The sequence below is a fragment of the Ruditapes philippinarum genome, unplaced genomic scaffold, assembly GCF_026571515.1.
Source record: "Ruditapes philippinarum isolate M1 unplaced genomic scaffold, ASM2657151v2 ctg372_1_1_1_1, whole genome shotgun sequence".
NCBI classification, from domain to species: Eukaryota; Metazoa; Mollusca; class Bivalvia; order Venerida; family Veneridae; genus Ruditapes; species Ruditapes philippinarum.
Genome location: NW_026858913.1, coordinates 48550 through 120354, shown reverse-complemented (window position 1 = coordinate 120354; position 71805 = coordinate 48550). Strand labels below are relative to the sequence as shown.

General features: G+C 31.8%; 3 protein-coding genes across 3 annotated transcripts; all 3 read left to right on the top strand.

Moving 5' to 3' along the window:
- The first annotated feature begins 3913 nt into the window (after positions 1-3913).
- LOC132754672 (class E basic helix-loop-helix protein 23-like) lies at positions 3914-5544 on the top strand. The gene has a single exon (XM_060745331.1). The coding sequence runs from the start codon at positions 4263-4265 to the stop codon at positions 5145-5147; it is 885 nt and encodes a 294-aa protein (XP_060601314.1). The 5' UTR covers positions 3914-4262; the 3' UTR covers positions 5148-5544.
- Positions 5545-20884: 15340 nt separating this feature from the next.
- On the top strand, positions 20885-25259 carry LOC132754661 (RNA-binding region-containing protein 3-like). Its single transcript, XM_060745316.1, has 2 exons — positions 20885-21011; positions 23624-25259. Exon 2 carries the CDS (start codon positions 23637-23639, stop codon positions 25080-25082), a length of 1446 nt encoding a protein of 481 aa, XP_060601299.1. The 5' UTR covers positions 20885-21011; positions 23624-23636; the 3' UTR covers positions 25083-25259.
- A 9790-nt stretch (positions 25260-35049) lies between these two features.
- Positions 35050-41663, top strand: LOC132754660 (2',5'-phosphodiesterase 12-like). Its single transcript, XM_060745314.1, has 7 exons — positions 35050-35933; positions 36319-36458; positions 37102-37264; positions 37654-37786; positions 38555-38710; positions 39404-39512; positions 41001-41663. The coding sequence occupies exons 1-7, from the start codon at positions 35140-35142 to the stop codon at positions 41261-41263; spliced, it is 1758 nt and encodes a 585-aa protein (XP_060601297.1). The 5' UTR covers positions 35050-35139; the 3' UTR covers positions 41264-41663.
- Positions 41664-71805: the final 30142 nt, after the last annotated feature.

Sequence of the window (71805 nt, the reverse complement as noted above, 5' to 3'; positions counted from 1 at the left end):
AAATCGGAAGATATGTAGGAAAGGCGCCAAATCAAAAACACTGTACTTTATGCCAATCAGGAGTAACTGAAGAGGAAACTCATTTCTTAAGTGTGTGTCCGGTATATAATGATATAAGATCAAGACATTTAATGACATTATTACAAAGATGTATATAACAACATGACAAATACGGAAAAATTAGTATTTCTTATTAAAAATCAACAGAACAAAATAATAAAATGTCGAGTTCTACCTTAAGGAGAAATTTGCTGTATAATAGGTTATTGAAATTTAACGTGCCAATAGTGAAACATGATGATATATTGACTGTACATTTTCTGAAATGTGGTACTGTAATTTACAGATCGAGCAGCAACTTTGATCTCACTTAAATGTTTCATTTTCAAAGATATGTGTATATTTGTATACATATAATGAGGTGACTTATAGGTCCAATGAGCCGTATGTCTTTGTATGTATTCTTATCATGTATGTGAAATTGATATATGCACAATGTCACTATAATAAACAATTTACTTACATACTTACTTAAAGAAATATTGAATAAGCAAATATTAAATCATTTAATAAGAAAATATTAGAACAATTAATAAGCAAATACCGAAACAATTATTAGTAAACAAATATTATCTAATAAGCAAGTATAATATTAAAATATTTAATCAGCAATATTAAATCATTTAATAAGCAAATATTTGAACATTTAATCAGCAAACATCGTAATATCTAGTAAACAAATAGTATATATTAAGCAAATATAAAATTAAAATATTTAATAAGCAAATATTAAATCATTTAAAAAGCAAATATATGAACATTTTAATAAGCAAACATCGTAACATTTAGTAAACAAATATTATCTAATAAGCAAATATAATATCAAACATATTAAATCATTTGATAAGCAAATATCGAAACATTTTGTGAACAAATATTATCTAAATAAGCAAGTATAATATTAAAATATATAATCAGCAAATATTAAATCATTTAATAAGCAAATATTAAACATTTAAAATAAGCAAACATCGTAATATCTAGTAAACAAATAGTATCTATTAAGCAAATATGATATAAAACATTAAATAAGCAAACATTTAATCATTTAATAAGCTAATATAGAAACATAAAAAATGATAAGCAAATGTTTAAAAAAATTATGAACAAATACTAAATAGTTTAATAAAAAAAATATTAAAAAATTTAATTGGCAAATATTTAATAAGCAAATGTAAAATCATTTAATAACCGATATTAAAATAGTTCATGAGAAAATATTTAAGCTTTTGATTTGCAAATATTAAAACATTTTATATACAAATATCTAAACATTTTATAAACAAATATTAAAACGTTTAATAAACAAATATTGAATAGTTTAATAAGCAAATATCAATAAATAAATAATAAATAAACAGATATTACAACAATCTTATAAACATATAAAAAGACATTTATTAAGCAAATATAAAAAATAATTAATTAGCAAAAAATTCAAATATTAAAACATTTTATCATAATACTCCAAACCACCACCCTTTCGATATAAAACAATAATTTTAACGATGCAGTGCATTCACAATTATCAAAAATGAAAAAAATAGTGTTGCCCATTTTCTAACAACAGCACTTCAGAAAGAAAAAAATCTCTGGCATATTTTACCACGGGCATTGATTCTTCTAGATGACTGCCCGTTAATCATAAATTAATTTCCTATTAGCATTTTAGTCTTGTGCTCGCCATTCAATACTATAATTTATTCTTGTCACAGCCATCTGGCCACACATTTGTCAGCATTTGCCTCCTTTTTGGTTCTTTTGTGGGACTCCATGTGCGTAACAAAACATGATCCAGAGCTTAAACTCTGAACAATCCAATACTGTCACGCTTTATTCATTACAGAAAATATCTCAATTCAAGTTTTTGAACACACTCTGAGTGGTATTAAACGAACCGTATGGCTTTGAAAATATCATAGAGTTCGGATATTTTTTTAAATACCGCAGCGGATTTTTTTAAAAAAGAATTGTGTGTGATATAAAGTGTTGGTACTATCACAGTACTTCTGAGAAAAAAGCGATAAAGTACGGCTTTTACATGTATATATAGTATGAAGAATCCCTCTGAGATTTGGATATCAACTAACGATTTGTTTTGCGAAAATTACGCAAAAACTAGAGAAAAAAATCATCTAAATTTTACACGTAACCCCCACTCCTCCTGTAGAAAACTAGTAAAATGCCATTCCCCCTCTTTGGAATATGTGTCACCCTTTATTAAAACTGTGCAACCCTCTCTGGTTAAATAATTCTGGATCCGCGCCTTAACAACGATCTAACAAAAACTTTTATAATAATAAGAATTGTTTTCCTTATCAATTTATGTTGATAATGATGATGATTGTGATGATGTTGTTGTTGTTGTTGTTATTGATGATGATGATCATTACATTATCAATAATAGAAAAAAACAACAACAATTAAAAATTAATAACAGGTCATTCGATCATCGTTTTTTCCCCCAGAATATTCTTTACTTTAAATAAAAACCAAAAAATTAAAAACATTAAAACACTTTTAACACAAATCAGACTAAGAACCGCACAGAAAAAAAAAACTTAATTTCGACTTTTTACATGGGTGAATGTGAAATACATGTATAAAACTGGTAATTGCAAGTATTTATATTTAATAGATACCCTGAGATATCTTTTTATTTTTAAAAAAAAAGATGATATTGTTTGTGAGCTGTCTTGGTCTTTCTTTACTTTATTTCTTTATAACAAAAATAGTTCATATGCAATTATATCGCATGCAGAATTTTGATTTTTAAGCACCTAAAATTATCCGACATCGAAATTCATAATTATCATAATTAAATATAAACAAATCTGTAAAAAGGATGGTTTTTATTTTCGTCAAATTAAATTATGAAGTTTGGACCCATGCCGCCAAACGAAAAGACGTGCCGCGTTAAAAGTCAATTGGCTTTAAATGAGTATCGACTGCAATACTTTACATTGTCCCAACTAGATTTGAACATACGGCGGTGAATTTTAATAATAGGCTTGTCAAAATTAGCGTGTGCCCCCACATATGGCGATATGCAAATTTCCTTTAAATTTCTTTCTTGTTTTAGATAGGGACAACTTTTATCGAATGGCTTATCAAAATTGTTAATTTTTTTCTTTCTTTAACAAACGATCCTCGTATCTAAAACAATGATACTCTTATTTAAATATCGTTCGTTCGTTCTTTTATTTATTTATTTATTTATTTATTTATTTATTTATTTATTTATTTATTTAATTATTTATTTATTATTCTCTTTGCAAAGCCATGGAATTAAAATTTTGATATAGGCATACAAATTTCATGTTTTAGTAATTAGATCAGTAATGCGAAAGTTTTACCATATTAATCTTAAGTCAACTGAAATTTGAATAAAAAACTACTTTTTTTTCTTCTTTTTTTCTATACCAACTTTGAAAAAAATCGGCTTCAAGCTAGTCCGATGCAAGACGCTTGTGTTATACCAATGATTTCCGGGTTTTAAAAAAATAAAATATTTGATTATCCGGATATTCATGCAAATGATGTCCAATGAAAAGCCTATGTGATTAAAATTATATCTTTTTTTGTTGTTGCCTTTTGAACACGCAGGAACAAAAATCTCTTGTGAAATGATAAAAACACTTTCTTCTCACACATTCTCTGACAAATGATGACTCCTTGCTACAATCAGCAAAAGAGATGATCACTAAATACACATATCCTAGATCCCATTGTTGTTCCGCAAACAATCGATGACAGCCAATCAAAATGCTTCTTTAACTCTGAATTACAAATTGTCCAATTAATTCCCTAATATAATTTGCCGCGGAGCTGTTCCGATAACAATCGCAAAGCGCGTGACGAGATAACGCGAGACTGTAGCTGGATAATATTGATGGAGACGAAAATTGAGAGGCAACTTGTCAAAATATCCCGGGATCGTCATTTAATCAAGTAGGAGTATCAATAGTTACTGGCGGATTGAATTTATTGCGCGTTTGTGCTCATTTGGATAGAAATTCGTATTTGTGAATTAAGTTTATTTGTAAAAGCTGACACTCGGAAATATTTGTTGACTAAAGGGATAGCTAAAAGAAAAATAAAAAATAAAGAACTAAAATTTCTTGAAACAAAACAATTAAAGCTTTTAATCTGCAAATTTATTTATTTAGAAACAGTTCTTTATTCCTTCAAAATTGCACAAAATGGATACATTTCAAGGGTTTTCTCAATTCGACCAACGCGCATTTTCTCACAGCCAAAGACTTATGGAAAGCATGCAAAAGTTTTCGAACGGAAACACTGACATTCAAAATGTAATTCACACTGAGCGACATATAAGTGAAGAAAATAAGAACGGTAATGAAAGAACGGATCACGTATCTCTGACAGACGAACAGAAATACAAAGACAATGTAGATGTTTGCAGCATTGACAAAACCGCCGATGACATGAACGAGAAAAGGGCATTTTCAAACAGGATGGGACAGTTTGATATAAACATGATGGAAATTCTAAGGCACGACAGAAATGCAAGCAGTGGGAGTAGTGATGACGAACCGACGTCACACGGACTTGACGGCATAGACACGTTCGGTCAAGGATACTCGGAAGAGGGCTTGAATGGAAAAATAAAACATTGCAGAAAGGGGAAAGGAGAAAAAGTAGTTCGCTTAAATATTAATGCGAGAGAGCGGCGACGCATGCACGATTTGAATGATGCACTGGATGAACTAAGGTCAGTTATTCCATACGCGCATAGTCCATCAGTTAGAAAATTGTCCAAAATTGCCACACTTCTCCTGGCTAAGAACTATATTTTAATGCAAGCGAACGCTTTGGAAGAAATGAGAAGGGTAGTCGGTTACATGAATGTGTCTCCACCCTCTGCAGCCCCAGGTAGTGGCTGTTTCGAACCTTTCTCTTCGTATGGACGTTTTCCTACCGGTCTACCGCAAGATTTGGAAAAGAATGCTGATCACTTTACGGCAATGATGCAAAAAGTTGATCGTAATGCCAAACATTGTGTCCCTTTTGGCGTTAACGCTAACTCCGATGTATTGCCAAGCTCTGTCACAACGTCAACGTAAGAAACAAAAGCGACAAGAATTTGTGTGTGATGGCGATTATAAAATTTATCAGAGCAATTTTTGAAGAAAAAAAAGTCGTCTTGGAAAGAGGTTCTACAATCACAGAGAGTTTGACATCAGTGCTAAACACTTTTTGTGCTTTTTTGTGAATTACTAATCCAATCTTAACGATAAATATGTTTGTGATGATATATTATAAAACAGAAATATTATGTGTATAGTTTCCTATGTGTCGGTAAGATATTTTCTAACTTCGCTTATCTAATAAAGTTTCTGTTTAAATAATGGTTTTAGAGAATGTTAGATGCTTGTTACCTAAAGAAAGTAACATGGCCTGTTTTGCGCCTTATCGTCAATAATAAAGTATTTTCAGGATTATTTTGTTATATATTTATATTATATATATATATATATATATATATATATATATATATATATATATATATATATATATATATATATATATATATATATATATATATATATATAAATTCAAGGCAAGGTCTGCATGCGCATAGTGTGAGTAATATTCTGAAGGCAAAGAAAATGCACTTGGGGTTCAATATTATTTATTACATAACTTTAAGTAATAAATATTATTTTTAATAAGTCTTTATTTATTTTAGCCTTAGTTAAAAAAATAATTTTATATACACGAGAATGAATGAATTTTGTATAACTTGTTTGAATGAATTCAAATTCTAAAAAAACTGATGCATGGCGACTAATGTAATATTTTATTTGTACTATGTTGAAGTATAAATATATGTAATAAATATTTCGAATTTGAATGCATTATTAAGTTATTTGTTTTTTCTTTTACTTTTATGGTTTGTTCAAACCAAATCTGTGGATGTTTTATTGAAAATAAAAAGTACATATTAGCAGCGTAGGTTTCTTTGGATATATTTGGACAAAAAGAATTTTTTGACCCATAGTAGTGTCATTTTTGAAATTTTAATTAGCAAGAGAATTTAAAGACCATATAATTCAAGTGAAATATTTTGAACATTTAACCTGCTGAATTTGAACTTGCCTTGCTATGAATTTGAAACAGTCTATTTTAGAGTGATATCAATATTAATATGTATCTAACAACATTATAAAGCCAGGCCAGACTACTCTGGCTCTATACTGGTGGCAAAGGCTAAACATTCCAGCGCGGCAAGGGTTTTAAAAGCAAAATATGTGCATTTCCGTCGTATAAATTTTTGCAGTACGCAAAAAAAATCAGATCATTAACATTGTTAATGAAATAATGAAAACTTTAATACATAAGTAAAGTTTCATTAAGGAACGTCTTGTTTCTTTGATTTTGCTATTCGCGTATGAGCCACCTGCTTTATTTTTCTGAATTGATGGAACATCATTATTTCAATTTAGGTACTTTGATGTGATTTTCATAAAAATACAAACAAATGTCCACCAAAAACATTCAGGTTATATAAAGTATCATATTATTTAACACAAAACAGAAATCATTAATTTAATAAAAGAAATGTTTACATGTTGATAATGAACAATAAACATTTTAATTTTTTTCACAATAGTAATTATACATATAGCTAGATAAATAGATATTTTTACACATGTAATTTATATTGTTCAATAAACATTCAATTAACATTATCAATAATTAAGATTTAATGCAATCTTTAATTGCATAAAAGAAAAACACTAGGCACACGTATACATACGATTTCTAAGCATATAACAAAGTGTTTATTGCTAAATGGTAACGATACTTAAATCTACAAAGTTTAAACATAAAAATAACATGCTTATTACTAAATAACAAATCAAAACATAAAGCAAGAAACCGATAATCATTTACTGTAAAATCATAATGAGCAAATATTAGTAATGAGTTTGTCATTTAAAATAGAACTTATATAACATTAGATGTATGTTATCTGACATAAGATTATATAACATATCTATAGTATACAAGCAATGAGAAATATTAAGCAGGAAGTTTGCCTAAAAAGAAATAATTTTTGCGTGATCAAATATTTGCGAATAATTTCAACTCACAAAAAAACGCAAATAATTCCACGTCGCAAAATTAACCATATACAATGTATACAGAAATGAGTTTGTCTTTTAAAGCTTGTAAAGATAGAACTTATAGAACATAAGATGTACATTATATTACATAAGATATTACATAACATATCTATAATACACAAATATAATATAATGCATATAATTAATGTAATGCAATGCACTGCACTACATTACATTTCACTTTTCACATTACCTACACATAACTTGCACATGCAGTTTGTTTTTTCAATTTGACACAAAATTACTAGCTAACGTAACGACGATGGCTTCACTCATGCAGGTGTCCGTTTGTGCCTGAAAGAATTTACTTAGGTCTTTCTCCACCAGTAAGTAATTGACCATATGGCATGTACTGTGTTGGTGCGAGGTTAAACCCAATAATAATAATAATAATAATAATAAAAGCACAAAATTATATCTAGTATATGAGATGGCCAGTGGCAATAATTTCACATGGCTTGAAATATTGAGTCCTGAAGTATATGTAATGTATAGGTATAATATAAAAGAATAAAGTGATACTCACCTTCTACTTACCTAATGATGCATGATTTACATATTTGCTTACCTTGATGGGTATTACCGTGCCGTACCAGTTTCTACAAATAAAGCATTGGATGTCAGTTTTTAAATCTATTTGGTAGTCATAAAAATAGTCTTAATATTGTTGAATGAGTCCATGTTCTATATAATTGTTAATTGATGGTAAATTTGTAAATATGTGTCATTAATTCTTCGCCCTTTTATATTATTTGGTATATCAGTGTCAAAATGATTATCCAAAGTTAACAAGAAACTTGACTTGTCAATTAATCATACGATAGGTGCATTTTGGGCTATTTAACGAAAAGGCTATCTAGAGCCAAACGAAAGAGTTTTTTTTGTTTTGCTTTTATATTTCCCCTGTATGATAATTTTTGTATCATCGACATTTTAGCGTTGTCCTATGAAATTATCACCACTGATAATTTGTATAATTTGAGGTCTTGTATTAATTAATAAGTGTTTCAAAGTTATGCTATTTTTTGTCATAAACATTTCTAAAAAAAGTGAAAAAACACTGCTTTAAATTGAAGTTTTAAAACTGATTTCGTTTTATATAAGCCTAGTTTGAGACGTTAAATGCATTCTATTCAATGCTTATGTTTTTGTTGAATTTTTCATCAACAATTGATTCACTGTACTGTTCTTTTTGTCTTCAACCCAGCTTTATAAGTTGCGGAAGGCTAATTCATTTGAGACACATATGTAATCAAAGACGCGCTTCTATCTTTTTATCGACTATTTGTGTCATTAACATTAAAAACACTGTCTTAAATGAATTGAGTATCCAACTTTTAGTAACAAATTAAATTTGAAGCCTTTCATGAAATAAAATACGAGGTTTTTATACTTTATTCTTGTTTTGTTTGAAGCATTGTCTTAACGTTGTATGCTTCTAGGTGAGCCAAAAAAAAAACATGAAGAAAAAATCAACATGGCTTGAAAAAAGATGCACAAACATTTTAAGAAAAGTAAAAATATTTACAATTCAAGTAATAGGTTATGTTTACATGCAATCAATGACTTATTATACAGTATTTATCACCAAATTTTCTCAGTACTGTGTGACTAATGCAGTAAGGACTTTTTTTACATATATTTTGACATTTATTTGTTTATTAACATGGATTTTGCAACGTGGAAATTACTTTCTTTATTCACTTTGTTTACTTTTTTACACGTTTTCAAAATTGTTCATGAAAATTAGCATGAATTTTGGAGGCATGCTGCTTTAATTTAAAAGAAGGCGCTAATGATAAATGGCTATTTGTATAAATACAGACATTGCAAGAATTTATTTGCTGTAAGTCGCAAAGACACTGAATGTTTATAGGTCATGTGGCGATTTCCAGCTTTACTGGTGGAGAGTATCAAATAAGCGATTTTAGCCAACAAAAAGTTCTGTCATGAACGAAATTAACATACCCTTTTTAATGCTTACTTTGTTTAATAATTTTAAGCATTTAACTGTACAAAACAGGGGTTCTACAAGTTGCGCTTATTGTCATTTGTAGTATGTATTTAATGAAATAAGCGTTAAGTACTGTTCGACGCTTATTTGCATTAATCGAAACGGAGGTATTGTACAAATCCAAATTATTTACGTTCCGGTATGCCTGCTATCTAATTAATTTAGAAAATCACAATGCAAATCAAAAGTAATTTATTCAAGCGGATGAATTTTATCATTTACATTTTCTTTTTTATTTTGATTTGATATGGAGCTAAATGAAAGTGACCGATATTAAAAAGCAATATATACATATACAAATAAAATACAATGTGTTATCCAAATAGTAAAATTTACTAATCGTGCTTCGTTCATCAAATACGCTGTTAAACGTATTTCTTATTATGAACACACAATTATGAAAAAATATCAATAACCTTTTCGAGTGTTATATTTATTAAGTTGTTTTTGCGTACAATAAAATGTACTGCACTTATATATAAAAGGTATGTTCTGCAGAAAATAAAAATAAACAGAATTGTGTTTAACAAATGAATTATTAATATAAAGACAGAAAAAACATGTTCTAGGATAGAATTATAAATGAATCATTCCTTTGGTAGTAAAAATATTTAAAAAATATCCTTTCAACAATCCTGATGGAGGTATAAAGGTCCCTTTGAACTAAGTCTACGATAAAGAAAATGGGTGATTAAACGAATTCTTACACCAAGGTTTGTTTTACAGTTTGAATTAATTAAATGATATTCATCTTCAATATCACGGCATTGGCATATTTGTAATTTGCATACTCTCCTCTGGTAAACTAGGGGAAATTGAAGAATACTCATATAAGCACATACATTGGTTTTGTCCTTCGTGAAAGATTTCGTCAGCAATTCATAATAGCCATGATAAAGTAAACATAAATCAAATTGAATTCCATTGTGTTGAGTCTATATAATATACAACTTTAAAGACAATTCAATTATTTAATGGAAGCTTATGTGTTTTTTTTCCATTTAAGCTCTACTGTAAAACACGTTCTTGTAACGTTGAACCAGTAATCAATCCAGTATCCGTTTTCTGAAACATACCAGGTCCTGTTTTAAAGCTATCCTCAGTTCAAACTCAATTCCCAGGTATTTCATCGGTATAAAACTGGCACAGAATGTATACTCCTGAGCTTTGAGAGAGAATACAATAATAATTTAAATAAACAAGAGTCCTGGTGTCAAAGCTGTCCTGTTAGCTCGATAGGTAGAGCGCTGGACTGTGAATCGGGCGACCCGGAGTTCGCCAGACGGCGCATGTCACTTTTGTTATGAACGATCATGAAATCCTTCCTATTGCACCTTTGCACTGGCATGTACAGAAGTAATCAGTTCCTTACGAAAGTGAAAACAACTAGTACTGGTAAACTGCTTGACAGCCTGCCCAGCAACATTGCGGTGGCTAAACTGTGCTCTGGAAAATTAATTGTGGCTTTCTGCCGTGATCCGGAGTGAAAGCTACAAAACACATCAAATGAGGATATGTGTGTGTCCCTGGTGAGGACCTTTTGGTTACAAGGCATACACCATTATCGCTCCACTAAATGAAATCAATAAAACAAAATAAAACTATCAACTATATGCCCATTGTTATAATAATAATACATGTAATAATAATAATTATTATTATTATTTTAATTATTATTATTATTATCATAATAATAATAATTATTATTATTATATTTATTATTATTATAATTATTATTATTATTACTATTATTATTTTTATAATAATAATATCATTATTATTATAATTATAACTATTATTATTAGTAGTAGTAGTATGATAATTATTATTATTATTATTATTATTATTATTATTATTATTATTATTATGGGCCCATTGTGCAACAGAAGTGCATTAATTTTTATTTCTCTCAAGCTTTTTCTTATTTTTTCGTCATATTTTAGTTTTCAAAACGAGACGTTACCTTAACCATACTTTGCTCCTGTTGCTTTTTGGGAATTAGTACACTTAAAGTGATTTAGTATTTGATAAGGAAGTATAAATGCTAATTTGTTTGCATTTTGCTAATTCATAACAAATAATTTCGCATTCCACGCTACTTTCTTCTGGTGATATGCATCTAACATGATCTAAAACTGTTATTTAATTGTAATTGCTATAAAACCCATGTTTGTCATTTCTAAATAAGTAAAAAAAGTTTTTTCTGAGGCATAATGTTATAATCAACGGTAGAACGAATATTATATATCAAAGACAAATTAGTATATCATAAAAACGTCAAATTTTATGACAGAATGACTTTTGTATACAGTCTCTTAGTCCCCATGGTGACTGGAATATAATTGGAAGAAAATGACATGCAAATTACTTTCACGGCGTTACATGCTCCTGTGAAGTTTAATTAAGTGTCGCTTACGAGTTAGCTTTTTTTGTAGCTTCGCTTTGTTTTATGTTTTATTATTATTTTGTTGTTGTTGTCGTTGCTAAATAAAAACTAAAAACAATTGGAAATGATCGGTTCTTTCCGTAAATCTTTGGATAAAACTCTTGCATCTTACCATGCAGACGCTATAGGCCCATTAAAACCAAAATGCTGTAATTTTTCTTCCTTAATTTTTTTTGGTTTTGGTATTTTGCAACAGTTTTCAAAACAATTACTCATTGGCCATGTAGATGAACTATATTTTGCCACTGTAACTTTTTGGTAATTGGTATAATTATATAGTGATTTAGTATTTTGTACGGAAGTCAAAATACTACATTGTTTACATTTTGCTATCTTTACAACACATTACTGCAGGATATGCACATCATGTTTTAGTTGTTTAAAATCTAACATGCCCTTATCCATCATTTAAACACTATTGAACACATGTTGGATCTTTCTATAGAATTAAAAAAAAATTGATTTCTGAGGCATAATGGGCCTTTAAGGTAGAGAGCGACACGTTGCGAACTTTCGAGTAGCGTCTTGAAAATTGGCATGCAGAAAGGTGATCATATTTCTGATAAGATTCCGTTGATTTTATTCCAATAATTTCAGTCAATTTTTGTACACACGACTTCAAAGTTGACCATCAAAGCCCGTTTTTGAACATGACGTCGTTGCGTATCCTTGGCAACTGTTACGGGTATCACAACGCCATTGGCGGATAAAATATCTTAAATCCTACAGCATTCAACAGAAATTATTTTTTTATTTAAACTGATATAAAATTTATAGTTTTACGCCGAAAAATGTTTGAAAATGGAAAGAAAACCTGTCAATTCTGTGTAAAATTTGGCGTTCAGTTAAGCCGCATTTTTTTCCTTTAGACACATGATAATGATGATGATGATGATGATGATGATGAAATGGATTTTAGATAAAGGGGATATAAGGCAAGACAACCAATCAGATCTCCTCTACGGGAAGAGCCGAAGTTTTAGAAATTGGGACATCTTTCTGTATCTGTATCTTTGCACTATCCTCTAAAAATTTAAAATGACTAAAACTCTTAATTCTGGAGGACTATAGCCCGTATGGGCAACCGGTGGCGATATACACAAAAATAAGCCACTAGGCAAAACCGTCCACCTTCATTGCAGGTTTGTTGCAATGAATGCAAAGTTTCCAATATTTCTCCAAGTTTACTCTGATTTATTATAACAATATTGATTTTCTTTCAAGATACTTTTTTTTACGTTTCAATTCATCAGATCTTAATGATGTCTTTAATCTGTATTACATTTAAGATTATTTCTCTTCCCTTCAATATAATGAATTAAAACCTGGAACAAAATTTAAATAAAAGAAGAAAAAAGAAAGAAAATGGCAAGTCCATAAAAGCTCATCGCTTAAGCGCTTATTTCGTTGTTTTTTTTTCTGAATTTATCCGGGCTCCATTTTCCTTTTTCCTCCAGAAAATCATTTTGACCAAAATTTACTGAGACTTGATCACTGTAGCCTTATTCAATGCAATCAATCACTGGAGCCAGTAGCATCTCAAGGGTGATTGAATCTGTCAAAAGAAGTTCGACAAACATTTATTTCTCCCCAATTTGTTCCAATCAATTTAGTCTCGGCGTAGAAATACAAGACATTCGAGAAAAGGCGTTAGAGCGCCTGCACTTCGTCATTCATATTGATGTTGTAGGTTGATTTACAGTCTACGGATTATCTGTCTTTGCCATAAAATACAGGATATTATATCGTTTACATTATTAAACAATTCAGTTAGGGAAGATATCCGCACACTTTGTAGATCTGTTAAACATAAACAGTAATGTTATTGAGGGAATAGTTAATCCTCGGCCAGCCAAACATTTTGTCGTAACAAAAAACATTGTTCTTGCAGTATCATTTCTTGTGTTTCTTTTATTTCTAGGAAATTATTTTGTTTATACAAAAAATGTGAAATAAAAATGTTATGATAATTTATCGTTAAAAATATTTTCATATTTAAATGCTGGCATTGATCGTAGGGCCAATTTGGTCGCATTTCCCTCATAAGAAAGCATTTATGTTTTCCCATTTTTGTAGAAAATAAAATCTTCTAAAAAAAAAAGAACAAAAAAAAACCAAATAAAAAAACAGAACAACATCTTTTTATCACAACATCGAGACAGGGCAGAAAATAAAAAAATTGTCAAAAAATGACTGTTTTATCACTTTCTAACTTTCCCTATTTTACCCTCATGGACACAATTTCCCCTCTCCCCAGGCCCTGTCAGCATTCCCCTAAAGGTGAGGAAAAAAACAGCAATAAATAAATAAAGAAAGAAAGAAAGAAAGAAAGAAAGAAAGAAAGAAAGAAAGAAAGAAAGAAAGAAAGAAAGAAAGAAAGAAAGAAATATAACAAGCAATTATCATAGTATTGCACGCAATCCATAAGTCCCCTACAGGTTAGAACATTCTAAAGGGCCATTCAATCATGCCATTGAATGAACGAATGGCATGAATGAACTTAATTCTTTTGAGTTCTGGTAATAGGGATACTTTAGAGTGTCCTTCAGCCCGTCTGTATGTCTGTCATAAAAACTGTTTCCTGAGATCACTTTTAAAGATTTTTTCCAACAAATTTACTTTAAATAAAGAAAAATTGAAACATTAGTTATAATTATTCATCCTGAGAAAATTGGACTTTTGATTATCTGTTGTATAGACATAATTAATTTCCTTACTAGGCAGGGAAATTAACAAATTTACGTAAGTATGATCACCGTAGGGAACGTGTTACAGTATCGCGTTTTTCGGTTACAGTATAGAATTTTCAAGATGGAGGATGGAGGTACATAATAGTGGCAAAGTCGGGATAAGGCCGTCGACTTCAAATGAATCATCTTTCCTTTACTGCTGTAGTTGAAATCCAATCATGACTTTGGATTTTTTGTATGTGAGGAATCTATCAAGCTAATTTACAGAAGGTCGGTGGTTCTAGTCAGGTGCCCGTGTCTGAAATGTTTCACAAAGGGTATCTGGGGTCTTTCTGTACACTAAAGCAGGAAAGTTTTCACATGACCTCAGTGTCGTTGAAACTTAAAATCCAAGAAAGCCAAACGTAACAAACCCTTTAAAATGCTAATAAAATACATTATGGTAGATGGAAATTGCAACTTAAAATAAGATTTAAGTAATTAAGTAAAAGAAAGAGCATCGAAACACGAGGCTATCTGATTTATACGAGGGGGCACAGCCCCCGAGAATAAATCAGATTGCCGATTGTTTTAATGTTCTTTCTCTTTTGTATTATAGTCAAACATAAAAACACGTTCCCTGTTGTCACAATATGAAACCCCGGAGAAAAGTAACCAATGAACGAGCATCTAAATATGAAATTTTTGTCGTTTTCCCTTTCTCTGCCGTCACAATAAGTAAACCCCAGCAAAAATGAGCCAATCAATGGGCATGCTCTGGAGTGCGGGTAACTAATACCTGCACTCCAGTTAACGCACAGTGCATGTATACGATTTAACTCGGACACATTTTCAACAGAAAGGTCCCCAAACTATGATACAAGGTTGCAGTATTGCTCACTTAAATACTGTTTAATCATTCTTAGGGTATTGCCTGCTTGTTAATTGTGTCTTTTGACAGCTTATCTATGGTATGCAGGCTTCATAAACTCCGATCCCCTCTCAAAATTTCATTTTATTTAGTTTAACATATTGTATTCTCGTTTAGGGCACATGCAATTTTTAATCTGGGGGTAATATGCCGCTTTTCATAGAATGGCAATAACGTGTCACATTGAAGGTTCCATTATAACCGCCATATGAACATATCCACAGATGTTAAAAAATCTAAAGTGTACCAGTTCATGTTTAATGTGAAATCTGCTGAAGCCGGTGCTAGGAGGCGTGGATGGTAGCTTGCAGTTGCCACTACCGTCCATGAACATGCATGTATAATCAAACTCAGCCTGCAACATTTTCATGCTTTCCGTGTTGGACTTCTATTTAGGATTAATTTTTCTCTATTTTATTACATATAGGCATTATTATAACGTGTAATGAAATCAAGCAATAATCTTTCTTCTCTCAATACAATTCGATAAGTGTTACTGTTGTTGTCGTGAAAACAGTCCTTACTTAGGACATTACTTATTCTGCAAAAAGTCTCAATCTGAAACTTAAAGGATGAAAAATAGCAAAGTATAACTTTTCTGCTGAAGAAAAAAAGTTATACAACCTTTCAAGAATGTATTAAATAGAAAGGTATGAGTTATTTCATAAAAATAATGGATACACCAACTTTGTTTGAAATTTGGCAAGTATCTAAACTGTAACCGAAATCTGGGTATAAACTGTAACAAAATTGGATCAAGGTCGCTAGGTCTATGCTGTAACCCATCAAAATTAACCTCGCTCTATACTGTAACATTGTTTATTTTTTCAAACGCATTTTACCAACAGGAAAATAGGTTCAACTGGTCATTTACTTTTATAAACGTTTCTAAACACAAAGGACTAACGTTTTATAGATTTACTTTATCAAGGCATGCTTAAATAATGTCGGAATGATAGAAAAATGCGTTGGTCTCTTGATTCAAATTTTCAAACCGTCAAATCTGCACATTTATGAGACAATATAAAGATAAATCTGCGGTGCAGGGTCTGAAGAAATATATGACTAGATATCGGATTCTGTTCCTTACAAGCAAAGCATAAAAACATCTTTTAGAAACTAAACTACTTGTAGTATGTACCTGAATAAAAATCGCCTACCTCTCTTTCCATAAATAATCCTCCATCTTGAAAATTCTATACTGTAACCGAAAAACGCGATACTGTAACACGTTCCCTACGGTGATGATACAGACAAAAACTTTTTGCGTTATCGCGGGATCCAGTTTTGTGGACGGACGGACAGACAGACAGACAGATGAACAGACGGAGGGTAAACCTAAAGTCCCCTCCGGTTAAACAGGTAGGGGACTAATAAATCAATAAAATAATCAGGAAGCACAAAGGTTATACTAAGAACATACATGTATCTGTTTTTTGTCAATTCTTATATAATAGGGTCTTTATTTGTAGGTTACGGATATATCATTGTAATACTTTACATATATCACAGCTTTAATTTCTAAAGTCGTGATGTATATGTAGCCTATAAAGGCATTTCAGAAATAGTTTAAAATTTTCTCCTCTGTTTCTTTTTTTCAAATCATTTCATAATAAATATAATCAACTGTAAAAACGCGTACTTATATATCACAGACAAATTACACTATCATAAAAACGTCAGATTTTATGACAGAATGACTTTGCTATACAGTCCCTATGTCCCCATAGAGACCGGAATATAATTGGAAGAAAATGACATGCAAATTACTTCCACGGCGTTACATGCTTCTGTGAAGTTTGATTAAGTGCCGCTTAGCGGTTCCATTTTTGTCGATACGCATACAAAATTCTTCTAACTTATCGTATTTTATTTGTATAATGATAACTCAAGAAGTCGAAAGCAAGATATCAATTTATTTACATTATATGACTTTTACAGTTATCGTGACGACAAACCAACAAAAACAACAAGAACAAAAAAAAACAATAAAAAAAAAACGGCAGACAAAAACCAGCGCTAATAAGACACTATACAATTAAAGCAGCACGCCTCCCGATTTATGTTAATTTTCGTGAAATTATTCAAAATGTATTAAAAAGTAAAATATTGTAAAGTGAACAAAGAAAATAATTTTCACAATGCAAAAAGCACTTAAAACCAATGTAAATTACCAAAAAGAGGTCAAAATAAGTTAAAATAGCCCTAACTATGTTAGTAACGCAGTAGAAATATGATTAAAAATACTGGAAAATCAGTCATAAATTGCACATAACATGGCAATTATTATTTTATCTTGAATCTCTTTACTTTTCTTAAAATGTCAGTACTTTTTTCTCTAGTTTGATTTTCTAGAACTATTTTGGTAAATCTGGAGGCATGCAGCTTTTAAGCACTCTACATACGCACACTGCGTGTTTTTTGTGTGTTTTTTTCTTCTTCGTGTTTAAAAATCGACTAAATATAACAGAATATTTAAAAAAGAGCATTGTGTTTTCGCCACTAGTTCAATAAAACTATCTGAAAGTTCATCAATCTATCACAGTGTTTATTCACTAAGCAGTGACGAGGACGATAATAGAAGCCGACAAGTCGGCCAAAAGCAGCCGGCTCGTCCCCTAAGCCTTTTTTTAACCAAGGTAATGCGTATTCTTTAAGTGGTAAAATCGGCATTTTACTCGCTTGGACAAATGTCAAGTTTATTCTTGATTTTCTGTAAAGGAAGTAAGTTAATTCTCATATTATATTATATGATGTCATAACCAAATTCCAGCGGATTATTATTTACTAAAGTTTTTTCACCGTGTAAGAATTATTGACTTAATTCACTAATTAAGTAGTATTACTCACTGTACACTAGCTAGAATTTGGACTTTAAACACTGAACAATTTTCATTCCGTGAAAGACGTATCCAGCAAGAAATTTTCTCAGCTCAAACTCAAATCTAAGACAGATTCACAGAATGTATACACGGGTCTACCAATAAAAATCCTGAGATTTGAGGCAAAACTCAGGAAAATTGTTTATTACCTCAAAACATGCAGTGAGCAATTCCTAAAGCTAATACTAATAGCAGATGATCTGTAATTTGCCTTCAAAATGATACATCATGAATTCCGTAAATGAATTAATGTTAGAAATAATCATTTTTGAAAAATGTAACAAATTATAGTAGAATAACAAATCTTCAAATATACATGTGTAAAGTAGACGGCTTATCATAAAAGCCTGAGAAAATATTTAAGACCCTCGTAATAACGACGTCTTCATATACTTGCAATAGTTACCTCCCTTTAAAGAAATAACGCCGTTTTATAACTGAAAAAATGCTTTGATTCTTAATTCTTAGCGAGGGTAAACAAACCTAAACACACAAGATTGTTAATTCTGATGTCAGTAGCAGTAAACTAAGTACTTTCTGGTAAATCATTTCTATAGTGTTAAATAACTTTTTTAGTCTATGCAGCTCAATTTGACAATGAAAAATGAGCATAATATCACTTTTAGTTAATTTAACATAGACCAAAGATAAGATAAGTTTTATTTCAAGTCGGCAAGTTTTTCAACAGTACAACATAAGCTCTAGGAGCTTTTATAACCGACTGTATATAACATAAAGTATAAGATCAACAAAGATAAAACAGCTACAATAAAAATTGATAAATAATAATTGATTATGTATACATAAAATCAGGTTAATATACGTACCTGATAAAATAGACCTTTTTAGATATTTTTATAAAAATGAATCAGATGCTAAAAAACTAAAATGATAATTTACCCAATTCAGTCACACTAAAGTCAATTATTCCTTTAATCCCTCTGTGGCAAATTATTATTTCACTGTGGTGAATCATTATGTGGTATTGTGGCGAATCATTGCTAATTTTGTATTAATAAAACACTGGAAAAAAAGACACTGAAAAATAAAATGGATTTCGTAATTGGGCCGAAATATGCATTGTGGCAAACCAGAATCACTCAATAAAGTTAAATATTGTTTGAAGTTATGCTTAAATTAGAATATTTGTAATATATATAACCGGAATATAATTGGAAGAAAATGACATGCAAATTACTTCCACGGCGTTACATGCTTCTGTGAAGTTTGATTAAGTGCCGCTTAGCGGTTCCATTTTTGTCGATACGCATACAAAATTCTTCTAACTTATCGTATTTTATTTGTATAATGATAACTCAAGAAGTCGAAAGCAAGATATCAATTTATTTACATTATATGACTTTTACAGTTATCGTGACGACAAACCAACAAAAACAACAAGAACAAAAAAAAAACAATAAAAAAAAAACGGCAGACAAAAACCAGCGCTAATAAGACACTATACAATTAAAGCAGCACGCCTCCCGATTTATGTTAATTTTCGTGAAATTATTCAAAATGTATTAAAAAGTAAAATATTGTAAAGTGAACAAAGAAAATAATTTTCACAATGCAAAAAGCACTTAAAACCAATGTAAATTACCAAAAAGAGGTCAAAATAAGTTAAAATAGCCCTAACTATGTTAGTAACGCAGTAGAAATATGATTAAAAATACTGGAAAATCAGTCATAAATTGCACATAACATGGCAATTATTATTTTATCTTGAATCTCTTTTAACTTTTCTTAAAATGTCAGTACTTTTTTCTCTAGTTTGATTTTCTAGAACTATTTTGGTAAATCTGGAGGCATGCAGCTTTTAAGCACTCTACATACGCACACTGCGTGTTTTTTGTGTGTTTTTTTCTTCTTCGTGTTTAAAAATCGACTAAATATAACAGAATATTTAAAAAAGAGCATTGTGTTTTCGCCACTAGTTCAATAAAACTATCTGAAAGTTCATCAATCTATCACAGTGTTTATTCACTAAGCAGTGACGAGGACGATAATAGAAGCCGACAAGTCGGCCAAAAGCAGCCGGCTCGTCCCCTAAGCCTTTTTTTAACCAAGGTAATGCGTATTCTTTAAGTGGTAAAATCGGCATTTTACTCGCTTGGACAAATGTCAAGTTTATTCTTGATTTTCTGTAAAGGAAGTAAGTTAATTCTCATATTATATTATATGATGTCATAACCAAATTCCAGCGGATTATTATTTACTAAAGTTTTTTCACCGTGTAAGAATTATTGACTTAATTCACTAATTAAGTAGTATTACTCACTGTACACTAGCTAGAATTTGGACTTTAAACACTGAACAATTTTCATTCCGTGAAAGACGTATCCAGCAAGAAATTTTCTCAGCTCAAACTCAAATCTAAGACAGATTCACAGAATGTATACACGGGTCTCTACCAATAAAAATCCTGAGATTTGAGGCAAAAACTCAGGAAAATTGTTTATTACCTCAAAACATGCAGTGAGCAATTCCTAAAGCTAATACTAATAGCAGAATGATCTGTAATTTGCCTTCAAAATGATACATCATGAATTCCGTAAATGAATTAATGTTAGAAATAATCATTTTTGAAAAATGTAACAAATTATAGTAGAATAACAAATCTTCAAATATACATGTGTAAAGTAGACGGCTTATCATAAAAGCCTGAGAAAATATTTAAGACCCTCGTAATAACGACGTCTTCATATACTTGCAATAGTTACCTCCCTTTAAAGAAATAACGCCGTTTATAACTGAAAAAATGCTTTGATTCTTAATTCTTAGCGAGGGTAAACAAACCTAAACACACAAGATTGTTAATTCTGATGTCAGTAGCAGTAAACTAAGTACTTCTGGTAAATCATTTTCTATAGTGTTAAATAACTTTTTTAGTCTATGCAGCTCAATTTGACAATGAAAAAATGAGCATAATATCACTTTTAGTTAATTTAACATAGACCAAAGATAAGATAAGTTTTATTTCAAGTCGGCAAGTTTTCAACAGTACAACATAAGCTCTAGGAGCTTTTATAACCGACTGTATATAACATAAAGTATAAGATCAACAAAGATAAAACAGCTACAATAAAAATTGATAAATATAATTGATTATGTATACATAAAATCAGGTTAATATACGTACCTGATAAAATAGACCTTTTTAGATATTTTTATAAAAATGAATCAGATGCTAAAAAACTAAAATGATAATTTACCCAATTCAGTCACACTAAAGTCAATTATTCCTTTAATCCCTCTGTGGCAAATTATTATTTCACTGTGGTGAATCATTATGTGGTATTGTGGCGAATCATTGCTAATTTTGTATTAATAAAACACTGGAAAAAAAGACACTGAAAAATAAAATGGATTTCGTAATTGGGCCGAAATATGCATTGTGGCAAACCAGAATCACTCAATAAAGTTAAATATTGTTTGAAGTTATGCTTAAATTAGAATATTTGTAAAAAAACGGTTATAGATATAAAACAATTAAAAACTATTAATATGGTATTTACTAATGGGGATAGGGCATATATCTGTATTCCAAGAATCCGGGTCAGCTCGGCCCTAAAACGTACTCGGCCCGCGAGTCAGCTTGGCCCTATTCCAACTCGGCACGGGTCAACTCGGCCCGCTTTTCAATTACTAATATTTAGGTTTGTGTTATCACTATTTATTGTAATTATTGTAATTATTAAAATAACACACGGATTGACAGTTTCCGAACTAGCAGCAGACTGGCTTTTCTTATCAGTAGAATTGCGAGTAAAGATAACTGATTGAGTATCTTACTATATTTCTGACTTAAAGTGGTAGGTTTAAATACCTTCAGTGTCAAACAATGTGTTGAAATATATACTGAGAGAAAGCTAAGATCACCAGCTTTAATTAATGTCATAAATTTTAAAATCGAACATTACATCGCACTAACGATTTAAACACGGATAAATTTACATTAGGGAAACTAAGGGAAACAACTCTTGTTTGTTTTTTTCTCTCAATTTATCTGGGTTATAAACGTAGTTCATTAATAGACTGTGGAGACAGAGAGAGTTTATAAATATAACAAAGAGCAAACAGTGCTAATATATAGAAGCTTATCATATTAAGTATAGTTTAAGTAAACACGCTTTTGTTTCATATTTTTTTGAATATTACTTTACAAACAAAATGCATCTAAGGAAACACATTTTTATTAGATCTATATTAATTTTAACGAATCTACAAGACAAATAAATAAAAAAATTTGTCTAAATATAGTTATATACTTTATTTCGGCAGAAGTACAATGTATAATTATATAATAATAAGATATTTCTTATTATTCATTTACCTTAACAACATGCAAAGCAAAGTTAATATGTTATATAAATTTTTGTAAAGTGGGCCGAGTTGACCCGTGCCGAGTTGGTATAGAGCCGAGTTGACTCTTTACGGTATTCCAATACCAATAAAGTCACCATGCATTTTTTTTATCTTGAGATATTATGAAATTAGGTGCCACAATACCTATGAAAATGTTTCAGTTTATAAAACAGATCTATCCCTTTTCTGTTTCTAGGTGTTATTCTGTATTTTGTTCAATGTAGTTTTGAAAATAAATCTGTAATAAAACAGGGGTGTGGGTCAGAAGTCTCCCAATAAGCAAATGTGCAAATATTATTTTATCTTCTGAGGTCTGTTAACCTACATGTGTTTCCATATTTTTTGTACCATAAAATGGATATATGAATGAATTTGTGGTGTTGTAATATTCATCGATGTGTTCAGTGTCAGTGTTTTTTTTCACTTTTGGGGAAGGGGGCTGGTGCCCTTTGGAGGGGGAAAATGCAATAGGAGGGGGACTTTTATTTGTATACTTATTTTATATTGTTTTCTTTGCGGTAGAAAAGGGAGCAACTCTTGCAACACAAGTTTAAAATATGTCGCTTTTTCTTAATACATGTATATGGATCTAAAATATGGATGTGTCGCATGTTAAACTTGATGGGACGCCGGGAGTAGTTCCCCTTACCTACCCGAGAACGATTTGTAAACAACCTTGCTTAACAGTAACTCTTACAGGCAAAAATAAAACATTTTTCTGCAGTTGAGTTGCAAAAAAAAAAAAGATATTTATTGCAGGCAAATTCTTGCTGCCATAAAGGGGGAAATTTTGGCTTTGAGGGGGGAAAAACATACTATTTTGAGGGGGGAATGGGGCCAAATTTCGCGAAATATTTTGGTGAAATAAAACACTGAGTGTGATTCCAAATATCTTGTCCACCATTTTTGTTAATCTCTAATCAGAGTTGTTGATTTTACCTTATTTAAACCTGATGATTTATCAAAATAGTTATTTAAAGAGTAACTTTTTATATTTATCATCGTTACTTTAGTTCTTATTAATGTAATTTTCCTAGTTTTAACTACACCAACATGTTATGGGAAGAATATACTGAAATATTCCTTTTCTCCTTTTCAGACTGTTCAGAGCTATGACCAGCATGGAAACTCTTTTAGTCCGTCACTTACCAAATGATCTAAATGATCAAGAAAAGATAGATCTTTTGTGCCACTTTGGAGCCAAAGCTGTCAGACCCATGGGTACTAAAGGTACTATGAAGCATACAGCGTTCGCAAAATTTCAAAACCATGATGCAGCAGAAAAATGCCTACGGAGACTACATCAGTTAGAGATTCTTGGTTGTAAGTTAGTTGTAGAATTTGCTCAGTCTCAGCATGAAAAACACTTCCCCACTCAAAGTTTAGAGACAAAATCAAAAGAAAAGGATGTGCCCATACCTGTAGAAGACACATCACATGTTACTGAGGTTACACCTGATAAGAAAATCGATGATGCATATAAAAAGCATAATATACTTTACCCGAAGAAACCTACGCTGAATTATATGTACCCACCCCCTACTGTATCAACACTCACAAATATTGCCAATGCATTGGCGTCACATCCGAAATTCTACACTCAAGTTTTACATTTAATGAATAAGATGAACCTTCCTTGTCCTTTTGGTCCAGTAACTGCGTCGCCACCTTTGGCACTAGAAAGCGCCAGATATTTGGGACGTGAGAAGAAAAGTGGAAAAGGAGAACAGTATGTTCCAGAGGACATTGAAGAGGTTGAGATGGAATATTCAAGCTCAGAGGAGTCTGAAATAGAATCTGATGCTGATGGTGGCAGTAGAAGAAAAGAAAATACTGATCTTGGTAAGGAGTCAGTTGTGCGTAAGAAATTAAAAAGACCAAGGAAGAGAATGAGACTTATTCAACCAGATATGTCAATGATCATAAAGCCTGTGTCTGTCCAAAAAACAAGTGAAGTCTTTGAAGCAACACATTTGAAAACTTCTCAGATACAGTTTAAAATATCCGAGGCAGATATCAGCAAACAGTTGAATGCAGGAGAGGGAGAAACAGAGAATAAGATAGAAGAACATGCTACTGTAACAGAAGGTGGATTTGGTAAAGTTGAACCGCAGAGCAAACCAAAATTGGAAGTTGAAATGCAGAAAACTGACGTCAATTACAAAATAGATCGAAAACTGTTCTTAAATGTAAAGCAAATAGAAGAAGGGAGGTTAAAAAAGGAGCAAATGAAAGATTTCTCAGTGTTTAAGAAGTATTCCTCTGGAGACCCAACCAGCAGGTTGTATATAAAGAACTTGACCAAACACACAACAGAACAGGACCTGATGAACCTCTTTGGTTCATTTATTGATTGGTCACAAGATTTAGCTTGCGAAGCATTTGATATAAGGTTAATGAAAGAAGGCAGGATGAAAGGTCAGGCTTTCGTAACACTACCGAATGAGAACGAAGCAGTGAATATTGTTAAAGAATGTAATGGTTTTATTCTGAACAATAAGCCAATAGTGATTCAGTTTGCGCGTTCAGCAAAGGCGAAGCAGTTGACAAGCCTTTAGATGACTTCAGATACCGTGTAGTCATGGTAATTTAACAAGTGGCTGTGGAGATCTTAAACTTATATTAAACCAGACTTTAAATTTATGTAACTTGGTCGTATTTCATATTATTCAATCTTGTTTTCTCATAGAACTATGTGAAACAGTTAACATAGAAATAATAAGATCTACCGTACATTTTCCTATTGTTGATTTGTTTTCATGCTTTTGTCTTTTTTGGCATTGATAACATATTGGTTACCCTATTATAATTGCACACCTCAAAATAGACACTTTTTTTTAAAGCAATCAAACTCTAAGGCACATTCTAAGCCTCTAAACTGAAAACATTTTTTATCTTTTTAAAAAGAGCAAACTAGTGTACTAATGTTTTTATAATGCATTATGGGTTGAAGGCATATATTAAGTGTAACTACATGGAGTAAGTAGTACAGTGAAATAATATGCACTATAAGTAGCAACAAAGTGGCATTTACACATTGTTTTGTTTTAATATAGGAATATTGATTTGGAATTTAATATGAGAATTTATACTTGTGAGAAATTCTAAGAATTCTTGTAATTACTTTGTACATCAATGAACTACTAGTATCCCATTTCTGTTTTTATGCACATTTGTGTATTTAACATGCATAATTATGAATGAGACTATTATGTTTGTCAAAATAAAAAACATCAACAAAATTTGATATATTGTCATTTTTAGCTTTGCTGTATGTAGAGTTAACCTTCTAACTCTTGTGATCAAATTTTGATAAAAGTTTTTATGCAACAAGATAATTTTTACTATAATATTTTCCACAATACATAAAAGATTTCCTTCAGATATCAAATTTAGGTGCTTTGCTTTAACCAAGATAGGAGACAAATGTAATTATGACAGTTACTAAGACTCATATATAGTAATTATATTTTGAGATTTGAACTTATATTTACAATTTTACTTAAGTTTATTCCCTAGGTTTGTTTCTATAGAGATCTACTTCAAACCTTACATAGCTGGGTTTATTCTTCTCTTTATATACAATAAAGTATAATGTAACTCTTGGGAATTGTCTCCCCTTTAAACATAAAAAACTTTAGTTAGAGTTTTGCCTGAAAATGTTATTTTCAGCTTCATTATTCGAAAAATTGTGGTTTATTGGAGAAAAGAACTCTTCTAACAAAACTGACCTGATGATTAATTAAATGTGACCTTGACCTTTGAATGACCTTAACTGTCAAGATTATACTTTGCTTAAATTGTCATAACTATTTATTATGATTGACAGATTTCATTCATACTGAGACAACACAACACTTTATATGGCAACACCAACATGTTAAATAATTTAAGTATGATCTTAATTTGTAAATGACTTTGACTGTCAAGGTCAAATATGAAATTGGAATAATTTTGTCAAAGAAAATGATGTTTCCTAGGAATTTTCTTTGCCACAATATTCTTCCTCTGATGTGTTTTACTTAAGAAATACTGAGAAAAATTAAGCATGACCCTGGCTCTTGGTTGTGGCTGTAGTTTTGTATTGTATTTTTAGGGGTAACCAACTAGTACTACTTAGTACATGTACATGAATAGGTGCTGTTATCAGTCTATTAAAGGCATCTGGGTGCCTTATAAAAGCTATACCCAGCATGGCAAATAATTTCCAGTCCTGTGCAATGCCCTCATTTCACTTGTTGTTTATTTGAGAAATCAGATATTGTCCGTATAGTTTAGCTGAACTTTATTTTTACATTACAAGTCATTTTGATACATTTACATGTAGGTGTGTACAAAATATAAGAAAGTCCATTTTAATTTGGTTTTTACAAATTATGAAACATTAGCTCAAAAGCTATTAACTGATAAAAACAAAGACCATACAATACATATGACCTAGCATAATTATAACAAATTTGAAAAGTAAAATACATTAAAAATACTTTTTATGCTAATGTTAACCTTTTACCCCATGTGCTTATTGTGAAAAATGGCCGTTTTCATTGAAAAGCCTCCTGTTACAAGTTCCAACTGCTTTAAAACTATGAAAAATGCTTCAATACTGATGAAACTTGACACATATGTTGACTGAACCATAACCTCTGTAATGACATGCTCAATCATAAATTTCCTGTTACAATGGCAACGGGGGGACGTGACGTCTCTAAATTGCTAAAAAATCACTATTTTGCATTGTTTTTTCCATCAAAACTGATTTCAAAGTGCTGCAACTTCTCAATGCAATGAGATAGAGTAAAAGGCTTATGGACCTGAGGCCATTTTTAGCTCGACTTTTTTTTTTTTTTGAAAAAAAAAGTAGAGGTATTGTTATAGTCAGGTCGGCCTTCCCGTTGCCGTTCGCAAACTTGTACCTGGATCATAACTTTTTTATTTCTTGGTGTATTGTCTTCATACTTGGCCACAACAACCCTTGGGACAAGACCTTTCAGTAGACCACACTAACCTTGACCTTCATCCATAAATGACCTTGACCTTCAAGGTTAAAAGTCCAATTTTTGCTTGTTCATGCTGTTATTGGCTGTAACTGAGTTTTTGACCTTCAAAGTCAAGGTCATTTATAAGTGAAGGTCAAGGTCTGACTGGTTATTTTTAAGGGATATCCTTGAAGATTATTATGTTCAAGTTTGAAGACAATCCATTCAAAAATAACAAAGTTACAGCCAATAACAGCATGAACAAGCAAAAATTGGACTTTTAACCTTGAAGGTCAAGGTCATTTATGGATGAAGGTCAAGGTTAGTGTGGTCTACTGAAAGGTCTTGTCCCAAGGGTTGTTGTGGCCATATATATATATATATATATATATATATAGAAATGAGAGAATATATACACACATACCACCACATCGATATGCCAGTCCAATTACGGCACAGCGCCTAGCAGAACAGTCATGAAAGCATAGCCACTGCTCATCCACCATCACAAAAATGATGGTTTCAGAACAGCTTTATATACAGTCACAAACTGCACTACACATTGAAACAAGCTCAGCATTCACATATATAGAGTTTGTTCTCTGTTAACATATCTCACAAATCAACGATGACATTTTATTGTCTTCTTCACTGATTGGGACCAGAGAACTATATATCTATTTCCGAAAGTCAACTGGATCCCGTAAGATCAAGTAGATCCGTAGGATACAATGAATTTAGACAGATAAAGTATATATAAAGGGAGATAATTAAATTCAATACAGTTATACTTTCCCCTGCGTGGGATCACTTAAGATACAATTGTGCAGATAAATTGATAGAAATGAGAGAATATATACACACATACCACCACATCGATATGCCAGTCCAATTACGGCACAGCGCCTAGCAGAACAGTCATGAAAGCATAGCCACTGCTCATCCACCATCACAAAAATGATGGTTTCAGAACAGCTTTATATACAGTCACAAACTGCACTACACATTGAAACAAGCTCAACATTCACATATATAGAGTTTGTTCTCTGTTAACATATCTCACAAATCAACGATGACATTTATTGTCTTCTTCACTGATTGGGACCAGAGAACTATATATCTATTTCCGAAAGTCAACTGGATCCCGTAAGATCAAGTAGATCCATAGGATACAATGAATTTAGACAGATAAAGTATATATAAAGGGAGATAATTAAATTCAATACAGTTATACTTTCCCCTGCGTGGGATCACTTAAGATACAATATATATATATATATATGCATGTATATATATATATATATATGCATGTATATATATTTATATATATATATATATATATATATATATATATATATATATATATATATAAATATATATATATATAAATTGCGTCATTGTTTCTATTTTTAGAAATTGCGTCATTGTTTTGCTATTTTTAGAAATTGCATCATTGTTTCTATTTTTAGAAATTGCGTCATTGTTTCTACTTTTAGAAATTGCGTCATGTTGCTTTTTTTAGAAATTGCGTAATGTTTCTATTCATATATATATACAAAATATATAAACAAAACTAATGTGACAAGACAGACCAACTAAATTTATAAAAAGGAAACGTTAAGATATGTTCAAACCTTTCTATGTTTGCGTTTAGATAAAGTAAAAAGTCGAGCGTTGCCCCCGCCCGGCGGTGGCTCTTGTTAGCCTGTGACATGTCCAAAATTTTCTTGGCGATGAGGGGGATTACCGCCCACTTCCCCCAAACAGAAGGGGGCACATCCCTCTTCTGGCAACCCCCTGATGTATCCTTTTGATGGGGGGCCGCGCTTTTAACAACATTTCTCAAAGGAAAAACTGTGTTTTGGGCCTAAATAGGACATTTTTTTCACTGTTTGAGGCCTCAAAAAAAGGGGGAGGGACTAAAAGCAGTCAAAACACCTCTACATCTGGGAAAAAGTTAAAGAAAGCAGTAAACTGTAATAATAATAATATGCAATAAGTTGAGCAGTTACATATGTAAAGTACATATTGTATGGAGCTGACAGCTTAAAAGAAATTAAATACTATAGCATAAAGGGAGCTAACAGCTTAATGTAATAAACTAGTATAGCATAAAGGGAGATAACAACTAAAATATAAAAAAAAACTTACTATAGCATAAAGTGAGCTAACACCTAATCAGGCTGATGTATAATATAATAATCTAGCATAAAGGGAGCTAACACCTAATGTATGATTTAATATTCTAGCATAAAGAGAGCTAAAACCTAATGTATTATATACTATTCTAGCTTAAAGAGAGCTAAAACCTAATGTAAAATATCATATTCTAGCATAAAGAGATCAGTAACACCTTAATAAAATATAGTAAAATACTATAGCATAAGGAGAGCTAACACTAATGTAAGATATAATATTCTATCATAAAAGGAGCTAACACCTAAAATATAATAAAATACTATAGAATAAAAAATGGTAACACCTAATGTATAATATAATATTCTAGCATGAAGAGAGCTAACACCTAAAATATAATAATAAAATACTATAGCATAAAGAGAGCTAACACCTTATGTAAAATATAATATTCTAGCATAAAGGGAGCTATAACCTAAAATATAATAAAATACTATAGAATAAAAAGACCTAACACCTTAATATGTTAAATTTAATATTCTAGCATAAAGGGAGCTCACACCTAAAATATAATAAAATACTATAGCATAAAGAGAGCTAACACATAATGTATAATGTAATATTCTAGCAAAACGAGAGTTAACACCTTATGTATAATATAGTATTCTAGCAAAAAGGGAGCTAACACCTTATATATAATATAGTATTCTAGCATAAAGGGAGCTAACACCTAATGTAAAATATTATATTCCAGAATAAAGACAGCTAACACCTGATGTATAATGTTATATTCTAGCATAAAGGGAGCTAACACCTAATGTATAATATAGTATTCTAGCATAAAGGGAGCTAACACCTAATGTAAAATATTATATTCCAGCATAAAGGAAGCTAACAACTTAAATATAACAAAATACTATAGCATGAAGAGAGCTAACATCTTGTGTATAATATAATGTTTTCTATTATAAAGGGAGCTAACACCTAATGTATAATATAATATTCTAGCATAAAGAGAGATAAAACCTATTGTATTATATAATATTCTGTCATAAAGGGAGCTAACAACTTATATATTATAATATTCTAGAATGAAGGGAGCTAACACCTAAAATATAATAAAATACTTAAGCATAAAGAGAGCTAACACCTAATGTATAATATAACATTCTAGCATAAAGCGAGCTAACACCTCATGTATAATGTAATATTCTAGCATAAAGGGAGCTAACACATAGAATATATAATATAATATTCTAGCATAAAGAGAGGTAACATCTTAAATATAATAATAAAATACTATAGCATAAAGAGAGCTAACACCTTATGTAAAATATAATATTCTAGCATAAAGGGAGCTATAACCTAAAATATAATAAAATACTATAGATTAAAAAGAGCTAACACCTTAATATGTTAAATATAATATTCTAGCATAAAGGGAGCTCACACCTAAAATATAATAAAATACTATAGCATAAAGAGAGCTAACACATAATGTATAATGTAATATTCTAGCAAAAGGAGAGTTAACACCTAATGTATAATATGAGCCGCGTCATGACAAAACCAACATAGTGGGTTTGCGACCAGCATGGATCCAGACCAGCCTGCGCATCCGCGCAGTCTGATCAGGATCCATGCTGTTCGTTATCAGTTTCTCTACTTGTTATAGGGTTTGTAAGCGAACAGCATGGATCCTGATCAGACTGCGCGGATGTGCAGGCTGGTCTGGATCCATGCTGGTCGCAAACCCATTATGTTGGTTTTGTCATGACACGGCTCAATTATAGTATTCTAGCAAAAAGGGAGCTAACACCTTATATATAATATAGTATTCTAGCATAAAGGGAGCTAACACCTTATGTAAAATATAATATTCTAGCATAAAGGGAGCTCACACCTAAAATATAATAAAATACTATAGCATAAAGAGAGCTAACACATAATGTATAATGTAATATTCTAGCAAAACGAGAGTTAACACCTAATGTATAATAATTGAGCCGCGTCATGACAAAACCAACATAGTGGGTTTGCGACCAGCATGGATCCAGACCAGCCTGCGCATCCGCGCAGTCTGATCAGGATCCATGCTGTTTGTTATCAGTTTCTCTACTTGTTATAGGGTTTGTAAGCGAACAGCATGGATCCTGATCAGACTGCGCGGATGCGCAGGCTGGCCTGGATCCATGCTGGTCGCAAACCCATTATGTTGGTTTTGTCATGACACGGCTCAATTATAGTAGTCTAGCAAAAAGGGAGCTAACACCTTATATATAATATAGTATTCTAGCATAAAGGGAGCTAACACCTAATGTAAAATATTATATTCCAGAATAAAGAGAGCTAACGCCTGATGTATAATGTTATATTCTAGCATAAAGGGAGCTAACACCTAATGTATAATATAGTATTCTAGCATAAAGGGAGCTAACACCTAATGTAAAATATTATATTCCAGCATAAAGAGAGCTAACACCTAATGTATAATGTAATATTCTAGCATGAAGGGAGCTAACACCTAATGTATAATATATTATTCTAGCAAAAAGGGAGCTAACAACTTAAGTATAACAAAATACTATAGCATAAAGAGAGCTAACATCTTATGTATAATATAATGTTTTCTATTATAAAGGGAGCTAACACCTAATGTATAATATAATATTCTAGCATAAAGAGAGATAAAACCTATTGTATTATATAATATTCTATCATAAAGGGAGCTAACAACTTATGTATATTATTATATTCTAGAATGAATGGAGCTAACACCTAAAATATAATAAAATACTTAAGCATAAGGAGAGCTAACACCTTATGTATAATATAACATTCTAGCATAAAGCGAGCTAACACCTCATGTATAATGTAATATTCTAGCATAAAGGGAGCTAACACCTAATGTATAATATAACATTCTAGCATAAAGAGAGCTAACATCTAAAATATAATTATAGAATACTTAAGCATAAAGAGAGCTAACACCTAATGTATAATGTAATATTTTAGCATAAAGGGATCTAACACCTAATGCATAACATAATATTCTAGCATAAATGGAGCTAACACCTAATGTATAATTTAATATTCTAGCATAAAGGGAGCTAACACCTTATGTATAATATAATATTCTTACATTAAGGGAGCTAACACCTAATGTATAATATAGTATTCTAGCATTAAGGGAGCTAACACCTAATGTATAATATAGTATTCTAGCATAAAGGGAGCTTACACCTAATGTATATAATAATATTCTAGAATAAAGGGAGCTAACACCTAAATTATAATAAAATACTTAAGCATAAAGAGAGCTAACACCTTATGTATAATATAATATTCTAGCATAAAGGGAGCTGAAACCTAAATTGTATAATGTATTATTCTAGCATAAAGGAAGCTAACACCTATAATGTATAACATAATATTCTAGCATAAAGAGAGGTAACATCTTAAATATAATAATAAAATACTATAGCATGAAGAGATCTAACACCTTATGTAAAATATAATATTCTAGCATAAAGGGAGCTTAAATTACACCTAAAATATAATAAAACACTATAGAATAAAAAGAGCTTACAGCTAATGTTTAATATAATATTCTAGCATAAATGGAGCCAACACCTAATGTAAAATATAATATTCTAGCATAAAAGTGCTAACATCTAATATATAATATAATGTTTTAGCATAAAGGGAGCTAACACCTAATATATAATATAATATTCTAGCATAAAGAAAGCTAACACCTAATATATAATATAATATCTAGCAACCTAATATATATAATATAATATTCTAGCATAAAGGGAGCTTTCACCTATAAAGCATAAAGAGAGCTAACACTTTATGTATAATATAATATTTTAGCATAGAGTGAGCTAACACCTAATGTATTATATAATATTCTAGCATAAAAGAAGCCTACACATAATGTGTAATAGTTTAGCATAAAGAGAGCTAACACCCAATGCATAATATAATATTCTAGCATAAAGGGAGCTAACATCTAAAACATAAATAAATACTGCAGCATTTCTGCATTTATTAATGTTATAAATTAATATAGAATAAAGGGAGCTAAGAGTTAAAAATTAATTTGATAAATTACTAACTATAGCATAAAGGGAGCTAACAAATTAACAATAATAAAATACTCTAGCTTAAAGGGAGGTAACAAATATAATAAAATACTTTATCATAAAGGTTAGTTAACATTTAGAGTATATACAAAACAAAATATTGACTAAATGATTGCCCATTATCTAAAGTAAAAATAGAACATAGAAGTAAAAACTGTATTAAATAAATTTTAGATATAAGAACACTTAAAGGATTAAGAAACTAGGCATACAGAAAATATTTCAAACGAAAGAGCATGTAAGCACACAATACACTCATCATACAAAGTTTAAAAAGAAAATGCTGTAGTCAGTACTTATAAAGCAATGCAAGCTAAAAAGAGGGGGTGGGGGAACAACAACAAAGTTTAACAGAAAATTACAAGATTAAACACACATAGCACATTTACAGCTTGGGACACTCCAGGTCCGGATCAATCTCCCAAAACTCTCTGTAGTTTTCAACTTCAACCTTTTGGATGTTATTTAGGAGGCTGTTCAAAATCTGAGCACCCTCAAACCTAGAAGACTTAATTATTACCATATGCTGTTGTTCTGTAACCCATGGTACATATCTGCACCTTTTTATACCTAAAAGATTTATAGAAATTCTTAGATTTAACCGAGGTGATTTTTCTTAAAGGAATTTAAAGTCTGCTTTGGCTATAGTTTTGATTTCAGATAAAGGTTTCTTTTTTATAATTAACTGAGTCACAGTAGACATGTAGAGTTAAAATCATTGAAAACTATTCTTAGAGCTTTATGTTAAAGTTTTTCAAGCTTTTCAGAGTTAGTTTAAGAGCAGAAATACCAGACCAAGATAGAGTAGTTAAAATCACTGCCATTAAATTCTACACATGCATGATTCGCTAATATTTCATCAATCAAAATCTCTGGAAATTTAAATTTGCAAATTGTTCGACATGGGGAAATATCCAGAGATACAGTAATTGATTTGCAGCGTTTCTTTTACACATTCTGGTGAACTATTTATCAAAGTCAAGTAAAATATCTATGTATCTTATATACTGCTCAGGATTGATTGTTAAGCAGTATGGTGTAGTTGTAGATGTCTACCCCAAACAGTTTAACGCAATCTTCATAATCTTATAAAATTATCGATTTGGAACTGTTTTAAGTGTTCTTTTGTAGTTAAAAAAACCTGTAAGATTCATAAGTTTTAGTTTTTTACATTACCCATGTATCGAAAATAACTGTACGAAAAGGTACGAATTATATTAAAGACGAACCAAGTATACGAGTTGTAATGAGAACGAAACAAATAAGTACGGGAACCAGTGTGTTGGATCCGAATAATATGACAGTTACGTGAAATGGTGCAAGAAAGTTGAATACATATTAATAGCTGATCAATGCTATTTTTGAGCAGAATTCGTCTGTTTAGATCTAGTGCATGCATCAAATTTTCAAGAACCATGTCTAGATTTAATGTCAGATGTGTTGACACGGATTCTTCTCTTCAAATTTCCGTGGAATATGCCCCCGCCGGTGGTTCAACAAGCAGAATTTTCAATGCATGCAGACCGAAGATTGAAAACGTGGAAACTTCTTTAACAAGATTGGCCCAGAATATTAACAAACATTTCAGCAAAAAGAAAAAGAAGAAAGACTCCGACATTAAAGAGGTGACTGTTGAATTATATGAAACAGATGGGGTTACAAAAATTTGTGATCCAGTTTCTGCAGAGGATGGATTTTCCCATGGAAATATTGTACAGATTCTAGACTCCAAGTATACAGTCGATGTAAATGGACCATGTTGTCTTGGTATTGTAATTCCGCAGTCAGTTATGGTGGGGTTTCCATTGTTTCCGAAAGTTAATGCTGAATTTTGTAATCTTGATAAATCAGAGTTTATGTGGGAAAAGATAAAATACAGAGCTGATAATACTGCTGAAAACAGCAAGTCCAGAAAACAGAATTCATCTATTATAGAAGAGAGAAAGGAGATATGTAGAACTTTGTCATACACACCAACCAATGATGATATAGGATACTGTCTGTCATTTACATGTATTCCAAAATCAGGGGAAAGATCAGGGAAACCATTTACAGTAGAAGCTAAACATGAAGTCACGGCGGGACCAGGTATTTGTCCATTTGAAACAAGACATCTCTATACCCAGAAAGAAACGGAACAAAACGAGTATGTATATATTTATGTTAGATGCTGAAAAGTCTAGTACTTCAAATATGATGTTGCTTTGACATATATTAATTCTTGGCAACATCATAAACTGTAACAAGTGTAACATTTGGTATATTGGACTAAATAACAGAAAAGTCAAGTTGCAAGATTTACTTATGTACAGCATTGACTGATTTTTATAGCTGTCAGAAAATGACATAAAGGGGAATCCCAGAAAATGGGTGGTATGGCTGGGGATTCCTGGAAAATTGCTACAACATGTAAAATGTAAATGTTTATACAGTCATATATGTCACTTATAAATATAGATCACAAGGGATTCATTTTAGATATGTTTCAAACACATACTCAGTTACTCATTCAACTTGTTCATATTTTTCAGAATTCGTGTGGTATCGTATAACATCTTAGCAGACATCTATGCTGACCAGGATTACTCTAGGGACGTGCTATATTCTTATTGTCCTGCATATGCCCTAGACATTGACTACAGAAAACCTCTTATCATAAAGGAGCTTAAAGGTTAGTATTAACGACATATAGTTTTATTTAAATTGCCCACAGGGTATATTGAATGAACAATACTTAACTGGGGGTGTTAGAAGTTTTGCTTAGTCTGTGACATAATGTTTTTCTGCCATTCAGATTAAAATTTCATGATGAACACAAGTTATGCAGTCATTGTTGTTCTTCAGATTGAAGCTGCACATAATACTTGAAAGGGTGCGTTGCAGTATAAATAGATAGATAGATATAGATAGCTTGAGGTCATTGATATTGACAGGAAGTATCACAGTTCTGTTGAAGAGCTCATTCTTTTAAGCTAGAGCTTATACTTTTCAGTTGGAGTATTTACTGTAGAGTTCCCTTACTTAAGCTGGAGACAATCTAACTGCTGGTCACATATTTCTATTGAATTCAAATGAGATCACATACTTAAGGTAGAAAGCACCAGTTTACTAAACAAAATATATATATTCGGTATGTATATTATATGTAAACGGGTGCTGGATAGTAATTTTGTTCTTGATGATCAAGGGGAGATAATTTTATAATAATGTCATCATTATTGGCAAAGCAAATGTGCCGAACACCTGTGGTATGTCATAGCAGTTCATGTACATTTTTGAGACGGATTTTTTTGTATTTTTGGTATCATTTTCAGGTTACAATGGAGATATAATTTGTCTACAGGAAGTGGATTCTAAAGTATTTAAATCTGAGTTAGGGACGGCTCTGGCTCTGTTAGGATTCCAAGGTTTCTACAAAGAGAAAGGAGGGGAAGTCAGGGAAGGATCTGCCATTTACATCAGAAAGTCTAAATTCAGGTTAGATCAGCTTTGTCTTTAAATTTACAATTTTAGTTTTAGTTTTCCAAATTAATATAAATTTATGCACAAAAACATCAGACTGCCTTTCATAAACAGGACATGCTTGAAAAAGGTAAATTTGAATTTGAGTTTGTAGAACTATTTCACTGTTGGATAATAATTTTTTTTTTAAAGAATTAATACAAAAAATGTACAATAACTGATGACCTAAAGACATCACATGCTAAATGATAACATAAAAGAAATCCTCGGTGAGCAATACTGTTATACAGGTGCTTGAAGATTGCATGATGTTTAATTAATATACATGTGTTTGTACATGTTGTAGTTCTGTTGTTTGGCTTATCAGAATCATGTGTCTTAAATTAAAATGTTTTAATATTCAGAGTGGTTGCCGAGTACGGAGAACAGATTAAAGATATCCTTGAGACAAATCCGGTGTGTTCTGACATAATCAAGAAAGTGTACACCGTTCCTGCACTAAAAGAAATGTTTCAAACAAGAACAACTGTTATACATGTGAGTAGTTTCTTAAGCTTGACCATTCAAAGTTTAGAGAGAGCTATTGTACTTAACCCGGCATCAATGTCGGCGTCTGTGTCATACTAAGGTTAAGTCTTTGCAGGAAAGTTTGTAACTCCAAAACTGCTGAAGGGAATGTGTTGAAACTTCACACACTTATTTGAAAGCATAATAGGCAGTCATTCTCCAAGGTCCATAACTCTGTTTAATGGATTTGGATAGACTTTTGCACTCAGTTCTACCTTTTCAAGAATCTTGTTTTACTACCAAGCACTAGGAATAATCAAACATGCTGTCTTATCTACAGTAAATGTTATATTTTGATATTGACTTCAGAAAGATTTGAATGGATTGTACCAAAGTCAAAACGGGGCAAATTCATTACACAAATTCAGAAGGAAAATGATTAAAGACCCTGTTTGTTGTAATTAAGGATGTAACAATGGCAAATGTTTTCACGCATTAATAGTAATCATTAAAATTTATGCATAATGCAGCATTCATTTCTTATTAAAAAATTTGGCTTAGACTTTATCAAAAATAAATTTCTAATTACCTCCCTTTATTTACATGAAATGTAAATTTGGTAATATCTTTACAAATAATGCTTTTTGGAACTTACAATATTGATTAATCTTCATTTGAGCATCATATTTATGATACAAACCATAAACAAATTTGAGTTACAGGATCTTTAAAACACAACCAAGATGCAAAACATGAGCCAAATAAATTAGAAGTTTGTGTTTCCCTTGTTTGTTGCAGATAGTTGCTATAGAGCCAGTAAGTGATCCAGGAAAGATAATACTCGTTGCAAACACACATTTATACTTTCATCCGAATGCTGGTCATATACGCATGTTACAAGTTCTCGTTGCCATGAGGTTTATAGAGTCTCTACTTCAGCAATATAAGAAACAGGTAATTTGAGCAATATATGAAACAGGTAATTTCAGAAATATATGAAACAGGTAATTTTAGCAATATAAGAAACAGGTTATGTCAGAAATATAAGAAACTGGTTATTTCAGCAATATAAGAAGAAAAAAAGAGCAAGGGAGATAATTTTTCAAAAAACAAAATGGCATTAAATGGTTTTGACCAGATGGAATGACGGACAAGTCCATTAAAATTATTAGTGATCATAGGAAAGAAAGCAATGCTATATTATATCATATTATATTTTATCAGATGGTCATAAAGCAAGACGCAGGAGTGTAATGACACCATTTAATAAAATGTAAACACTTGTGATTCAACACTTTGACGTGACGTCATTTGCGTTATATACAAACATAGCGTTAAAGCACACTAATGTTAGTGTTACATTATTGGTGTGTCAATGAATAATGACTCTTTTAAACTGTAAACAGTTCGTTTTTAGATATGTTATAAATAGAATGTAATATTTGTGTAAATTTAACTGTAAATTTATAAAAGGAGTTGAATAAAACAATATAATGCTTGCCAGGGGCATGCATAATATGATTTTATTCAATTCGTTCCATTAATTTAGTATTAAATGTACACCCATTCAATTTATTCCATATATCATATCATATGGATTTATATATATCATATGCCATAACGTATTATACATTGTATTATATTCAGAGGCCAAGCTTGATCTTCTGTGGTGATTTTAACAGCACTCCTCATAGAGCTATTTATGAGTTTATGACAACAAAGTCAGTAAAGGAGGACAACATTGATTGGAAAGATGGTAAATTTTCTTTTCTTTTGCTCAGTTTAATCATATCATAATTATCCAAGGTTTGTTGCAATTAAAGCTTGAAGCCAGTTCGAACCACTCTCAAGATAGAATTCTTGAAGTAACCAGTACATGTACTTGTGTAATAACTTAACAGTATTATGAGGCATCCGTGGCTGAGTTGGGAAGGTTGTTGACTTCAATCCCCTTGCCTCTCACTGCTGTAGGTTTGAGTTGTGCAAGCGTCTTCAGATTCTTTCATGTGAGAAAACTTTCAAGCTAGCTTAAGGAACGTTGGTGGTTTGTGCAGGAAATACTTTAGATGTAGAGCTGTCATTGATAGAAATAATATCAGTATACCCTTGATGGTTTTCTATTGATAAATAATCAATGCACATTGATAATGATGCCCCCATTGAAAGAAGTGGGGATATATTGCTATGTAAAGTCTGTTGGTTAGTCTATGGACCAAATTGTTCCTGATCAGCTTACTTCTAGGAATAGAAACTGTAAACTTGGTATGAAGATTGCTCATAAACTTAAGATGAAGCCTAATTTTTAGGGGGGTCACTAGGTCAAAGGTCAAATTGACCTTGTAATTCAAAACAGTTTTCGACCAGTAAATTCACAACACATGGGCCTTCACCCTCAAACTTCACTGGTGTATTGGTCTGGGCCAGAAGATAACTACCATTACTTTTGAGTTTGCAGTGTCAATGTCAAGGACATATTTAGCATGAATGTGAAATTGGTTTCTGACCAATAACTTTACAACCAAATGGCCCACGGTCCTCGCTTCAAACTTCATTGAAGTATTGGTCTTGGGCACTTCATTATTCTTTTGATTTTTGAGTCAAGTGCTCAGAGGTCAAGGTCACATTGACCTTGTAGGACCAAAGTCAACATTTTTTATGCTGAATCAATGACAGCTATATTTCTTGTACAATTAGATAGGTGATATTGTGGTAATTTTCTCATTGCATTGCCTAAATTCTTAGAATCCCCCAACCCCCACCCCAACAAAAAGCAAAACAGAAAACAAAATGAAATTATTATCAGTTTTCAGGAAAACTGGATAAGTATAATGCTTCATTCAGAAAGCTTTGATTTTAGCAAACATTTGCAGGCTCCGTTAGATATGTATAATAGCATATAAAACACAGATTTTACTCAAATTCAACCAAAATTCACTGTTCTAATAATGTCTCCCTTTACATCAGGTATTTTTGTAGGCCAAGCTATATGCAATCTTTTCCTGGTGGTATATTTAAAGCATACACCATACTTTATTGTTCTAGAAATGCCTCCGTTTACAGGTGGTATATTTAAAGGGTTCACCGTTTTTATTGTTCTAGAAATTTTTCCCTTTAAAGGGAAAACTATAAAACCTTGCTGTTCTAGAAATGCCTGTAACAAGAAGTATATTTATATTAAAAAAATGGCATTTCTTATGTAAGCAGTTTCACATTCATAATTTTATGTTGCTTTTCTGTTTTCAAGGGGGTGACGACTCTTTTGCTCCAGAGATGAATTTCTCCCATCGTCAAAACATTGGGAGTGGTTGTGGTACTCCAGCCTATACAAACTATACAGACGGTTTCAACGGCCATTTAGATTACATTTATTATGATAAAAACGGTTTTGACGTCTCGCAAGTTATACCTCCACCAGATCACAAGGACGTTGAATTTCATACAGCTTTGCCCAGTATAGTGTTTCCCTCGGATCATATAGCACAAATATGTGACCTAAAATTCAAATAACTATTTAGAGTGGTTTAAATAGCTGACTTCATGTACTGCAAAATCATTATTATTTATGGGACACGTTTTTCATGTTATTTTTGTGGTTTTTGTGGATGTTTCAATCCACCAGTTTAAGGTCCAAAGAAATTTTATTTCGTCTGCTGTTAGGATGTATCAGTTTTTTGTAATTTACTTTTTGCAAAGATAGATAATCCAAGAAAAACTGATGAAAAATGTCCCTTGGGTCAAAACAACAAATTTTCAAGCCCACAAAATTAAGTGAATTCACAGGAAGTAGAATTAATTTTTTTTTTTGGTCCTTGTGAAAATGAGACAATAATTTTTTATTTAATACTACAGCTTAATATTATTAGAGATGTTAATCACACATTCTATTTGAATCAAAAATAATTATGGAATTAAACCTGAAATTGTTATTTGTTGTTGTTATTATTGTTCTTAAACAGTTTCCATTTCGTATGAGGTAACAAGATTTCAGGTGTATTAAAAGATCACTAATTAGGATGTCTGTGGCCAAGTGGTTATGTTCGTTGGCTTCAAACTACTTGCCTCTCGTAACTGTATGTTCAAATGCTGCCAGGGATTTAAGGTTCTTTCATGACTGATTTAGCTATCCAGCTAAGTTATAGTGTTGGTGTTGACACAGAAGTGCACATGATGTCTTCTTCAACCAGTAAAGCTTGTAATGCCCCATATTAACTTAAACATGTTATAATCATTAATATTTAGAAAGAGTTCATTTTGAAAAAGTTTGAACTGATGTGTAATAATTATGGGAAAAGATAACCCATGATTTCATCTGCTTTCTTGGCTTGGTATAAAAATGTTACTGTTTAAGCTTATTTGGGGGCAGGGAATATTCATTGCCTGGAGCCAGTGTTTTAAAGAATTGACTCCAGTTTCAAAAATGTTTAAAAATAGATCAGACAAGGCTTAGGAAAGTTTGTATTCATTTTTGCCAGGTTCAATCTTTTTTTTTTTGTAACTTCCCTCAAAAGTAAAACAAGTTTTAGCGGCACTGACCTTGACCCCTAGTATCAGACTGTCCCATTTCTTCATCACAGTATCTACATACTAAATTTGAAATACATTAGAAAATAAACAAAAGCTGTATGAGCAAGTGTAATCACCTATTTTGAGAATCAGTGACCTTGACCTTATGAGCAAAAGTGTAAACACCTCTTTAAAGAATCAGTGACGTTGACCTTATGTGCAAAAGTGTAAACACCTATTTTAAGAATCAGTGCCCTTGACCTTATGAGCAAAAGTGTTAACACATTTAAAGAATCAGTGACCTTTATCTTGTGAGCAAAAGTGTAAACACCTATTTAAAGAATCAGTGACCTTGACCTTATGAGCAAAAGTGTAAACATCTATTTTAAGAATCAGTGACCTTGACCTTAACCCAAGTGACCAAAGTGAGCAGACTAGCCAAGGTATGTTTCTACCAAAATGTGAAAGACATCAGTCAATGAATAAAGGTTGATACTACATGCTCTGACTAATTTCATGAACGTGAACATGTAGTATCGTGCCAATTAACGCCGTTTCTGAACAAGGCAATAATTAAACAAAGATCATGTGGGTTGTTGTTCATATCAGTCAAGTACCACTTGAAGAATCCTTTTTGAAACCTATATATGTACTCCCATGAAGAGCTTAATGTGAGGTTAATATGAATAATATCCGAGATGTTCCGATTGGCTCAATGTCACTGATATTAGAAATATAAAAAATAGTTTCTGGTCGTTAATTAGAGTTAGGAATCAAAGGGTCACGGACATTGTTTCAAAAAATAGAACAAAAGCTCTGCCGAGGCGGGGCAGTATACGCCCAATGGCAAACTTACCGGAAGACCTGTATCATTGACAAAACTGTTGTTGTGAATTGAGAGACTTACATTTTGTTATGAAGTGTGTATTATAATTATTTGAACGCACAACAATTTTGTTATTTATTTTTCATTTTTCAGTTTCTGCACATGCACATAGAGTACATGTAATGGCTTAAATAATTACATAAACTAAACGTTCAGAGTTAGACAAACCAGCATCTAAATATTTAATGTTGCATTAGTACTGCAGGAAATAAAGCCATTGTTAAACATATCAACCATAAAATTTCTTTAAATCAAAGGTACATTTTTCATTTTATAATTTATCAAACATATTAAAAAGAACTAGAATTGCCACCGTCATGGCGTGAATAAACCGCATACCACTTTGTCAAAATAAACAGTGGTCATTTAGTGCTCATGGACAAGGTAGTAACCTAGTGCATTGCTAAGTTATGTATTCTACAATGTTTTAGTGGCAAATATCAAAGTGACCTTTGACCTGAAACTGCCACTGCATGACTTGAATACATTCATGCAACTTTGCCTGGGGTGTTTTATGATGAATATATGAGAACATAATTATATGCTTCAAATGTGAAAATGTCAACAAAAAAATACACTGTGTACAGACATTCTTAAGCATTTGAGCAGACAACCTAATTGTAGTAAAAGCCCTTGTGACATTGACCTTTGACACAGTCAAGTTTAAAACCAACAGGGGTAGTCTACTAGTCTTAATCAACCTCAAAACCAAATATATAGACTGTTAACTGCAATTGAGCGGAAAAGCTTTTTGAACTACATGCCCATGTGGTCTTGACCTTTGACCCAGTGACTTCAAAATCAATATGGGTCATTTCATGGTCATGACTAACCTCCATGCCAAATAAGAAGACTGTGGGTCAAAGGATTTTAAAGTTATTATGCGGACAAGCTTTTTTTAAGTCAATCCCCTTCTGACTTTGACTTATAGTGACCTCAAAACCAATAGGGGTCATATACTAGTCTAAACTCAATACCAAATATGAATTAAGACTAGATCATAGCATTCTTAAGTAATTGAGCTGACAAGCTGTTTGAACTTAAAATCAATAGTGATTATCTACTAATCATGACCAATCTCAATCTTAAATATAAAAACTGTGGGTCAAAGGAATCTTAAGTTTGGGCAGGGTTCGCACAGTCTTAAAAAGTGTTAAATTTGAGTCCCTTTCTTAAAAAGTGCTTAAAAATGTAAAAAAGTGCTTAAAATTTTTTGAATTTGGTAACTCTCTTGAAAAGTGCTTAAAAAAGTGTTTAAATTTGCGGAAAATGTGCTTCAAAATGTTTGAATCACAGAATGACATAGTTTCGATGAAAATAAACGGTTAACAAAATAAAAAAGAATGATCCAATTTAGTATCAAAATCAAAGAAATGTTACTCAAGGTAACAGTAAGCGGACAAATTGCAGTTGTTTTGAACTAATGTGTATGTGATGCGCCCTTTGGTGTTCTTCCATAAATTCCTTAAAATTGTTGTCTGAAAATGTGTATTCAACACAAAATGTCGAATAAACTATCCATAATAGGTTGAAGATCGTGTCCGTATATGTGCAACAATTGTGCTTGAAAAATGGAACAATGTGCTTAAATAGTGCTTAAAAAGTCCTTGAATTTTGGCATTGGATGTCTGTAAAATCCCTCCTGGGATGGACAAGCTTTTTTGAACCAAAGGTCCCTGTGACCTTGACCTTTGATCCAGTGACAACAAAATTTAGAGGGGTCATCTAATAATCATGACTAAACCCTATTCCAGATATGAAGACTGTGAGTCAAAGGATTCTTAAGTTATTGGGCGGACAAGGAAAACCCGACGGAGGCCGGACGGAAAAGATAATTGCAGTATACCCCCTTACAACTTTGTTTTTCGCAACGAAAACGGCACCAAACGACACAACACTTACATGATATCACTCAATCGGAACATGTCGGCAATTATTCATCCTTGTCCGAAGTTTGACAATAAAGTTTCCTTTTAAAAGGAAAGGCTTGCTCAGTTGTGCCATCATCCCTTCCCTTTAAAATTGTTTTTTTTTTTTTCAATTTATTATCACAATTTTTTTTAATTACGTATTTGTATATCATCTGGGATGTACTATAATACGTATCGTATGTTCCAGATATCATAAAGAATTTATTTAGTTTTTTTTTTCTCGAAAAAAAAAGTTTCACTTTTAAAGGGATATGTAGGGTTTTTTCGTTTTGGCAGTTGCTAATTTCATTTATATAGCAGTTTTATATAGCAGTTTTAGAGACAAGTAAATGCACTAAAAGACTTCGTTACGTGGTACCAATTAATAAGCATGTATCAACTATGTTACACCTAAAATATCTATAATCGACAACACAGGAGATCAGCACGTGGCAAGGTTAATGATATGCATGGGCTATTTTTAGATTACCTCACCAAGACGTTTAAACTCTGTCAGTAGATCTAAATATAACTTGATCATGCACTAATATTCTGCGTGATTCGGTCACGATCTTTTGTTAAGCAGGACTGCCCTTTGGAGACGGAATACTACTACACTAACCATTCTCTATTGTATAACACTAATAAAGACAAAAACCAATTATAAAAGAAACTAACTTTTGCGTCTTGAAAAAGAATTAAAACGGAATCAAGTAAAAATAGAAATCCTATTTATATGATTACCGAAGTAACTAAAATAGCTTAGATTTCCGTAATATTACTACGTCTGATTCCGCAGTATGACGGAATCGCCCGAATTGTCACGGTTGCAATCGGAACTACATCGGCTATTATCATTAATCCGAAGAGTGACGGAAAGGGCCGAAAAGTTGCGATTGGCACGGCTGCAGCTGGTTTCCCGTTCAATCATGCACTAACAAATGTAAGCAGGAAACCACCTAACCGGAACAAGTTTTCCAAAACAAATGTCTTGCAGCCGTGGCTGCAAGCCAAAAAAGGGCCAAGAAGATGCGACGCGGTATTACCTAGTCCAAATATATTGGCGTACCAGACTCTATCCTAAGGTATGTTTGTTCTGGGTCAGAATCTCGCTTCTAAATAGGAAATAATGCGCATACACACAAAAGCATAAATATCCCATCGCGTAGTACAATTAATTAGTTGGACTAGATATTATCATGACTTTATTGTAATCTTTATGAACTGAACTTTTTTTATTTCGCTATAATATAAATATTTTTGCTGCAAAGAAACAGAATCACTTTACGACCCAAAGACAAATATCAGTAATGAGACAGATATATATGACAGATATGTATTACGGAAAAGCAGACAAAAAAGAAATTATTTAGTTACTTAAAAACAACCTATTACTACGATGCGTGATAAAGATTTCATTGTTCGTGGGAAAAGTTTCAGAATATGGATGTATATATCTATAAGATGAGATCAAGTTGACAATATGGGCTGAAAACTTGTAAGAAATATCAAGTACTGCATCCGCTTTAAAAAGCTTGTGAAATGTAGGTATATTCCGTTTTTGTTTGTGAAGTTCAAAGATTAAGCAATTGTTTATATAACTGGGAACAATTCAATAAATTCACAGACATTAAAATAAATAACACAAAAGGCCACTGGTCCAAAGCGCTCACCTGAGGACAGACTGTCATTTGTGTAAAAGTAGTGAAATATAGTGTTTATTGCAAGAATTTGAACGATGTTGGTCACAAGACCATACTTCATGCAAAATATCATTTAAATTATACTATATACATGGTCATAAATTCATAGATGCACATCAAAAAGTAGGTCACTAGATCAATATTAGATCATTTGATATGAAAGTTCAATTCCACACCTGAAATTGTGCACATGGTCAAAATGTCACAGCTGTTTACAAAAAAGCCAAAGGAGTTCACTTCATCAAAATCTAGGCCAGCTGATATCAAAGTTCAATTTTACATTTAAATGTGTGCATGTGGTACAGAGTTCATAGCCATTCATCAAAGGACAAGAAAGTAGGTCATTTTGTCAAACTGTAGGTCAGCTGATATCAAACTTCATTTTTACATCGTAGACTGTGCACATGGTCTAATTTCATATAACTACATCAAATGACAAGAATGTCACTTTGTCCACATCGTTGTACTCAAATGACAAAAAAAAAAACAAACAACCGGATAATGTTATAAACGGTCAAAACTCAAGAAAATGTGGTAAGAAAAGTCTCTTTCACATACATGGTGTTTAAAAAAACGAATTTGGACTCGACATCGGAATTTTTATAAAACTTACATGGAAGCGAATTAAAACTAAAAGAAAATACATTTCAAATTTGTAGAGCAGAAATGGTATTATAAAGTTGATGACAACCTGCATTCTTTAAAGTACTTGACATGCAATACATTCTATGCGTTAAAATACGCACATTTTATTCCTACGATACCATGGAGAAATTGATTTTTAAGATCACATTAATGTTACTTTATTGATAATATGAATAAATAAAGAAGGATGACGTTCATTCAAATGTAACAATCTTAATACAATTCCAGACGAATTGTCCATATAGTATCTTAAATAAACAATCTGAAGCGTAATGACATTGTGAAAAGTAACAAACTATGCGATACGTAGCATTTTCATTTTCTATTCTGTACAACCACCAAATAATATATTTTTTTGAAGATCATCTTTACTAACGATACAATATCAATAACGAAATTTTGCTTGCTTGGTGAATAGAAAAGTTATTACAAAACCGGTTGGACAGCCAAAAATTCATTACAATTGAGTTGACAACCTGACTTTAATAAAACTAAAATGTAATAAACTTTCTGAAAGTTGTCTTTTTCTAAAATAATTCTTTAACAACAACAACGAAAAAGAAAGAACCGATGAACAAACCAACTACTAATAAAACAATAACGTTAAACATCAGTTATAAGAAATGTTGATTGTTTGATATAAATGAAAATGTAGGAGTAACAGTAAAAGTTAAGTGTAACAATTTTATTACAAAACCGGTTGAACTGCCAAAAAGTTATTACAATTCAGTAGACAACCTGAAATGTAATAAAAACTCAAAATGTAAAAAAACTTTTTACTAGTTTTCTATTTCAGAAATAATTCTTTAACAACAACAACAACAACGGAAACGAAAGAACCGTATACAAACCATATACTAATAAAAAAAATAATGTTAAATACCAGACTGGGGAAATTTCTAATACATATCAAGAATACACAGTCAGCAAAATGTACTATAGCTTGTGAGCAGGGACAATACTAGTCTTTTAGTCTTAGTTATCTTAAAATTGCCTGAAAGACCTTAGTTGCTTTTAGAACATCTTCACATGAACTTATGATTGAAAAGGGGCGGCATCTGAAATTATCACGAGAAGAGAGAACTTGTATATATTGTCAAAACGTAGTAGAAACGGAGTACCATTTCATCCTTATTTGCCCACTATCATTATAATACTAGTTTACGTTTAAAGTATTTTAATTAAAAGTTATATGTAGTACCTACATTACATAAATTTAATATTTTAATGTCAAGCAATAATATATCAGTTGTAAGAAATCTAGCTATGTATATATATATTATGCTCTTGAAAAACGAAAACATTGTATTAGTACATTTACTTTTTAACAACTTGAACATGACATGATATTTTGTTAACACAAACTGTTGATTGAACTATAGAACTTGTCTTGTCATTCACAATTTGTATAATTTGAATGTATATTCTGTATATGTGTATTGGCTGGTGGCCATATATCGCAAATAAAAGTATAAGCCTGATTTAATTATGTATGAGTTAACACTACCGTACGGATCAGATTCAAAAGTACATGCAAGAAATTTATTTTAAAACAAAATTTAGTTTGGTAATTTTTTGGAGGTTCAGATTTAAGACCCATCATTAACTGGAGAGGATGCATCAGCATAAAGATAGAACTGATTATTGCAATTCGAAGACGATTTTCTTTTCCCCACTTTTTAATGAAAGAAATACTAATTAATATAATGAAATAATTATCTATATTCCAGCATATTCCATGATGTGTTTTATTTGTCTATTTTTGTTAACACTTGAATGTGAAAAAAGAAATAGACTCCATTCAGTTACGTGAATATCATTTGTGCTCCACTTGCTGTTATGTTTTTCATTTTAGCACCGAGTCCTTTTTGAACTTATAATTCAACAGCTCTACGTCAATAAAATTAATTGTTTTTACACTTTCTATCCATTACTTCATATGACGTCTATTCACACCTTTTCACGCTCCCTCCCTTTTTTGAGGCCTCAAATAGTGAAAATATGCCATATTTAGACCCCAAACACTTGTTTTCGTTTGAAAAATGTTGTTTAAAAATAATAACTTTTTCGGCGCCATCTCCTATCAAATTGATACATCAATGGGGTGCCAGAGGTGGGATGTGCCCTTTTCTGCTAGGGGTTTTGAAGGGGGGCAGCAGCCCCCCCTAATCTCCAAGAAAATTTGGACTTTTGAGAGGCTAAAATAGGCCTCAGGTCGACATCGAGATAACGTGTAACCAACTTTAAAAAACCTATGACTCTATCTCAATACATTTAGAAATTGCAGCACTTTGAAATCAATTTTGATGGAAAAATAAACGCAAAATAGTGATTTTTGTCAATTTTAATATGACCCCTGGAAACAGGAAATTTAAGATAGAGTATGCCGTTACAAAAGGCTATGTCCAGTCAACATTTGTGCCAAGTTTAAAAGTATTGAAGCAGTTTTTATAGTTTTATAACAATTTGAACTTGTAACAGGATGCTTTTCAATGAAAAAGCCATTTTTCACAAAATACTCATGCAGTATTGAGTTACTTATCTTTCTGTTATGTACAATTTGAACCAGATAACAATCTGATATAAAGTAATTAAAACAAAAGCAAACACAGTTCGGCCCGAGATCGAACCAAACATATTTTAGCTAAAACAAGTTTAGTACAGTCCGGTTCTTATACATACGCATTTTTCATACTGCATGCAAATTATTTAGGATAATGATTTCAAGACAACTATTCTCTTGTAGGCATTTATAATTAAAATTAGCATAACATACTATCTATCTCTAACTATAATTGTCAACTTAAAATTAATTATTCGTATTTCTGTTTTGTTTTGATTTTTTATGCAGATTATCACACATATTTGGTCATATCTCAAAGGTTGGGCTATCGTTATGGGTTTTCCGGATAACTAACCAGTAAATACCAATACCACAACATGTTTCTGAATTAACGGTGCAAGACAAATGACGACAAGAGATTTTTGTAAAACATGCATGTTCCCCTCATCAGCATGTCGAAAATGATTAGAATTGTTGCTCAGAATTCATCTACATGCCAATACCAATGTACCTCTGAAGTTTGAGGGCCGACGGCCAATGGGTCGTCGAGTGGATGGAAGCCGTTCCTACATACAAGGTTGTTGAGTTATTGGTTCGAAACCGTTTTGCAATGTCAATGTAACCTTGACCTTTGAACCATTGACTCCAAAACAAATAGGAGTCTTGCACTGGCCAATATCAATACACCTGTGAAGTTTAAGGATAATATGGGCCTATTCGTTATCAATTTATTTTTATTGATCGGAAACAATGTGCGACTGTCAGACAGACTAACGGACATCATGCTTCATAACAATATGTCCATCTTCTTCGAATAGGGACAAAATAAGACTTAATGTCCAAGAACGATTGCTTCGGAGAAATTTCGCCTCGCCCGTGAAACAGCGAGTATTTTTAACTGTATGACTTAATTAGTCCAAAACAAATTTTACTTTAAAGCTAGATAAATCAACGAAAGGTAGACAATAAAAAGGAATACTGCCAAAGTAATTTCGTTAGTTGTTTTCAGTTCATTTTTATTGCAATTGCAATTTCTTAGCATAATATTGTAGTTCTTGGAAATATAATTTAGATTACATCTGTTCGTTGGTAAAGTTTCAGGACGATAAGTTACAACATATGTTTATGATATGGAATGTTTAAGGTGCTGAATCCACTGCAAGCTCGTGGATATTAACAATATCCCGCCGCACTTTGTAGTTTAAAGATCAAATAAGCGTTCACATGATTGGGAGAATTAAGATATTTGTCATTTCACAGTTTTTTCAAATGCAATGAAAATGTGTAATATAAGGTAGATCTATAGCTTTCGGTGGAATACCTAAATTCAATTTCGGATCTCGTTATGTTTATCTCATAACCCTTTTTTATAAAGGCATGTAGGAATTTTCATTACTTCTCCACTTTACAGGCTAATGTTCAATCCCATTTGTATAAAAAAAATGCAAGCATGATATATGCATTTTTAGCATGAAATAATGCAAATAGCAATCATATATCAATTAACCGATGTTAATTCCAAGTGATCTGTCAGACAAGTGATCTGTCGGACCCCAATGTAAACATCCTTGATAATCTTCACATGATTAAACACAAACAGCAGGCAATAGACAGCACTCAATTTAAACACCAATGTACACATGATTATAAACCAATAGCAGCCAGAAGTCAGCACCAGATGACAATAACGCTTTTCACATACCAAAATAGAAAAAACAGCCAACTCAAATATCAGCACCCGATATAAATATAGATCTTCGCATGATTAAAGACAAAAAGTTACTACTTGTCAAACACCGGTGTTCATACCAATATACACATGATTGAAATGCAATTTTAGCATAAGTTAAAGCTTATCACCACAGGATAAATTACCAACATGAGCCTTATGTAAGTACAAAGGTTTTTATACATGTCAAACACCAATAACAGCCTTATGTCAGGCCCTGTTGTAAATTCCAATCTTCAAATGGTTACTTACAAATAGTAGACACATATCAGCAACTGACGTATTACCACATGATAAAAGACTTAAGCAGTCATATGTTAGCACATGCTATGATACCTATAGTAGTCATATGCCAGCACGTTACGTAAAATATACCAGTCTACGTATGGTTAAGGATTAAAAGCAGCCATATATCATGAATATCGATACCTGATTTCAATTAACACATCTTTTTTCTTAAAATAGGCAAATGAATGTGAATTACTCATAATAGAAGAAAAAGAAACCATGTAAATTTTTCTTATACCCTTCATAATATCCAACTTAAATAAACCCAAGAAGCAAAATACTTAGGAGTCATTATAAGTCAATACCTTTCATGGACCAAAAATATAAATAACATTACATCAAAAGCTAAAAACTTTCTAACATTCATTAGAAGAAATGTTAAAACTCAAAATAAAACATACACCTTACTGAAACAAGAAATCTGAACTTCTTAATACCTTACTCGAGGACACAGTATTATCAAAATTATAACTTTCCTAGGAGCATACATCTTTGAAATAGCCTTCCTCTAACTGTTCAGTCTAGCTTCAGTTTTAACATCTTTACTAAGAGGCTTGATCCATTCTAAGATTCTAATTTGCACACTACATATATGTCTTTTAGATTAATAGTCTTGCAAAATGTATTTTATTAATAGCTCCCTGACAACGTGCCTACTAGTCATTATAAGCAGTTTCATATTGATGTAATCATAATAATTTTAAAACTGCACAATTGCCATGAATCAAGTATAAAGCGTATATCGAACGTAAAGTTATTTTTACCAATAACTTTCTCGAATTCTAAGTGGCTAAAACACCTCGTTTACTATGCCGTATATAAACCGTATAGAACCGAAGCACACACAAATAACACTATATTCCTTCATCACAAAAGGTGAAATACCTGTGTCCTTAAAGTTTATTATTGCGTTCTATTTTTAATGGCATAATTCTCAATTTAAATATTATTACTTCAAAACAATAGATAAAAGATAAACCTGTATGTTTTTTTATACTTTTTTTTACTTGACCAACATTTTTTATTGCGCAGCGTTCGTCTGGAGTCATCTTCTTTAAATGCGTCTTTTTCCCGCTTTTCGAGTGTATTTCGTCAGAAACTTGCGTAAAAAATAATAAATCAAGCAAAATTTAAAAAGCACAAATACATAATTAAAGAACACCTGGCCCACTGCATCTATAAGTCACCTAGGCAGCAAATAAGCATACACAATGTATATGATATTTCTTGAACATACCAGTCAATAGTAAATTCATATTTCCATATATTGTGAATTTGAAGACATTTTGATTTTAACTCACTATACAAGTTCCCTTTCCTAGCTAACAAATGATGGACAAAATGGGTACTGAAATGTCAAAAGATACATTTTGGGAAAATTATACTCGGGTTTGATAAGATCAATACCCCTGTCAAAAATATTAAAAACAAAACCTCACCTTCGGTAAAGATTATTTTGTTACTAAACTTAGAGCTTAAGAATCAGGCAAAATATTATCAATATTAACAAAAATAAGAACAGCAAAACATACATGAACGCAGCTGCATAAAAAGGCGATAAAACAGAATTTAATCAAAATAATTGATTAACAACAGGCTTGTTACGCATTAATATTCAAGACCCAATTAATCATCTTGCAAACATTATTTTTGTTCTATCCCAGGCTTACATTTCATAAGCATAGAGGAATTTATCCTTAGCAAAACATTTTCGGTAAATAAACAATATGAATTGTAACAATAACAAAATCTTGGTGTTGTTGGTTATTCTTGATATAACTGCTTTGTTTATCGATAGTGCACCTTTGTCTGGTGAAAATGGTACAAATGTTGGTGAATTAAACGGCGAGAAATTAATGGAGATAGGGAGAGAACTTAAATTACCTCTTTTACAAATGATAGGAAAGACAATAAATAATATTGGCAAGGAAATAGAATTAAAAGTCTGTAAACTACACAAATGTTTTAGCGGACGGTGTTTGGTCCCAAATTTCACGCTCGATTTTGGGCATTTTTGGGTTTGAAATCCGGGGCAGTCAATGAATGTGAAAATGACAAGTTGTGAGATAGGTCTACCAGCGAAAAGAGAAAAAGTTTTTTAAATTTTTTTAATGGGTGAATTCCTAATGGGTATAATCTTACAAAGAATCGGTTTTGTATGAAGTTGTATTCACACAGAAGAATGGAAAAAGATGCCGCAGAGCAGCAATGTCAGAAAGATGGTGGTCATCTGGTCAATATTGACTCTGAATTGAAATACTCAGATGTTGGTAGTCTTCTAACAGGCTGGAATTCAAAAGGGGGGATCTGGATAGACGGTCATCGTAAAGATGTAAGTTCTCCATGGGAGTACACATATAGATCTAAAAAAGGATTCTTCAAGTGGTACCCGGGAGAGCCAAGCAACATATCAAGCGAACATTGTTTGGCTATTAATAAGGACAATATCGGCGTAAAGTGGTTTGATGTAGATTGTGCAGGCGGATATTTCTCAATTTGTGAAATAAGTAAGAGAATTTAGTATCATTATATTTTACACTTTTAAGAAAATGGAAAATGTAAAGAATTTAACGGAAATCAATGTTCAAATTATCAACAGAAACGCAAAAATTAGTTTCGACAATTTATTCATACATCCTTGTCATGTACACATTGTACATGCATGATATCTAGTTTAAAGGAGAGATAAATCTGTTACATTAGGACTATGTTATTAAAGTCGTGGTTACGACTATTTATTGACAAAGCGAATTATTCAGTGCCACAACGGTAGACTGAGGTACTGACCAAATACTGATCGTTGTGGTCGGTGACTTGAGAACCGCTCAAGCCGGTGCTAGGGGGCGTGAGGGATGTTGCACATAAGTATTAAGGAATTAAGTATTAAAAGTTTAAGGAAAAAATATTTATCAGAAATATATACAAAAAGACCGAGTATGTTTAAATTCATAAGTTTGTTAAAAAGCGAGAAATAAATACATTCTGCATAGACTTTCCATTTTTATTGTGAAGGCTTTTCAATTAAGGGATTCCAACACGAATACTCAAAGTTAAATATCATTATGTCTAACCGTAATGATGTACATGTATATAATTCAATTCATGATTTTTGTATGCTACTTATTTATTTGTAATTATGGTATTTACTTAATGGTTGATGATGATAAGCTGTAATGCTTAAATCTAAAATAAATTTTCTGTTCTGTTCTGTTCTGTTATCAAGATGATTAACTTTTTTTCCAATATACCTAATCATGAGATATAAACAAGGAAAATATAGCTTTTAAAAGTTTTTACCAAAAGAAAAACAAAACAAAGCCAGATATCTTTTTTAATCAAGAAGTTTAAAACATTTTTTTGTCATTTCTTTTTATTTCAACATACCTAAACAAGAGATATAATCAAGGAAAATATCGCTTTTATAAAGATCTGTATAACCATAAAACAAACACAACAGATAAAATGTTTAACTGTGACAATAATCTATAGCATCAAAACCACAACTAAAATTTATTAATACGCGATCATTTAGGTACCTAAAAATAATTATTTTAGAAGTGCATTATGTCAATATTAGAGAATAATTGTTTTTAACAATTTTCCTCAATTTTACTCTTTGAAATTCATTCAATGTATTTTAGTTATATTATTACACAGTTAAAATTAATGCCTTTCTAGTCCGGCAGAATTTTGGCAAAACCTTAGAAAAAAGGTAAATAACAAAGGAATTTGTATAGCATATTAAATATTTACAAATGAACAGGATAATTTAAAGCAAAAGTAGAAACATATTTAAGTTTTGTAAAAAGTTCAAATGAGAAAAAAGAAGAAAGAACATTCTCTCATATGAGTTTAAGAAATAAGTTTAAGCAGTTTTCCAGAGTGATATATCTTTTAAATGTTCTATTTAAGGGACTTAAGGTATGATCTACCTAATGCATTATCTCCACTTTGAAGAGTATTCAAATAGGCTAGAACAACTTTCAACTGCATTGTTACTGAGGGGCGCGGGTTCAAGCCCCAGAAGAGGCAACCTTTTTTCTTTGAACATTATTTGTGTCTCTCAGATCATTCTTGAGAAGACAAAAGTGTTTCATTTTAATTTTGAAATTATTATTGGTATTTATTGGTTAAATTGTGCAAAAATTTATTATCAAATAAGGTACCTGATATTTTCAAAGTCTAATAAAATAAAAACTAGACGGTAAAAGTATTTTATATTTGACAAGCGCAACCAATAAACTTTTAAGAAAATGAATGCAAACTTTGAAAACATCCCCTGATTTGAGTTAATTTTAGGGATATTTTGAAAAGGCCTCCAAGTAGAAAAATGATCAAACAACTTCTTAAAAGGGGTGGGGTAGGGTAACGTTTATATACATATTTCAAACATTTTGAGTAGGAGCAATAATTTTGCTGGGCCATTTATTAGATGAATGTTATTATTTGTTTCTTGAAAAAATTCTATAGGAAAACATTTTTTCATAATGATTATAAAATAGAATATTTAGAATTTCTCATTTCTGAAAAAGAGCCCTTCTAATAGCCAAGTTTAACTTAAGAAAAATCTCCATAACTCGTAAACCATACGGTAAACTTTGTTTAAATTTTGCATTCTTGTGTCCTTAAAGGTATATAACTGACCTATGTTGTCAATTTTATATTATAGGGGGCACTATAAGAAATATATATATCATAGGCCAAACATTTTGTTTTCTAAGTTTTAAAAATGCTTATCCTTAATGAAATCCGCATAGGGTGTTAATTGAATTTATGGTAATTTAAACATAACCTACTTAAAATAAGCAGTTATCAATTATAACTATAGATCTATCTACATAAAAAATATATTTCATATCATTTTTTTAATATTACATTCTCGAAATTCTGTTCATTAAATACACTCGTATTAGCGTATCGGCAGGTACGGCGCCGCATGGCTTTAATTACATATTCTATGATAATAATCAGAACATGAAAAATGTAAATAAAGTAAATCTGAAAATAAGTTGGCAAATATAGAATTTTTTGCTACTGTTTTTTTTTCTCTCTCTCTGTAAATTATTGTAAACGTAAAACATTGTTCTGATTGTTATTAAATTTCAAACCTCGAGGTTATATTTTTATACATTTTTTACCAAATGTACCTATATATTGTAATTTGCTTTAGGAAGTAAGTATAACGAGTATATTAATTTTACCACTAAGGAAGTGCGGTTTTTGTATTTGTTTATTGTTTGTTTGTTTGTTTGTTTTGGGTTTTACGTCACATCGACACAGTATCTTATAGGTCATATCGCGACGTTCCAGCTTTACTGGTGGAGGAAGACTTCAGGTGCCCTTCCGTGCATTATTTCAGGCACGAACGGGCACCTGAGTAGAACCACCGACGTTCCGTAAGCTAGCTGGATAATTTGTTTATTGTAACATTTAACACGAGATTTTATCTTCTTGTACATATTGTTTTTGTTTTGCCTATTTGATCACAAGTCTATGATGTTTAGTTAGCCTAGTCCTACAATGTTTCAAAGTAGTATGTGGTAATATGCGTTTACTTTGCTTTGTATAAGAATCCTACCATGTGCATAAGGGTTATTTCATTCGTACATTATTCAAATGTTTTTTTTCCTTGAGTAAAACTTATAAAGCTAATAATCCGATGTGAATTGTTAGTAAGTGCCTACATAAAACTTTTGATCCCTGCTACACTGAAAATTTTTAATTGTTATACGGCTACTATCCATCTGTCCTGGTGGTGGAAGACATTTGATGCCAATTTGAGCATTATTGGCAGGTATTATTGGCGCTCATACAGCGACTTCCCAGCTGTCGTGTTGAAAGAGGACTTCAGATGCCCCTCTGTGCAGTATTTCAGACACGAACAGGCACCGGAGTAGAACCACCAACGTTCCGTTCTGTAAGCAAGCTGGATATCATACTCACATGAAAGAACGGGATACGAAACTACAGCAGTAAGGGTTAGAATTTGAAGTCATCAACTTTATCCACTCAACCCAGACACTGCCGATTTTTATATAAAAAGTCGCATTTACTTAGTCGCCACTAAGTTATGGAAAATATGCTTGAAACAATATTTGGGCAGATCAGTTGTTCTTTATTTTTGTTAATTTCTCAATACCTAAATGTGTATCTTAAAAAATATAATTTTAAATTAGTCGCCATGTTGTGTATAACATATTAGACTCAATATGGCCGAAATTTTAAATCTCATAGTCTGTTAGACAATAAGATGTAAAATAATTACTGCAATAAAGAATAAACATAACATTTGGTAAAAAGTTTATTCAGTTTAGTAAGTATTAAAATCTACAAGCCATTTTAGAACATAAGCTTATCAAAGCTAAATCATGATTAATAATTGCTTCAAGATCAGATATCGACGATGTTGTACAAGAGAAAGAGGTGACGTTTGCAAATGGAACCATGCGTTTACAGTCAGTGGTGGTGATAAAGAAGACCATACAACGACCTTTTGAATTGTATTGATTTCTATTACAACAAAGTACCTTTAATACCATTTTTCTGAAGTTTCATAAGTAAACCATTGTCCCATACTCTATCAAATACTTTTGCACTTTTGTCTCAAAAACCTACACAAGTGCATGTTCTATCATCTAAAGATTTAACCATTTGGGGGTATAGTTTTAATAATTGAAAAAGCGTTGAAAAACCTTAAAGGAACCCCGACTGTTTCGAATAAAACAAAATAAACAATTAAATAGAACTGCACTATCGTCAATATTCTTGTTATGATAGAATTCTAATTAATTTTTGATATACAGTAATTTAAAAAATTGAAATCAGCTTTATTGTATATCCAAACTTCCCTTTCCTTTTACGATAAAAGGTCAACTGCATGAGGGTTTTCATTATAAAGGGATACTAAATAAGGGTCATGGTTATCATAAAAGGTCGACTGAATGAGGGTATTTTTTTATAAAATGATAACTAAGAAAAAGCCTTCACGCTAAAAAGGTGAACTGAACGAAGGACTTCATTATGAATGGTCATTGAATAATGATATTTATTCTGAAAATTCAACTGATAGAAGGTCTAATTATGAAATGTCAAGTGATAAAGGATCTTCATTATGAAAGGTCCACTGAAAAGGATTTGATAATTGAAACGGAAATTCTCAACATTCAGGCAAGTACCCATTGAATGTTTTAGAGCAACTAAATTGTATACTTAATCCAAAAGAAAAGTATTTTGAGCTCGGTAGAAAAAACAGACGAGATGATGTCTTCAAACAAGAATGAAACCATCAATAACCTCCGAAATTGCAAAGAAGAAAATGTTTAAGATCTTTTTATGTATTGTAGTGCTTAATGTGATATACCGTCTTAAGTAAGACATAACATTTAAACATATAAACATGTACAATGTGTTAAATTAAGAATTGAGGAACATACGCACGTATGATCCTGCAAACTTCAAAGTGGAATCTACATATTATGAGGTGGTTTTGACCCCTTGCGTTGCTTTAAGTTTGTAACAAACAAGGTGGCGAAAATTATTTTTCATACAACCTAAATTGTGTTGGTGCGCCCAAGCAAACAAACCTTTATATTAAAACAAGAGCTTTGATGCTCACATAGAAACTTATTTAGTGAAATTAAATGCAAGAAGCTTTATGGGTCTTGATTTGTGCACTAAAATTATGAGCTTCTGTAAAGTGCGAGTACTGACCTTCATTGGGTAATGACATTTACATAACGTGTCACGCTAATAGCAGTTTAAAAGCTTGTTATAAAACAAAATATCTTTAAGTTAGCGAGTTTGAACATGTTTACAAAATGAATAAAATATCAACAAGATAACTGAACGGAACAAAGGTATTAAAAGGTAAACTAATTGCTATAGTAAATATATCTAACGTATGATATAAATGTAATAGAACCACCAAATGAGAACCGTTAGTATATAAGCAAATCAAAACCACAGACAGTTTAGTCCGGGATCGACCAAAACATATCTTTGATTGAGAAATGAATCAAATTTGATTTTTTTGAAAACAGATTGTAAAATTCAGTTGTTTTTTTTGTTTTGTTTTCAAAAGAGACAACTCCATATCCCATAAATATTACAGCCGTGTCCTACCTTTATGCACTGCAGAATTTATCTCCCTCATTTTTAATAGTAATATATAGGTATACATATGTTTGATCCACATTGTCAGGATTAGAGGGTACATCTTAGTGTACTGAAATACTCCCCTTTATGCCACAGCTTCGATTTCTATAACTGTTTCTATAATCATTTCTAAATAAATTAAGGTTGATTCGAAGATATTTTATGCAAATACTGTGCCTCATTCTAAAAAATAAGAAAACATTAGCTAAAGAATAACTATCGACCATCGTGGATACCCACTATCGACAGGACCATTGCTATTCTTTTAAGGTATATCCATTTCTGTTGGGATTTTTCCGCTTTAGAGACATTAGATATCAATTATTGATTTTCGGATCACCTTATTATAATGTGCAAAGGACAAAATAACTTTACAGTCAATTATGTTAAATATATCGGCTGAAAACTGAAGCGATAATGTAATGAAAAAGCCTTTAAAATGCAGCAATTCATTAACATCAACAGTTTAAAAAAGTATTCTAAGGGACATTAATTGTCGCGCGATACAAATAAGTTGAAAATGTATCATAGCTTATTGTTACACTAACGAGACAGGCTTTTGCGTCTTTTTTATGATAACTTCCTTGATAATATCTCGTGTTTAAGTTTAACAACACACGTACAAAACACTTAGTTAAAAGAAGGAAGTAAACCCAGACTTGATAACAAGAGATAGATCGCCTTTTTTGTTTTCGCAAAAGTTTTAAACATTTGAAATATATAAAGCAGTGTACAAGTAAAAATGTATACTTGTACATGGTTTTTTAGTACTTATCACTGTTCTCATACCTATATATGAAAATATATATAATTCTAATTTTATGACATTTTTAGCTGATAAAACACTGCAAGTTCTATACATATCCCTTGGTACTAGCGACTCTTTTGCCCAAATATTCTACTTTGCGTGAACTAAAAATATGCCTATATACGCCCCTGTCGATGGTATGCATGATAGTATACAAATAGCAGATTTTGTGTCCGCACGCGATGTATACATCAATCTGCGCATTTAAAACGACTTCAGTCTGTCTCATTCAAATTGTTATTTTTCAACTCTTGCCTTGTATATGTAAATAGAGGTTGAATGGAAAACAAGAAGGTAATAAAGGCCCTATATCGCTCACGAGAAATTTAAGGTTCTAACTGGCAAAAAGAAATTAATATTCATAACTATGAATGAAAAACAAATACTAAGTATTAGGTTAAAATTTAGATCAACCGATATCAAAGTTCACATTTAAATCTAAGTATTGCATTTACATCTAAATTTCATAAAAGAAGCTCTCAATATAAACAATTAACTCACTGCGACATAATCAACGGTGGCATGTCCTTTTTGTTAAAGGTCCATAATCCAAACACGTAGGTAACAAAGACAAACACAATCTTTTTCAATTGATTTTAGGTTAAGCATATTAAGGTTCAAATATACTCCAAATTTAACAGATATGGCTCGAAATACAAAAAGCAGGTCACTTAGGCAAAATCTATGTCAGTTGATAAAAAGATATCACTTGCATGTTAAAAACAATGTAGGCCTACTTATTGTCGACAAAATCGATGTCTGTAATATACCAGACAGATAAAGAGTCTAGTTTTTAAGAACATTAAAAAAGTCACATGTTACGATGTAAAGTCAAAGATTACTCTGCATGTTACTAGTTGCTTAGGAAAATCAATGGTTGTTATGAAAATAACTGGTTGCAAATGGGGGAAAAGGATCGCATTGAAGTCACTAGTTGCTAACGGCAATCAATGGTTGCTATAGAAGTCTTTTAATGCTATGGAAAGTCAATAGTTGCTATGTAAATCATAAGTTGCTATTGTAAGTTAATGTTTGCTATGTGAGGTAAAGGTTGCTATGGGAGGTGTTCGGTACTGGCTGGTTTGCAAGTCAGTGGTTGTGATGGAACTTTAATACTTGTTGCTAAAGTAAGTCAATTTATGGTACGGAATTTTCATATAAAACCATAAATATACAGTCAAACCGTTTCTAATTTTGTTCAAAACGGTCACAATATGTTAAAATGCAAACAGTCAATATATTTGATATAACAATGCGATTTTAGCAGGAATAAGTAAAGTTGCATCCCTTCAGATGAGCCAAAGAATTTTAAAAAAAAATAAACCTGTCATGTTCATTTTATTTATTTATTTAATTCATTTATTTTTGCATAATTTTGACATTTATTCGATTTATTGATGTATGTAATTTATGGTGCTGATTACAATGCTTACATTATTTTTTGTTTGCTTGACACTTGAAACATGCTGCTTTAACAGAAAGCAGAGCAGCAGTGTCAGAAAGATGGTGGTCATCTGGTGAATATAGACTCTGAATTGAAATACACAGATGTTGGTATTCTTCTGACGGGCTTCAGATCTAACGTGGGAATCTCGATAGACGGACATCGTAAAGATGAAAGATCTCCTTGGGAGTACACATATGGATCTCAAAAAGGATTTATCAAGTGGTACCCTCGTGAGCCAGACAACAACTCACATGATCTTTGTTTGAGAATTGTTTTGTACAGTGGCGGCGTGAAGTGGCGTGATTCACCATGTAACACACCATATTACTCCATTTGTGAAATCAGTTAGATTTCAAGAAAATGGAAAATGTTTCAAATTAGGAGAAACAAATATAAAAATGATTTACAGAAAAAAGACAACAAAACTTATAAATTTCACTATGATGTTTATATTTTCTTTCTTGCAACAAAAAGAAAAGAAATATGATTTGTTTTTAGCTTTAACATGAATATAAAACCATCTCGTCGATTTTCTTTTTACTTTTGTGTAATGAAAATAACAATTATTGTTATTGTAAAACATACATGTACCAATTACAAAATACCTATGTAATACTGATAGATTATTTCTTTATTTTTTCCAGATATTACGGTCAGGCATTCAGGCACAATCACGCATAAAGTGTAACTTAAATGTATTTATTTCGGTAATTTAAACTTATTTTACCTAACATGATCTTTGTCCATCTGTATTATTTAAATTCTATTATAGATAAATATATTTTTCATGATATTTTTTTATCCTTTGATTTTAACAAAACAATGTTTAAGGTTTGAAAAACGTAGAAAAAAATAGTTTGCGAATACATAATGTCCTTTAATTGCTTTAAGCTCTTAGACTTTATTATTATTTTTCGTACATATCTTTCGCACATTACGTAAAACATTGTTCTGATAATATTTCATGCTGCAAAAAAAAGCCAGCGCATCGCGAATACATTTTGTCAACTTTGATATTGAATATGCCTATGCTTTCGTACATGTATTTTGTTTTTACAAGTACCTCGTCTTGATAAGCAAGTTAAATTATGAAACTGTAATTATTCATTTTACCTTCATGAACAACACTTTTTTATCTTTTATACATGTGCATTTCTTTTTGTCCTTTTTTACTTATACTCTGAATCATTCATGTAGTATCTTGTATCATAGTTCGGAGACCTTTCTCTTGAAAATGTGTCAGGGTTAAATCGTATACATATACATGCACAGTGCGTTAACTGGAGTGCGGGTATTAGTTACCCGCACTCCAGAGCATGTCCATTGATTGGCTCATTTTTACTGGGGATTACATATTGTGACGGCAGAGAAAGGGAAAGCGACAGCTAGAAATGTCATATTCAGATGTTCGTTCATTGGTTCATTTTTGCCGGGGTTTCATATTGTCACAACAGGGAACGTGCTTTTATGTCTGACTATGATACAAAAGAGAAAGAACACCAAAACACTCGGCAATCTGATTAATACTCGGGGGATACGCCCCCTCGTACAAATCAGATAGCCTCGTGTTTCGGTGCTCGTTCTATTACATGTAGTACTTTTCCTAGTTTTTCTTTAAGTGTATAAAGCTATATATCTGATGAAAAAATTATTGTTTGAATTAAAAAATAAGTGTATTTCCAAAATGCTTGTATGAAATAAATATGGTAATGTATTGCCTTAAAAGCAAATGGCGCATGCACAAATCATTGCTAAATGAAAAAAGTTCTACTAAAATAGCAAAATAATATTTTGTTCCGGAACATTTTATTCAGTTTGCGTACATTATTCATGTGTATTAAATAACAAAGACATACTATGATACAACTTTTTCGGGAATCAATCATATCATTATGGAACCAAAATATAATTTTACTGTTGATAAATTTTATTAAACTATTTCATAAGATATAGAGTTATACCCTTTAAGATTTGTAATGTAACAATGTACTAAGTGGTTAAATTGCTAAAATAGTTTACTTTATGTTCTGTATTTTTAGCTTTGAATTCAAATGTGCATATAAATATTTCAAATTCCCTTTGATAACTAATAATTTATCAAAACGATGTTAATAAAGCTTATCTATTTCATAAATTATTTAAGCTTTACTTATTTATCCCTGAGTAAAATGTACATAAGTTAACAACCTGATATACAGTTAGTGAAAGTCAGGGACAACACCAATATTCTGACCCCTGCAATACCATATTATAAAATGTCATACGGCTGTCCTTGTGGAGGAAGACCTCAAACCACCTATAACCATTATTCCACGCAACAGTGGCGCTAAGACAGTAATTTTCCAGCTGTTCGGTGAAGGAAGACTTCAGATGCACATTAACAGAGGCGCTCATATGGTGAATTTCCAGCTGTTCTGGTGGAGGAAAAAAATGGAAAAATGGTGATCCTTCCGAAGCATTAATCACAACAAAATAACATGAAAACTATAAACTCGGTTTGATCGAGTCTGTACATAAGAGATAATGAAAAAAGTGTAACATTCCTCATGTATGGTGGCTAGTTGGCACTAGCGACAACACGACAAAGCGTCAAACGCACATTGACGCGCTGTCGTCTTGCCGACCTGTCTCTAGCGCAGCACGCGAAATGGCGTGTTGTCGTGCGGCGCGTTGTCGCAATGCTGCCCTGTCGTTTGGCTTTTAAGCCAATCCTTCAATTTAAACCTAGCGACAATGTGACATCGCGACAACACGCTGCAAGACACGCATGCCGCGCAAGTGACAGGACGACAACCTGTCATTTGGCGCTTTGTCTTGTTGTCGCTAGCGCCAACGCGACACACAAAAGCGTATCAAATCAGCCACCATACTCATGCCCCCCCCCCCCTAAGCAACAGCTTGAGCTATATTCGATTTTTAACACTTAAAATCGCTGATATCAATGATAACAACAATGAATTAAAGGGGGAACTATTTACATGTGTCTCACGACACTTTACACGTGCTGTTGTGAAGTATCAAAGACCACAAATGTCCCTTTGATCAAAGGCGATCATAACGCGACTTTCCAGCTATCTTGGTGGAGAAAGACTTCAGATGCCCCTTGGAGAAATTTAACTTAACTACATCAGACATGTAATTCCTAGCTGCACCTTTCTTCGGTAAACATCTAAATCTATTTTCGGAGGGGGGGGGGCTAGGTTGGGTGTTATGTCACAATTGCAATGAATACATGATATGATGACTCTTCAGCTACACTTAAAAAAACCAAGGCTCAGGCGCTCGTCAGATGTTAAAGCATAAATTGTAATTCTGAAAAGCGGCTTTCCTCGATAACTAACCAGTAAATACCAATACTTCTGCAGGTAACCGACTACTAAAACTACATATCAGAATTAGAGATGAGAGACTTATGGCAGCAAGAGATGTTTGTAAAACAGGCATGTTCCCCTCTTCAGCATGTCGAAAGGTGCATGCAATTTTGCTCGGAGATTATCTTCTGGCCATGAAAAATGCACCTTGAAGTTTGAAACCTCGGGGTAAATGTTACAACTGTTCCATTAACAACCATGAAATTAATGTATACTGTCAATGTCTAATTAGAAAAAATAGAGACTACGACCTTTCGAAAAGCCACCTAATCTAACATGTTCTCTAAACAGTTATTTCATTTTATTTGTGGAACAGTAAACCGTTGTCCCTAGGTATCAGGGATGAAATTTGGAACTGTTGCCTTATGCCTTAGCTTATAACATTAACTTTCTTTCTTTATGACAAGATATGCCAAATTGCTCATATTTTGTTGTATTCAAAATGATATAATACATATCCGAATATGGAGTAAATATTTTCCGCAAGGGTCGTACCGTATTCGATCAGATCAGAAAAAATACATTGTTGAGTACAACAAAAAATACAAACAATTGTTATATCCTGTCATAAAAAACTAGACAATATTTAGAATCAATTTAAAAATTTTCCGCCCCTTAGTCAAATTTTCTAATCGGTTTCTGCTTAAAATCGACCGTACCAATTTAAACGGATAAACGTGACAATCCAAATAGAAATATGGAGACTACGACTTTTCGAGCCACCTAATCTTATCTGTCCCATAAACAGTTTTTTCATGGGTGTTTATGGAACAGATAGGAATGATCGAGAATGTGTTCCGGAGTAAGAAGAGTAGCAAAATTTCGGTACACGTTTCACTCGGTCATATACTTGTAAAAGTGCTTGGAAGCATAGTATTAATTGTTACTATTCGAAACATGAAATAGTTTTAAACGTTATTCAGAAAAATTAATCAATCTATACAGCCTATAGGATTAAAAACGGAATGAACCACTGTTGTAACTTAAAAGGTATTTTCCAATTTTTCCTTTTACTGATTCGTTCACTTTGATATTAAATTTTCAACTGAATTAAGACGTACATTTGTATTTTGAAGAGGAGCATGCGCATAACGTGTTTGTAGACTGGTTCTTAAGATTTTAGGCCATAAATTAAATTTAACTACAATTTGATACGCCAAAATGGATGCTGCCAGTAATCATTGTCAACACTGTGGAAAGGTCTTATAAATGATCCTATTTAGAATGGAAATAACAGATGATAGTTTTCTATATTAAACACATTGCAAACTGTCCTGAGTAGTATCAATATCTTTTAAATCAATAAACAACATAGCACTAATGAAGACACGTGACACACAGCAAAAGTTTTCTTCAACGGACATCTAGAACTTATTTACCATGAGCCGTGGTGGGATTGACGTTTATGTCAGACACAACAACAATGTAAAGGTGATATAATGACTTTTTAGCTGCACTGGCGGAGAAAAAGCTAAGATGCCCGTATAAGTTTAGTTATCGGCAGAACCTGTGTATAATCAAAAACCTTAGCATGGTAGATAGCTTCCTTACATTATTTTCGGTCATAAAGTCATCTTGACCTTTACTCTAATGACTTGATATTACATTCACTCCTTTAAATCGGGTATTGCTATTTTAAAGGGTTTCTTCATCATAAATCTACATTGAAACTAAACACATCAGCAGCAAAAGAATAGAGAAAAAGGAATCTGTAGAGAACAGTAAAAGAGGCAAAATTGAAAATTTTGCAGGCTCGTTTTGATTGGGCTTGTTCATGAACAGCAGTGGAGTATGCAGGCTCCCATCCGCACCCATTCCGCCGGCTTAATCAGAATTCAACATTTTAACATACACGGCTAAGGGAATGATAACCAAATCTACTCACATGTCATTTTTCTGTATAATAGCTCATTATCAGACTGGATATTATTCCAGCTGCTTAAGCAATTCTAGTGCAAACTTTGGACAAGTATTTGTTTTGAACTGCTAATCACGACCTTTGATGATTTTCTTATACAGTAAAAAATATATATATTTTATTAATGATAATTTTATATGATTGTGTTAGAAATGCCTCAAAGAAAATTCGTTCTAAAGAAATCTCGAAAAATTAAAAACTATCAGGGCGACGAACATAGCATTTGTATTATTATCTTTGCTAAACATATTGAATTTATTTGCAATTTCTGGAAACATTTTTTAAACCGTACTTTGAATAATTAGATTTAAAAACATTCCCCAAAATTTCAGACCCAAGGAAAACCCCCCATTTTTAAAAAACCAAGAATAAAATTTAACCCCGACTTTCAAAAAAAAATCTTCCTAAAACCCCCAGAATTGGATGCTTTTTTTTTGCTCAATCGTTTTAAATTTTTTTCTTTTTCAGTTGAATTGGTAAATAAAGTCTCACCTGAAACATACACAGTAAAACAAATTACTTACATTAGAGAATATTATCTGGCACTTATATCATAAATTGTTTGAGACTATTGAATATTATACTATTGTGCGTAAGTTAAAATGTAATAAAATATCTTGTAATATTTATGTTAGAAAAGTCACGTGACCAAAAGCTATTAAACTTGAGCAATACTGACCACACTGAAACTAAACCAGTATTAAAACATAATTTATATTATGTTAGTTTTGGTTGTTCGTTCTGTTGTTGTTGTTTTCAATTTCCAATCACTTTGCACAAATTATCCGCCATTGGAGATAAGTACAGAATAAAGTTTACAAAAAAGTTGATAATCGTTACTTTTTGAAGTGCTAAAATTAAGAAAAAGAAAAAAAATCAGAAAAAGACAAAGTTATCAAAAATAGGTTTGTTCATGTAATATAAAATTCAAACTAAATTTTTCAGAGCAGTTTTGTTTTCTTTTTGTAATTTGGGTCATAACTTGTAAAAGGGTGTTTTACATATTGGCTATTAGTAACAATTGTAATAAGTAGAACTAGTTGACTGAAAACTTTTTATTTTTTAATTTTCTGATAGCAAATGAACTATTGGGCCCAAAAATTTTAAAGAAAACAGCGATATATTTAATTACGTGGAAATTTGGACTTTGTTTATTTCTTTGAAAAAGTAAATTAAACCTTGTTCATTGGAAAGGGTTTTAAAATTTTAATGTTTTCTTATGAGATATGGTAGCAATTTTGATTGGAAACTTGACGAAAAATTAAAAGTATGCTTCCTTTTTTATTCACACGGATAAAAAAAAATCTTTCAAATTTTGGGTTTTAAAAAAATTTTAGAGGGGGAAATGAAGAACCACAATTTTTTGGTACAGGTGTATAATACAGGGAAAACCAAAAAACAGTTTTTCTCAGTGGAATACCCTTAATTAAATTCGATCTCCTTAATTTTTATTCCCCTAAAAATTTTTTTATCAGGGGGCTTTGCTTATTGAAATTCCTGTTTTTAACTTTTATTTTTTCTATTTTTTCCATTTTGAAACTGCAAAATGCGTAGCTATCCGAAAATGTTTAAATTTACATTCAAAAACAGCCAAAATTCATTTTTATAAAATGTCGAACCAAATAACTTTTCTGTACATGATAAAAAAATATGTCAGCTACAGTAGCACCCGATGTTTAACAAAAATTTTAAAGACAAATACGGGGCCCTATTTTAAACCAAAATTGATACCAAAATTTAAAGGCCAAGCAGAATGGTCAGCACCAAAGGAAAAAAACAAGTTAAAAAACAATAACAACCAAAATGCCCGTAAACTTTCAATGGTGGACAACGAAGTAAACTGTAGCAACTTAATTTTTAACTGACAAAAATTTAAATAAAGTAGAACAAAAATGTAGTTTCTACTGTAAAAATCAATTGTCAAGATTAAAACAAAATTTTTGGGAAAAGTCAACATCAAGTGTTAAAACTCGAACCAAACTACCCATGATTTAAAAAAAAGCGTTATATGTACACCCCAAAAAGGTGTTGTGATAAAATGCAAAATCGCAAAACCCAAGCTGCATTAAAAACCAATATTAGCAATATTAGAAAAGCATGTAAAACCCAATCTACACATGTATAAACACCAATATTAGTAATATTTTAGCACCCAATGTAAAAGCTCAATCTACACATGTATAAACACCAATATCAGCCGTATAAATGCAACCGAAATAAAACCCAATTTACACATGTTTAAATCTCAATACCTATACATGTTTTAGCACCCAATATAACACCAAATCTTCTTATGATAAAAGAGCAATGGTAGGCATAGTAGGCTACTTTATTATTGTTACATGCTAACATCCAAAGTTAATATCACTCTATATATGAAATGCGATAAACAAGATCAACAAGGAAAGGCGGCGTTCAATGAACGCAGCCCCACACGATCCAGCAACCAGAGCCAGTGGCAAGGAGCCCAGGAGGACCCCAAACAAAAATAGGACACGGCACAAGGAAGAGCATGGGCAGGTTAAACATAAACAAATGAATGATTGATTAATAGGCCCATATAGTCAAAGGGCACAGGGGAAGGGGACAGGAGACCCGGGGAAGGGGGGGGGGGTAATTAAAAGAAATAAAAACTAGGGGCAATTTAAAGAAATAAAAACTAGGGGCAAAGTAAAAGATACTTTCCGTAGACGAGAAAACAACAAAGGACACAAAAGTGTCACCAAAACAGTATGAAAAAACGGGATCAAACATCTGAAGAACACAGAGGGGCACAGCCTTGGAACGTTCAGCAGCATAATAATGACTGCTTGGGAGTTGAAACCGGTAAATGTTGCACCAAACCTTACTTTTAGCCCCTTTAAGCTATGTTTCGCGGTTTAAATGGAATTTAATTTAATTTATTAAAAAGTATAAAAGATCAAATAATATTTCATTCCTTCACATTGATGTAATAGTCTCACTCGTGGCTACACCAGTCAATCAAAATTAGATTATATATGAAAAATAAATGCAAGAGGAAAAAATCATATCATTCCATCGAATCTGATTTATAAAGTGACATTATTTCAATTCAAGGGTATATAGTGAGTGAAAATGTTTAAGTCAAATTAAGTTAACATTTCGTTATTATTCCCTTCAGGTTTTTTCTAATTAACGACGCATGGACGATAAAAAAAAACTCTTCGCCCAACGAAATTTATGTAAATATCAATCAGAATATATACTTTAACCTTAAATTTATAAAAAAAAAAGATTGGGAGCAGTCTGTGTTATATTTCAGGCAGATTTATATTTTATCCTAAAGATTTTTCTTATCAACTGTTGGTCAACCGCAATAATAAAAGTCAATCTTTTGATAGTCAATCTATAGTAAATTCAGCTCAACTTGACAATGATAAAATAAGCATTGTCACTTGACAGTCTTGCTACGCCACGTAAACTCCAGACCAAATAAATCATTCTGAAGATATTTCAAATTTATAAAAACTTACACTAGAGGTTGCTTAGAGAAGTTGGAACTAGGTAAATAACTTCGTTAAAAAAGCAATATGGACTGTTACAAGAACACAATATTAGTATTATTAGTTATTCTCAATAGTATTGTTATATGTGTAAAGAGTGCACCGTTGTCTGACGGGGAAGAAACTAATGCTGGTGGTTTAAATGGCGAGAAGTTGATAATTATAGGAAAGGAACTCAAATTGCCTATGCTACAAATGTTAAAACATACAATTGATAATATCGAAAAGAAAATCGATGAAAAAAAATTGTGACCCTCATCAATGTTCAGACTGGACGGTGTGGTCAAGTTGCACAGCACGATTTGGTCAGTTCGGTTCAAAATTCAGGACACGTCAGTGCAGAGTGAATATAACAAGTTGTGAAATAGGCGACTCAAACAGCAGAACAGAGAAAGAGTTTGGAATTTGCATAGTGGATATGCCTTGTCCTAGTGAGTATAATCTCACGAAGAACGGGTTTTGCCTAAAGTTTTACTCTGACAACAAAAGGGACAAAAGATGCAACAGAGCAGCATTGTCAAAATGATGGTGGTCATCTGGTGAATATCGCCTCAGAAATGAAGTTAAAAGATGTAAGTAGTCTTCTGAAGGGCTTTAGTG

Excerpts from the sequence above, each read along its gene's own strand:
- LOC132754672 (XM_060745331.1), top strand. The coding sequence starts at position 4,263 with ATGGATACATTTCAAGGGTTTTCTCAATTCGACCAACGCGCATTTTCT.
- LOC132754661 (XM_060745316.1), top strand. The coding sequence starts at position 23,637 with ATGACCAGCATGGAAACTCTTTTAGTCCGTCACTTACCAAATGATCTA.
- LOC132754660 (XM_060745314.1), top strand. The coding sequence starts at position 35,140 with ATGCTATTTTTGAGCAGAATTCGTCTGTTTAGATCTAGTGCATGCATC. Across the intron at positions 37,265-37,653 it reads ATCAGAAAGTCTAAATTCAG|AGTGGTTGCCGAGTACGGAG; the intron begins GTTAGATCAGCT and ends TTTAATATTCAG. Across the intron at positions 37,787-38,554 it reads CAAGAACAACTGTTATACAT|ATAGTTGCTATAGAGCCAGT; the intron begins GTGAGTAGTTTC and ends TGTTTGTTGCAG.